This window comes from Crocodylus siamensis, chromosome 12 (genome assembly GCF_052110815.1).
Source record: "Crocodylus siamensis isolate JL-2025a chromosome 12, ASM5211081v1, whole genome shotgun sequence".
NCBI lineage: Eukaryota > Metazoa > Chordata > Crocodylia > Crocodylidae > Crocodylus > Crocodylus siamensis.
In genome coordinates, this window is record NC_143406.1 from 40341707 (window position 1) to 40404111 (window position 62405).

At 44.8% G+C, this 62405-nt stretch overlaps 1 long non-coding RNA gene across 1 annotated transcript; it reads right to left on the reverse strand.

The window, feature by feature from the left end:
• Window positions 1–16458: 16458 nt before the first annotated feature.
• Window positions 16459–57275, reverse strand: LOC149854982 (uncharacterized). The gene is made up of 3 exons (XR_016438795.1): window positions 56827–57275; window positions 17288–17393; window positions 16459–16755 (listed from the first exon to the last, which is right to left on the reverse strand). It is a non-coding gene; the product is annotated as an uncharacterized LOC149854982 (long non-coding RNA).
• Between the last annotated feature and the right edge of the window lie 5130 nt (window positions 57276–62405).

Below are 62405 nucleotides of genomic sequence, written 5' to 3' on the forward strand. Positions count from 1 at the left end.
GTTCTGGGGTGGGGCATTCCCAGCAGGTGTAATTATATGACAGCCCCCGTCGACAAAAGCGACGCAGAAGAAGAGGTGTGAAGAGGGAATTGCTTTGCGTCAAATCACAAGTCTCAGACCTGTGCGTGAGCTGCCTGAACAACATTAGAGCTGTAGGAACCTGAACTCTGAGGAATACATTCTTCTGTTTTCTTGCAGAAAATATCTGAGTGACAGTGCAATATGCCCAGGAGGTACTAAAGGAAAAACTAGCCTAAAAAAACCCCAAAGTGTCTAGAGATTTTAGCTGTCTTGGTCTGAGAGAGGAAAAAAGAGAGAAAAGAAAGACAGAGTGCTGATCAACTTGTGGAGAAAGCACAAACAGCATATTTAAAAGAATACTCACTGCCCTGCTAGGCAGAAATCCTGAGTTACCTTTTCAAAGCTGAAAAGGAATAATTTACATAATTATTTTTCACCCTTTGTATTATGTCTCCTCAATTCTTCTGTTTTGTTTTATCCATAGACCAAGATAGGCTTGAGACTTTGCAATGAATTTAATATGAATAGGATGTATTAATTAAATATTCATAGGCATGAATACAGCAACCTCAGTGCTTGTACGGCACTCCAAAGGAGGAGTGTTTATAAATAAAATAATAAAGCGCCTTTCCCTATCCCCCTCCTTGGGAATACTGCAGAGAAGACTCAATTCACAAAACAAGAAATAATATTGATAACAACTCCTATGAATTAATCACATCCCTTGCAGGATTTTGGTTCCTGAAAACCCCAGCCTCTGGAGTCATGTGGTAACCTGACAATCTCAGCTTCCCTTTAACAACAAGGAATATTAGCCCCTGTGGTCATGGAGAAAATCTTAAAAATGTGACCTGCTAAGGGCTCATAATCCAGAAGATGAATAAAATCCACTCCAAATGCATTGTAGTTTAATCTGATCAGGCAACAAATTACAACAATAAATCTATCTCTGAGCCCACCTAGGCTTCCTGGGCCCCCTGAACCGTCCCCGCCACCTTCTTCAGCCACCCGTACACCCAACTTGCCCCAGGACAGCACGGGGAGGCAGCAGAAGGGCAGCTGGGTGTGCTGGTGGCAGGGATGATGCACAGGGCACTAAGCAGGTTCAAGGAAGCTCAGGCTTGGTGGGCTTCCAGTGCTCCATGCACTATCCAGCCCACAGATCATTATCCCATGCGCCTTATTCATGTGGGCACCAATGACACGGCTCAGAGTGCTCCCAGCCGGGTCATGAAGTGCTACAGGGATTTGGGAGTAGGGCTAAAGGGTCTGGGGGCACAGGTGGTGTTCTCTTCAATCCTCCCAGTGTCGGGGTATGGGCTAAGGAGGGAGAGAAGGATCCATCGGGAAGGCTTTGGCTTCCATGACCACAGCCTGCTCTTTGGTGAGAAAGGCAGCGAGCTGCTGGGAAGAGATGGCCTCCACCTCTGTCCCCTGGGGAGGAGGCTCTTCTCAGCCAGACTGGCTGACCTGCTCTACCGGGCTTTAAATTAAGCCCGCCAGGGAACGGGGGGACTACCGCCACTGCTGGCCCACTTAGCAAGCATTGCAAAGCCAGCAGGCCGAGGCACTTAAGGGAGCGCACCCCTGCCCCAGCCCTGGTACAATCTGTGGGCAAGGCAAGAGCCCCCAAGGGCACACTTGCCTGCCTGTATACAAATGCCAGGAGCTTGGGGAATAAGCAGGAGGAACTAGTCCTCCTGCTCAATGCAAATAATTATGATGTCATAGGGATAATGGAAACCTGGTGGGACTCTACCCATGACTGGACCACAGGTATAGATGGCTATACCTTGTACAGGAGGGATTGAGTAGATAAAAGGGGCAGGGGTGTAACTCTCTATGTTAAGGAAAGCTACACATCCCTGTAAGCTGATCTTGGCAACCAGGGTGGATGACTGGAGACCCTCTGGGTTAAAATCCATGGGGAACACAGCACAGGGGACACAACAGTAGGAGTCTACTACACATCTCCCATCCAAAGTCAAGAGCTCGACCAGGAGTTCACCCGGGAACTGGCTGAGGCTGCATGCTCCAGGACCACGGTTGTCATGGGTGACTTCAATTACCCAGACATCTCGTGGGAGGATCACTCAGCAAAATCCAAGCGGTTGCAAAGCTTCCTCTCATGTGTGGATGACCTCTACCTGACTCAAGAAGTCTATGGGCCAACGTGAGGTAAAGCGCTGCTCGACCTGGTACTGGCTACTGGGGATGACCTTCTCAGCGACCTAGTGATCGATGGGAAGCTGGGTGACAGTGAGCACAAGCTGATCACCTTCACCATTCGCCATAAAGCTAGAAAGTCAGTCAGCAACACAGAAGTCCTTGACTTCAGAAAAGCCGACTTTGACAAGCTCAGGAGGCTTCTCAGTGAGCCCCTAAGGGACCACGACCCCGGGGAAGAGGAGTTCAGGAAGAGTGGTTGCTCCTCAAGGGAGCAATCCTCAATGCACAAGCTAAGTCTATTCTATCTTAGATAAAAGGCAGCAAGAAGGCACAGCTGCCCCCCTGGCTCTCCAGGGACCTAGCGGACCTCCTGAGGCTAAAAAGAAAGGCCTACAAAGGATGGAGGATGGGATTCACCTCCAAGGAGAAATATTCTGCACTGGTCTGGTCCTGCTGGGAGCAAACCAGGAAAGCCAAGGCTGCAACTGAACTCCAACTAGCTTTGAGTATCAAGGACAATAAAAAGTCCTTTTTCAGATATGTGGGGAGCCGGAGGAAAAGCAAGGGCAACACTGGACCCCTCCTGAATTAGATGGGACAGCTGACAACTGACGCCCATGACAAAGCCAACCTATTAAATGGGTACTTTACATCAGTCTTTTGTCAGTCCCATGGGATGCCCATGCCAACCACAGGACAGGGAGGTCCAGGTGAGGGAGATCCCCTGCCCTCCATTAATGCTGACCTCGTGAAGGAACACCTTGAGAAGCTGGATACCTTCAAGTCAGCCGGCCCTGACAATCTACACCCCAGGGTATTCAAGAAGATGGCTAGCATCATAGCCCAGCCCCTGGCACGGATCTTCGAGAACTGGCGCTCTGGTGAAGTGCCCAAAGACTGGAGGAAGGCCAACATTGTGTCTATCTTCAAGAAAGGGAGGAAAGTGGATCCAGCTAACTATAGGCCCATCAGCCTGACTTCTATCCTGGGGAAGATCTTAGAAAAGTTTATTAAAGAGGCCATCCTTAATGGACTGGCCGACGCCAACATCCTGAGGGATAGCCAGCATGGGTTTGTTGCAGGTAGGTCTTGCTTGTCCAATCTCATTACCATCTACGACCAGATGACCTATCACCTGGACAAGGGAGAAGAAATTGGTGTCATATATCTTGACTTCAAAAAAGCCTTCGATCTGGTATCCCACGATCACTTCTTGGTGAAACTGCCCGGTTGTGGCCTTGGGTCGACCACGATCCACTGGCTGGAGAACTGGTGGTAATTGATGAATGTCAATCGTCATGGTGCCCTGTGACCAGTGGGTCCCCCAAGGCTCTGTCCTTGGTCCCATATTGTTCAACATCTTCATTAATGATGTGGACACTGGAGTCAGAAGCGGACTGGCCAAGTTTGCCGATGACACTAAACTTTGGGGCAAAGCATCCACGCCAAAAGACAGGAGGGCGATCCAGGCTGACCTAGACAGGCTCAGCAAATGGGTGGTGTTTAATGCTGAAAAATGCAAGGTTTTCCATCTTGGGAGGAAAAACCTGCAGCACCCTCATAGGCTCAGCAGTGCTACACTGGCTACCACCACAGAAGAAAGAGACTTGGGGGTCATCATTGACCACAAGATGAACAGGAGTCTGCAATGTGATGCTGTGGCTAGTAAAGCGACCAAAATGCTGGCCTGCATCCATAGATGCTTCTCAAGCAAATCCTGGGACGTCATTCTCCCCTTGTACTTGGCCTTGGTGAGGCCACAGCTGGGGTACTGCGTCCAGTTTTGGGCTCCACAATTCAAAAAGGATGTGGAGAAGCTTGAGAGAGTCCAGAGGAGAGCCACGTGCATGATCAGAGGTCAGGAAAACTGACCTTATGAAGAAAGGCTGAGAGCCATGGGACTCTTTAGCCTGGAAAAGCGCAGGCTCAGGGGTGATCTGATGGCCACCTGTAAGTTTATCGGGGTGACCACCAGTACCTGGGGGAACGTTTATTCACCAGAATTCCCCAAGGAATGACGAGGTCGAGTGGTTATAAACTGCTGCAAGACCGTTACAGGCTGGACATAAGAAAGAATTTCTTTACTGTCCGAGCCTCCAAGGTCTGGAGCAGCCTGCCATCGGAGGTGGTTCAAGCACCTACATTGAACACCTTCAAGAGCAAATTGGATGCTTACCTTGCTGGGATCCTATGACCCTCTGGCAGGGCCAAGGAGGTGATCCTCCCCCTCTATGCAACATTGGTCAGGCCACAGCTGGAGTACTGTGTCCAGTTCTATGCGCCCCACTTCAGGAGGGATGTGGGCAACATTGAGAGGGTCCAGAGGAGGGCCACCCGAATGATCCGGGGACTACAGGGCAGACCCTACAATGAGAGACTGCGGGACGTGAACCTGTTTAGCCTTCGCAAGAGAAGGCTGAGGGGGGACCTGGTGACAGTCTATAAACTCACTAGGGGGGACCAGAATGGTTTGGGAGAGACCTTGTTCCCCCTAGTGCCCCCTTGAATAACAAGGAATAACGGCCACAAGTTGTTGGAGAGGAGGTTTAGATTAGACATCTGTAAGAACTACTTCACAGTTAGGGTGGCTAGGATCTGGAACCAACTTCCAAGGGAAGTGGTGCTGGCTCCTACCCTGGGGGTCTTTAAGTGGAGGCTTGATGCCTATCTAGCTGGGATCATTTGAGCCCAGTTTTTTTTTGTTTTTCTTCTGCCCTGGCAGGGGGTTGGACTTGAAGATCTATAAGGTCCCTTCCGACCCTACTTCTATGATTCTATGACCCCAGCTGACTTTCTGCCCTTTGGGCAGGGGGCTGGACATGATGATCTTCCAAGGTCTTCCAGCTCTAATGTCTATGAAATCTATGAAATGTCCCTGCATCCTTCTCTGGCTGCAACCACATCCAGCCACACTTCTGCCACCTTCCTGCACTGTCCCGGGGCAACCAGCCTGTTCCTGGGCAGTCCCAGGCAGTAGGAGGGCAGCAGGGAGAGTGCAAAGGGTGCTGGAAGCCCTGGCAGGAAAAGAAAAGAAGCAGCAAGGATCCTTTTTTTTTCCTGGTGGAGACTGCCTGCAGCTGAGGGAGTGAGCTACCGGGGCATCTGAGCTGCAGGGGCACAGCTCTTTCTTCCCACAGTGGTGGTGCCCACCAGGGCCACCCAGGTGGGCTGCCTCAGCTCAGAGCCAGCACCCAGCCCACCAGCAGCCCACCCAGGTGACTCTGGGGGGGCACCACCACTGTGAAAGGAAGAACTGGGCCCTGCTGAAGCTCAGGAACACTGGCTGCTTACCCCCTAGCCGCAGACGGGCTCCACTACAAAAAAAAAAAAAATTGGGCCCCTGTCCATAACAGTGACAGAAGCTCCTAAACTGAAATGGGTTTTTAATTGTCACAATTAAAAACCCACCGTTTCAATTTAGGGAAACTAAGCCCCATCACATGTACAAGTGGCTCTGGATTTTACTAATAGTTCCATCACTGAGTCTACCACTGCATGGCAGAGGACTGGCTTAAGGTCTCTGCACCACTCAACTGGGCCCTGTTCTGGGAACGCCCTTAGGCTTAAGTCCAATTGATTTCAAATACAGGAGACCCTCGCCATTTGCCGGGGATACGTTCTGGAAATCCCCATGAATGGCAAAATCAGCGAATATTCACAGGGCTCCCCGTCAGATCCCACAGCTGCCCCCTGATTTCCTCCCCCCAGTGTTCATGGGTCCCCCCGCAGCGCCTGGGGACCAACCCCTTCCCCCACTGCACGCACTCTGAGGACCACCACGGCTGCCTCCGGGGGAGAAGATGCCGCCGCTGCCCATCCCCTGCACTCACTCTCCACCCACCTCCCGACTCTGCCCTCCCATGCCCCATGCTGCGCCAGAGCCAGGAGCTCAGTGCAGCGCCCTGACCCACCCCGAGCATGGCTGTGCCGCTGGGGCAGCACACCACAAATATTCGAATCCACGAATTCCAAATTTGCGAATAGCGAGGGTTTCCGGTAAATATCTTTCCTCTGATTTCAGTGAGATGCATCAGGTTCATTAGTAGGGTGTGGATTGAAAATTTGTCTTACAGTTCTTAGAAAATATAGCAAGCATGACTTAACAACTTCCTTTAAAATACTTCTCTCTCGCCTGGTAGACTTCCCCTTCGACTAAAATCTTAGATTGCAGGTCCAGGATTATTTTAGTGCCACACTTCAATTAGTACAATAATTACATTTCAGTTACCCAAAAATAAATGAGAAACTTAATTTATTTTCCCCAATCCCTCAGAAGTCAATGCTGGATACAGATTTCTCACAATCAAAGAGTGCCCCACTTCAACAACATGTTGTAGAGCTGAGTGTATGACAATTACAGGGATAGCTGGAGGACCTTGTTTTCTAACTGCTCACACAAGAACAGAAATTAAGTTCATATTTTGCTGTTACCTTCAGTAGAAATTTGCATTTATTTTATCAGAAGTATCCATCTCTTTAGGCCAAACTACATCATAAAGCAATCCAAGCACTTCAGTATGTATGTTTGTTTTATTTTTTCTAGCAGCAAACCAATTCCTAGAATACTAATAAGTGCTGAGACTCAGTCCCTGTCAATGACATACAAAATTCCAAATGACTATGTAACAAGGGACTGTTTAAAGGTAAAGGAAAGATACCATGGGGCTATGTTTAGGAGACTCCTAGCAATGGTCTATAATTAGTGGATATCTGGGTGAGTCTAAGTATTGCCCGTGAAATGAATTAAAATTATTTTTAAATTGGCCATCAATACTCATTGATTTAAAGTAATTATTCTCTACTAGTCTATTTTGAAGGGTTACAAGACTGGGATTTTCAAAAAAGCTAAGAGAATTAAAACCAAATTCCTCTTTAATATCATTAGAATTTAGGCCCCTTGATAAACCTCAGCAGAAAAACAGCCAACCCCCTCCCCCACCACCACCACCACCACCACCTTCTGGGGCTCAGATTTGGGTTTCAGTGTGGGAAAGCATTCAAAAACTTTGGAAGCATCTTCAAATTAATTGAGGCACTTAGCACTGATTGTTGAGTTGGAGAACAGCTTTTCCCATGGCAGTTTGGACATGCAAAACACAATCCAAGCACAATTCACTCACATTTAAAAATGAATTCACTGCATCCCTTTTGTGTGGCCATTCTACAAATATTCCCATATTCAGCATTGCAGGCAACATGACCTAGTAAGAAGAAACAAATGACTTTTCAGTTTTCTTCTCAAATCTATCACTGACTTGCTGTATTAACTTGAGCTAACTGCTTCACCTTACTATGCCTCTGCCTCTCCTCTCACCTTTTATCTACCTTGTCTACTTAAGATGCAAGCTTTCCTGGGCAGAGGCTGTCTCACTACAGATATGTTACTTGGGGTACAGCCAGCATACAGTCATGGGAACTCAGTACAAAATGGCAAAGTATTTACCCATTGTTAGCGCAGGCTACAAAATCTGCCCAAACTCCCATGTTGCCAGGGCTAAGCTGCTAACTGTGCTCCAGAGATAGCTAATTTAAAGCTAACTGAGGTGTCTGCTAGATCTGCAGACAAGGTCCTTTGGGTAAATGTGATCTCTTCTATTAGACCAACTGAATAGTTGGAAAAAATGTTCTTTACAAGCTTTTATGCACAAATACTCTTCTTCAGGCATAGGAAGAGTCTGCTGGTGTTTGTATACTCTCTTGTGTGGAATAGAAGCTTAAACCAATATACAGAATGCAGGTCTGCAAAAATGCAAATGCATGGCACGAAACATCAGAGGGAATAGGAGTTAATGGGTGTGAGACTGGTCGGGGGGAAGAGGGGTATGTTGACTGGTGGTAAGATGTAGCTGGTACAATATAGAGTGGTTACCCAGGGTTATCGGATGGCAGGCAGGTTATAATGTGCCACAAACCCAATGTGTATATTTAGTCCTTGATTTTTTTGTATCCAGTAGATTTATGAAGTGAAGTTCGTAGGCTCGTCTATGAAAGGTGTTTTGTAAATTCCCTTTGAGGATTAGAATTGAGAGACTGGAGAAAGAGTGGTTGTCTTGTGATAAATGTGTCCCAAAAGCTAATTGGGTCGTCTTGTCTTTGACAGATTTGCAGTGCTCAATAGACATCTAGGCCACATCCAGATGAGAGCAGACGTTTGGTTCCCTGGAGCCAAGTAAGGAATGCCTTTATGTCCCTATACAACACAGACCACCTCTCCTAGGTCAGGGCTCTAAACATTATTGTTAAACAATTATTATCATGTTTTACAGGCCTAATTGGCTGTGGGAAAGGAATTCTGGTCCACTGATTCCATCAGAACCGCAACCCACTTATAAAGTCTGAATTTGACTCAATCAGACTCAGAAACTTAAAATTAAAGAAATCTGAAAAGAATGTAAACATTTGTGTGGACGCAGGCACTGGATATTTTAGTTTGGTTTGAGTTCACACTTAATGCTGCAAATGATGGCTTCTGTAGGGAGAAGAAGTTCATATTTTAGTTTGAACCTGCTCACTGTGGGCCACCTTCATGCCAAACAGTGTGATAATATATATACACACATATATATATATACACATATATTTTCCCCCCTCAGCTTAAAGAGGAAGAATAGGAATCTGTTATGGGCCAGGTCTTGTAGCCCTTAGTCAGGAAAACTCCTACTGGTCTGATCAAAATCTGTGTTGAGGAAACTGGTTTTGTAAGTAAACTAAATTGGAAACAACTACAGTCAAACAAATGAGAAAAGGATCATACCCTCAGAGGGCTTTTAAGTGGGCTTCCCACATAATCCTGTTGTCTTTATGAGTCTGGAAAGAGCTTCTGTAGCTTTCTGAAGGATTTTTACTTGTAAAAGAACAAATCTCCAATAACATATGCCATTGAAGTTTAATCACCTTTCTTACCAACTGCTCTCTAAGCATCTGCTTTACAAGAGAGACAGGGATAGCTACTGATTAAGATAAACCAAAATCATAGAACGATAGACTTTTTTCCTTTTATCTTGTTTGAAAATTTCCCCATACAATGGGATTTTCAAAGGTGCTCAAAATTGAGGGGCAAACTGCCATTCACTTCAATAGGTATAGAATTGGATTAATAATGAGTACTTCTAAAAATCCCCAGCTATATATATTTTATCACTAGTGTTTGAAGGGAGTGTGACAGGACAGTTGTTCTTCACCGTGCAGACTCACTTCAGAGGCAAATCCCTGAATTTAACATAATGAACTTGATTAATTCCAAGCAAACATAATTATAACGTGTTTATAGGCATCGAGCCATTTGGATGAAAGGAATATTTTCCAGTCTTATCAAGAACAAGTCTTAACAGACTAGTGCAGGTAAAAAAAAAATATATATATGATTAATGAATTGGATTGTAGCTTTATCCGTGAGCGGTACAGTAATTTAATTCACTGATGAATAGTAAGAGGACAGAAATTAAATAAACATGTATTGCTTCTAGTGCAAAAACCTGAACTAGCCCTACAGCATTTTATTAGGTTTTATGGTTTAACAATGTTATATAAGCAATGCATTTATCTTACAAAGGGAGGCACGCCTTTTCATTGAATGAATTGCACTGTTATATTTGTAGATTTGAAACCAAGGGATTTAGGGTGTTGTTTCTGTATTAGAGAGTGACCTGGGATTTGCAAATGTTATTCTGTGAATTTTAGCCCTATGTCTGATAGTCTTAAGAAACAGAAAGCCTGCTTCAGGCATTTCTGCTTGAAATCAGAGACAGCACAGAAGTCCATCCAAAAGCCTAAGTGAAAAGGCCTATTAAGTCATTCGTGTTTTAGGTAGTACTTTGCATCAGGGCATTCAAAGGAAGCAATGGGACTTACAGGCTTTAAACTTAGCGAGTACAAAAACTGATGATCATACTTTTCAGCAGTTGGCAACAGAGAACAAAAGGACTACACTCCAGTTGGTTTCAGGAATCCAGCTTGAACTCTGACAGAATTTCAGAATTTAAAAGGGGTGGGGTGGGGAATGGGGTTGGGGCTCCCAAAGGGTCATCTGATCAGGAAGGATTTCATCAACATGAGACAAATGTGCTAAAATGAACTACATAGCCAAGAATGTAATCATTATGCTGTTCTCTCCAAGCAGAGGGGTAAAAGTTTTGGGCAAATAAAAATCCCCAGTCTGCCACTGCTGATGACTGTTGGTCCTCCTAAATTGGTGAAGTCCTTATAATTTAAGGGATCCACAAAAGCTCAGTGTGTTCCTGGTTTGTTGTAATTATAGGAAGAACAAGGCTTATAAAACACTTGGAACCCTTAGCACTTTTACATGTTCAAAGCCCTGCAAAACAATCCTAAGTTCTTTACTATTACTAATGAATACTTCATTCAGGTACTGAGATGCACCAATGGGAGCCCTTAAGAACTCCGTTTGTATCTTATGAAACAATTTGATATATTTCTTTATTTTAATTATGGGGGGTTTTGGTGTAGAACAATTTAACCAAACATGATTCTACAGGTGTTGGAACTGAATGGAACTAGGGTGGCCTAAGGGTACAAAACTAACAGTATCGGGATGAAACTGTGCAAAGAAAGGCTTAGGCGGAGTCTCAGACAACATTTCCTAATCCCAAGACAGAAAAAAATTACCAGAATTGTTCATGGGAAAACTTAAAGGAAGAGCACAAGTCAGTATCAAGACAGGCTCAAATTTAGGGCCAAATCCAAAGGCCATCATCATCAATGGAAAGATTGCCACTGACTTCAGAGAGTTCTGGATTCAGCCCATAATGTTCTCAAGGGAAGCTGTGGGAGGGGAGGCTCTCTGAATTTCATTGCTGGCGCGTGTAGAACAGGGTTGAAGCAAGCAACGGAAAACTAACTACAGGGGATAATCCTGCATTGACAGAGATGAATAAACTAGGGGCTGGATTCTGCTCTAATTGCATTTAGTAATACAATCTTAGGCCAAGGATGAGATTATCCCACCTCTTGTTTCTACATCTGCCTTTAAAATAATTTGTTGCAATGAGATCTGATCGGTACTGTGCATGTCTGATAACTACAGCGGCTGAAATCAAATCATTTCCAAAATGTATGTACAGCAAATTATCATGGCAGAAAAATCAAATAACCCAAGGTCAATATGGATGGGTCCAAACAGTTACCTGGACCACATCTCATCCATCTAGGATAGCAGGTTTGTCAACATAAACTTACTGGTTTATTTTATATAAAAATATTTTCAGCATTTACCAACTGAACCCTTAGGATAGACTTAAAGAGATGTTAAAATGCTAGCAGAAACGTCCATAGCCTTTGGGTTTGATGTCAGTTTTAAATTTTGCCATGGCAGATTTTTCAGAGCTATTCTTGCTTAGAGATGCCAGATGATTTCTTTGTAATATTTCCACAGAAATATCACCCCTTTAATCCCCTCATTTACACTTCCCTGATGTACTGCAAGTCAGGACACTATACACTTCCTCTTTCCACTGAAGGATAAAACCTCACTCAGGCTGTGGAAATCCACGGTCTTACTAACTTCTAAGGATGCTTTGTCTGCAAAACCTTTCCTGGTGACCTGCAAAATAAAATCATTGCATGAACCAAGCAGTGGAGAACTGGGAGGGTAGAAGATCCTTAGACCATCTACTGGAGTAAAAACTACTGGAAGAAGTGATCCAAGCTGCCACCTGGCAGGATTGTTTCATGCAGTGTAGTTGGCACTGCTTTGTCAAGTCTTTAACAACTGATCCTCACATTGTGGCTACTGTCATTTGTCTTGGGAACCTATCCCAGACTATGGTGATCATCTTAACAGGCTTGACTATTGGTGATAGCTTAGCAATGTAGATTAGCAAGTACTATTAACTGATAGGTATTCGCGTCTCCCAGGACTAAATTATGCTCGACATTTGAATGCTTTCATGGCAGGGAAGAGAGGCTCATGAATTAGCTTGGGTCTTGGCTACTTTACCAAATGCCTCTTTCTTTGTGTTTTATCTGGAAAGTTAAGATCAGTTGAGATGCTCCAGCAATGGCCACAAATATTAATGTCTGGGATCAAAGAAGGATGCTCGTGATGACAGATTCTCAGTTCTGGAACATATGTCTCCTTTTGGCTCAACGGACACACAGAAGAAACTTGGTCACAACCAACCAACACAAAATAACTTATGCACTGAACATCTGCAACCACAGACCCTGCTCTCCTTCTCCCACCCCAAATTCAGCAAACGCATCGGGTTCCTTTCTGATTCTTCCTATATCTGAAATGTCTCTTAAAGGATTTTCTGCCCACTGTCAAAGTCTTCCCCATACACTCACAGTGAGATTTGGGGGTAGGCAACACAACCTATAGAAATGAATCGTGTGTCCTGATCTAGCTAGTCAGAACATGATTTGGTCATCATTCAAAGTGACAAGGCAAATATTTGTCTGGTGAGGTGACTCAAAGCATTTATCATAGATCATCAGCTGAACCTTGGTAGTTATCACTACACTCCCTGGGCATGATCCTTCCCCTCCACAAGGCTCCACCCTGGGATCTCCATTGGCTTCAGGGAAGTCATTCCTGACTTGCACGTGTGTCAGCGAGGGAAACTCAAGTAACGTTTACAGATGCAAAGACATGATAGGGCATAGCATCACTGAGCTACACTAATATATACCCTCTGAAGAGGTGGCCGGTGGCCTGATTTTTTTTTTTTTTTGGGGGGTGGGGATTGTCCTCTGATTTTTTTTAGCTAAACATTACATTCCCTAACCCACATAAATTCAGATTTTTCCCAGCTCCCTGTAACATCCACACTGACAGCTGGGCTCCTGCAGCAGCTGCAAAGTGAAAGAAAGGGCCCTTGGTTCAAATTTTCATTCACTCCTAATCTTAATTTAACTCATTAATAAAAAATGAAGTTTAATCTCCAATGTTTAAAAAGCTCCATTCTGAAAACCTATAAAGAAACTGTTGCCAGGTAACTTCCTTAATTACAAATTAGCACTTTTTTCCCCCCAAAAGACCGATTAAAAAGTGACTTAGAAGATAAATAAAATACAATAGATACTAGAGTAGTTTAAGACATTTCTACACTGTTTAAATTAGCACATCACAAATGTATCGTGGCTCCATTTTCAGAGTTGCTAAACACTTCCCTCTCTCTTTCAGGTCCACGGGATGGATCTACAAGCCATTCCTTCCCTCCATAAGCGTCCGATGCAGAAAGGGGAAGAAGGCATGACATGGGCCTGGCTCCATTCTCTGCTTTGTCTGTAGATAGCCTGTGTGACCCTGGGCAGGTCACTGGTGGCATGTCTATACTGCATCCCTGGTGCTCTTGAGACAAGATACTCTTGAGAAACACCCCAACTCACATGCAACCAAACCCAGAAATGTGGTAGCAAAGCCACTCCAGGGTATGCCTTGTACCGTCATTTTGAAGCGCAATGAAGCTGGAGATCCCAAGCCCCAAAGCTGAGTGGCTTCCCTGCTGCATTTCAAGGTGTGCCTTGTATGAGCAGGAGCAAGCAGCCAGGGGATGTTTGAGAGTACCCCTCCCTGAGAGCGTGGCATAAATCTACCTTTCCCCTCTGTGTGCCTTATCCCTTTCTTTGAAACACAGAGATTACAACACTTCCCTACCTGGCAGGGATTTGGTGAGGAAGGTTGCAAGGCACTCGAAGAGTACAGAAACAGAAACCAGGCGAGAATCTCTTCTAGCCAGGGATGAGTCTGAAACTGGGATTATCTTTCTTTCCATTCTCCTTAGGGATAATACAGGATCCCTCATGAAGAAATTAGCTCCTGTGAGCGCTTCACTTTTTTAGACCCTCATGAAGGATGCTTGTTGGCTAGTTTCTAACTGTGTTAAATGGTTGTTGATGATTCCTGGAGACAAGCCAGGCTACGTCAGACCAAGGAGGCCCACTTTGCATTTTTGGCTCTCGTCTGATTTTGTTTTCAGCTATGGTGGATAAAGTTTTCAAGATACTATTCATCTGTGCGCTGTGTCAAGCCAACAAATCTTTAATTTCCAAAGCCAGTCCTCGCTCTTAAATTATGCGCCGGGCAGCGCCAGAGAAGACAGAATCCTCATTCGAGCACTTGCGGGAAGCTCCAGTGAAAGCTCATGGTTGAGGGTGATCTGACTCTTTTATACCTACGCTGTCAACCAGGTTTTCTTTTTTTTTAAACATAATGACAACTGCACCCTATTTATACCAGTGAACTTCTGCATATCAAAATAGTAACATCAAGAGCAATATCCTGTGCAAACATTTCACAGCACTCAGTTTACACTTTATGATGAATGTTTCTTTAACTTATATTTGATCACCAGCCACAGACACTGGAGAGGTGTGTCATGGCTTTGTCTCAGTCCTGGACAGGAGAGATGTGCTGGAGCCTGGCTGGTATCGTTCGGGCTCACAGCACTGAGCAGGCTGGCTGCCATCGCACTGATCACAACATTCAAAGTCCTGCGCACCGGCCATTTCACAGTGTCAAAGGTACTCAGTAAGGAAGGGAACTAGTGAGGGAAGGAAATTTGCTTGTATCCTTTCCAAAAAGCTGGGTATAACATTTATGAAGGAGCTACTGGGTTCTGTCATCTGCAGGCAGATCTGAGCCTAATGCATTTCTCTTGGATCAGATCTCAGGAGCGGCCCTGTGCACTGTAGCACTGGGGGGGGCGTGAAATTCTGGTCATCTTGAAACCAAAGGCAAAACTACCCTGGAGATCTCAGCTGAAATCTGATATTTCCCAAGTAGCTGAGAGCAGCAGGATTCAGGGGATCCACAACCTCTTGCTACAACAGAGTGACAATAAATGTTTTATGGGCCCAGAGAAGATGCCAGATCAGAGCCTCCTTAATTGGGCCGCATGCAACAAGTAGGATTTGCCTCTTTTTGCAAGTCTGTTTATAACAACAGAATAAACTTGGTCCTTTCATAATGATATTTTCCCATTCTCACTTTACTGTGTTATTAACTCAACTGGGCCCACTCCAAGTACCTGCCAGTCCCACAGATTGGAAAAGTTCAAAGGCACATCGAGACTTTGCTGCCTATCTCTAATTACTACTTTATGCTCTAATCAATATGTTGGGGCCTATTAAAAAATGGAGCTGGGCCATTGCTTTACAGTTGCTGCATTTTAAATGCCAAAAAGCACTTACAGTATGTTTTTCTGGTCTAATTAATCTAATTTTAGACGAGCCTCTTTCCCCACGAACACAGACCATTACAAAAAGGGTTTAGAGCCTCAAAAAGTGGAAGTTACAGCCTCCAGCACCAACAAACAAGAAGCCTTACAGTTTTTCCTCTGCATGAAACACCTAACTGATCACTATAGCCAAAAGCAAATTATAAGCCAGGCATCATCACAGGAAATCACTTTCACATATACATGGCTATTTATGTGTACAGTAAGTACTCTAATGTGGTAGCACTTACCCACTAGGTACAGGCATTCATTCCCACTTTCATTTTTGCAAGGCAAACCCCGACGTTAGTGCTGAGCAAATATTATTTAAATATATTTTTAACTATCATTTAGTTATGTGTTATGCCTTAAAGACATTCCTAAGGGGACAAATCATCTGGAACGCATATAAAATGAAGCAGCAAAATTGAGAAAAATGAGAGTTAACACCAATGTGAAAAGACTCAGACACTTAGCACTAAGACAGGCCTAAAACAGATCTGTATAAAAACCCCCATTAATGCTAGATAGGAGCTAAACAGGCTACAAAGGTAGAGGCAGACTGTATGCTACCTTAAACTCTTTAAAGCAGAAATTCTGGGAGCCAGCAGGAAAGCAGAAGGAGCAGACAGTAATAAAGCCACTTCGGTATGGCAACCAAAAGCAAAACAGTAAATCCAAACAATGAGATGAATGAAGCTTATTAGAGAACAAGGTTCCCCGAACGTGGCAAGTTGAGAGGTGTCTACAGAACGTAAAAAATGCCACAAACAGGGCGCGTCTACATTTAGCCCAATAGCGATGTAGCGATGCACTACCTCACTCTACAGTGATGTAGCAACCACGTGTGTCTACACGTAATCACCAGCTATATCGCCATAACAATGCACTCCCAGGGTATAGTGCACCACTATGGCGTCATAGCAGCAAAATTTAACTGTGTGTCACGTGCTTTACGCCATGCTTTAGGTGCCATAGCAACGTTGCCATACAGTGATGTGTAGACACACCCATAGAGATGAACCTTCCTGTTCCAAATGGCCTAAAAGCGCGACAATGGGAACCATCCTGGAAATACTGCAAATGAAAATAGATTTTTTTATTTAAGACCTTTAAGAAGCTGGCCAAATATTCCAAAGGTAGCCCAAAATTCATCACCCATGCTCATGAGTACATATATTTTCATGTATAAATGGGAAGAGGCTGAAGGGTCTCCACTGCACCATGTTTGTTTCCTCTCTCTGGGTGTCTTAAGGGATCGGCGTGGTCCATGGTTGAGTTCTGTACTTGTCTTTGGCAAAGTCACTTGAATTCTCTATGCCTCGTTTTTCCCCATCACTATAATGGTGGAAAGTTGCTCCCTCTTTCTTTCTGAGTGCCTTGAGATCTACAGAAAAAGAAAAAAAAAATGCTAGAACAGCCAAGGGCCAGATGTTTTGTGAAAATGGACTCATCGGTTTTACTGGATGTCCTTTCCCTTGAGTCTCCAACAGTATTTCACCACGACGGTGGTGAGTGCAACACCATGTCATAGGGCATTTGTTCATCTTTATTATTATTATATACTTGGTTTAATAATAGAAACCATTACCCATCTAAATCCCTTTCATCCTTATTATAAAAGGGGAAACTATCTTAATGCAGTGAAGTAACGCGTACAAACCAACTGACTGGTCAAGAGCTATGCTTCCCATGAGACAAAAGTGGCAATGACTCTATATGGTATATAACTGGCTCTGGGAGTCTTAAAGTTAGAAACAGTCTCTCTCTTAGGACCCTGAAGTCTTGTCCAATTTAAATGGGAATGTTTTGGTATTAGATGCGGTTTCCAAACACACGTACAGCCTTGAATTTTTCAAATGCCAAGAAGAATGAATTACCCACAAGTCCCCCATGAGTTGGTTTCAGTTAAAACCCACCATTGTACCTCCAGATACTTTTTCATTCTTCACAGGCCTGCCGGTGTTGTAAATCCAGCTCTGGTTGTCATATATTTCTCTCTTCATTTGTTTCATTAGAACCACCCTGGAGAAAGAGAAAAAGAGCAAGTGGACAGGGATTTTATAACATAGGGTGTGTTTACATGTGATATTCATGCAATACAATACACTCCAGCACAGTTTGCGCCGTAGCTGATTGCTCCTGGGTACAGCATTCACACGTGCAAGCAGGGGCACCGCATGTTGAGCTGGGACAGCCAGCCCTGGCTGGCAGGGGGCCCTGACGGTCAGCCTGCCAGCCTGGATCTGCTCCTCTCCAGCTCAGTGTGCTGCAGAAGGGCTGGCTGGGGAATGAGGATGCTGCAAGGCAGGGCTAGCCAGCAGGCAGCCTTGTGCCCCAACCAGCTCCGCCACTGTCTGCACATGCATTTCACCGCATGTAACTACTCCACTATAGGATAGTACTTTTATCGGGAAGTACTGTCCTGCAGCAGAGTTAAATTAGTTTACTGTGACCTAATAGCACCTCATGTGTAGACAGTGATGCTTAATGTGAAGCTAATTAATCGGCTCTGCCATAAATCACCTTGTGTAGATGTACCTATAATGACTCACCAGATCCCTCCCTGGTTTTTTTCTATGTTTTATCAGTTCCTGCTAGATCCACCATAGGCCAACCTGTTTTTCAACCCAATCAAATGTCTAAAAAAATCAATATGAGCCCTCCTTGCTATTCAGGGGACCACTGAATATATATTCCAAGCTGCTTCAAAGAGCTCTGAGCCAACTACCCTCTGACATAAGGCTATCTTTACCCAATTAAGGGATTCAGCACAAAAAAGAACAAGCAATGATACTAGTCACACTCTACCAATGAGGATCATTCTCAAATAGGAAGCACATTGGTAGAGGTTGAGAGAGGGAAATGTTAGATCAGCACATTTATATCCCAACCCCTGCCCACTTCTTGTAATGATCTCCTCTTGAATAAGAAGACTCTAATTTCTTTTGATACCAGTTATTCTCCCGACCAACCTTCTGGTGGACTTTTCACTCATATTTATCTAGCTCAACAATGTATCCAAAAACAGCACGGACCACTGGTCTGGATTTAACCCAAAATGACACTAGTACTGACACAATGACTTACTAACAAATTCAGCCTCTATAGGTCTTACTCCAGTTTCAGATGTGATCTTCTACAGCTGCATTACATATCCAAACTCTGCATATCACACTCAAGCCTCTGATAAGGAAACAGCTGCTTACACAACTAAGCCTATTGCATTTGGTTGTATCTAGTGCACTTTGACAGTTTGGCTCAGATGAGTTCTCCACAGGCTTGACACACTTGGTGTGGTATGTAAGCTCCCTTCTGTGTCCCAAAATAGTGCAGATTTCATTATGGCTGTAGGAGAAGAAAAAGGCCTTTTATAATAGAGTTAACTGGGTACAATTCAGCTTTACTGTTGATTAACATTGACAGTCTTTGTACACCTACAGCCCATTTGGTACATTGAAATAAGACTGTTGTTTCTGAATGGCACTGGGCAGCCTTCTGCCCAGTATCATAGATGTTCATGGGCATCATCTTTTATATTTATCTTATTTAGTAGCTAATATCGAAGAAGCCATGAGGACACCTCATCCCATGTCTATAAAGTCCTGTGAAAGTGTAAGGCTCAATATAAATGTTTAACTGTATGTGGCAGGCTTGCCAACAGCAGCCCAGTTTGTCAGGTCAGAAGGGCTCCAAGCGACTGGCGGGGCATTCCCACCAATCAGGTGATGGCAGGGGAGAGGTTGGCCCTGCCCCTACTCAGAGGCGAGGCAAAGAGCTGGACCTGAGAGTGGACTAGCCCCCTCTCTCTCCAATTGGTCCATTTGCAATCTGGGGGCAGAGCCCCCAGAGGGAATGAAAAAGGCAGCGTGCCCGGCACACGGGCAGTTGCGACGAGGGATGGAGAAGAGGGTGAAGAAAAGCAGGCAGAGATGGCCAGCGGGGCGGAGCTGTTGCCCTGAAGAGCCCAGAGGAGAGTCGTCGAATGAGGAGTGACAAGCAGCCACGTCACCTAGCCCCACCACAAAGGAGCACGGCGAGTGATGCACGGCCAGTGCACGGAGGGTCAGAGAGGGCTCGAGACACTGGGAGCTGCACAAGGCATCTCAGGTCTCCCAACTCCTGGCGCGAGGCCAGGCAGTCGGTGCACAGGCAGTACACAAAGGGTCTGGGAATGGACCGGGATCCCGGAGCTGCTCAGGGCGGCTTGGGTCTCTGATCCCTGGCATGAGGTTGGGAACACAGTGCACAGAGGGCCTGGGAGCAGACCAAGACCGAGACAAAGGGTCTGGGAACAGACCGGGATCCCGGTGCTGCACAAGGCAGCTCGGGTCTCCAACCCCTGGCATGAGGCCGGATATGTGGCATAGAAGGGTCATTGGTGCACAGGTCCTAGAGAGGGCCCAGGCCTGAAAGAGCCATGAGCAGCTGGAGACTTCCCTGCTGAGGGAGGAAATGCCTTGCTCGGGGAAACCAGTGCAGCTTCATCGAGCCCAGAGAGTTGTGAGTTTGCCCTGGGAAGAGGGGTTCTCCCCCTCCCCCCGTCAGTTGGGGCTAGCAGCCAGAAGGGAAAGGACTCCAGAGGGTCTTAAAGGTTCCCCTTCATGGGCTATTCAAGTTGCGTAGCAGGAAGCCTGAAGGGACCCTGGGGCTCTTTTCCTCTCCTTATCTTTGGGGCATTGCCACTGCCCCAGGACAACAAGGGCTGTTCTTCTGTTCCTTTTAGAAATCTAGCCTTTTCATCTGATATTTCTGTGCCTCATATTTTATGAACCCTGATCCTCATGTTTTGTGAACTTGTGCCTCACATTTTGAAGGTTAGTATTTCACTAGAGTATAAGACTACATGATGTTTACTGAGACCTTTGCTTCCCTGATCCCGCACCTCCAGCCTGAGTATTTGCCTAGAGTTGTATATATATTGCACATAGTTTCCATGGGTTTTTTTATCTCTTCCTGTATATGAATAAATTTGTATATAGTTAAAGTCTTAAGATGTGTCCTGGCTTTACTCTACAGGGGAAGGAAGAAACTGCGTGGAGTAGGCCATTTCATGCCACACCACACCTGCCCTGCTAACATTCCCTTCAATTGGAGAGGGGCGTATATATTTGGGTACTACCTGGGCTACATGTAATAATAGTAATAATTAAATCTGATGCTCTTTGCTGACTTTTTCAGGGGAAGAACTCTATGAAGTTACTTCAAGATTTTTTCAAATACAAGACACTTTGTAAGAAAGAAGCTTTAGACTTGGTAACATTTTCATGAGACACGAGCGACAATCAGAGAACAGAAACTTCACACTGCCATGCAATATTGCTTCCAAAGCAGACCAATACTTTTTTTTTCTTCTTTTTTTTTTGCTATCTAACCTTTAGGATACTAACTTGACTATTAAAAATCACCACCTCGTTATATAGCTCCTAGGAAACACTTTGGGGACAAAATGTTAGATGTTAAGTATAGACTAGTGGTTTCAATTAGGTGTTTTGATGACATTGAACAAGTCATGTCTCCCTGGTCAATACTTCAGTTTGTATGTGAATGAAAATAGCACCAAGTGGAGGAAGTACCATTTTGTCTACATTGCCCATTCAATGAGTATGTCTATATCTACATGAGACTAATCCACTGTGCAATGAAACATCACTAGGTAACCGTGTACAGCAGCTACTGTGCATTAAAATAGGTGAATATGTGGTTTTCTACTACCAGTAAATACAGGTAGTAGATTTATTACACATAAGCTGATGCACAGCAGCGCACGGTTACATAGCTAACTGGGAGCAAAATTGCTTTCAGTCAGCCCAGGCAGCAGGGGGCAGAAGAACTATCTCCTTCCCTGGATAGCTGCCTCCAATCAAAAGACTGGAGCCAGGGCTGGGACATTTCCCTATATGAGGAAGCCCTCTCTAGTAGGGATGGGAACTGTGGATAAAAGGATAGCTTAGTTGCCATATCCATTTGCTACTCAGTCAAAATGCTCTACTTGCTAATAGAGAAACCAGTTATGACTCTGCTTTTGTGATATAGCCTCTTGATCTTTGGACACTGAATTGAGACCACTAAGTCATTTCATAAAGCCATCAAACGTAGCCCAGGTCAATGGGTTTACCTTTTCTGTCTTAATTGAGGTAAAGGGTCCCATACTCATTGACCTTGGGAATCACTCCATTCTCTCTTCAGGAATTTATGTTCCCTCCTTCTGGTTACTGGAACAGGACTATACTGTCAAGGAACAGTCTTCAGTGATCTAATAGGTCATTCCTATCTTTAATTTTTATCATTCAAAATAGAAACACATTCTTTCCCATTCTATCATTTGAAAGTTCCCATTGTGAGCAAAATAAAATGAAGTCTACTAACCTTTCGTTTTCTTGGCAATTTTTTTCCTCTCATGGTTATTTAAGGAAATTAGATGTGACAACCCCAGACAATTAAAGTCTTTAAGAAAGGTCAAAAATCTCCCAAAAATAGAGAAAGTGAAATGCCTCCAAAAGTTTGCCAAAACTCTTCCAGTATGCTTCTTGGGAGGGGGAGGGAGATGGGGGCCTGTGTTCCTCTGCCCCATACCACCAAACAAAACAATAATAACCCAGAAATCTCTGTCACAGCATACTCGCACACACCAGAAGGATGAGCTTCCTCATTTGAGAATTCATCTGAGTCATGTCTGCATTTCAGTAGTAGAAAGAAAGAAACACTTTTGTTCTACTGTTAATTCCTTGATTAGTCTGAGCAAATTTTTTAGATAAAGAGATAGTGTACCACAGCAGACATTACCACATCCTATTTATGTTGTTGTAGTTGCCACACTCAAGACATCCAAGATGGGATTTTCAAAGGCATTAAATGGAGTCGGGCATTATCATAAGTCAGTGGATTTGGGGTACCTAATTTCCGTAGCCTAAGGGGTGCAGTGACAGCGCAGTTAAGACCTCTTCCTATAGCTCCATAAATGGGAATTCAAGCCTCTCTCTTGACTTATGTCAAAGGCTGCCTTCAGTTGACTGAGGCACAAATGGGTACCTGGCCCTTTGAGCTGGGAGTCAAAGGAAGTAGCATGTCTTAACCGCACAAGCCTTGATGGGCTGCTAGACTCAGGTGGACCTTTGACCTTAGGCGCCTTTGAAAATCCCAGCATAAAAACATTGTTCTTGAACTCTTTGAAATGTACATCAGTGAATTCAGCTTGCCCTGGAGCAGGCTGCCTAGTGCACTAACTTCTCCAGTTCAAATGATGATATTAATTTTCCCTTTTCCAGCAGAACAAATGACAACTGCCTGCACTCTGTATGGGTGAAATTCAACCCTGTGCAAGGGGCCACCTCAGGGCTTCTGGGCCATTTACATCCCATTTAACCCTTATTTTGAGAGCTTAAGTGGGGCTTAATAGAACGGGAAGAATGTCTGTGTCCTTTTGCTATTGCATCTCTTACTGCAGGCAAAATCAGTCTGTCTCATGTCTTGTGGGCTGTCCACATACTCCTTTGTATTTGTTCTTTGCTTCAGTCTCGAGTAATTCCAAGGGCACAGATCATCATCAGAAGAAAATGAAGAAGAGGTCTCCCCACCTGGGTTTTCTGGGTGAAGGTCTTTTAAATGTCAGCTGCCTAAAACCAAAGGGTTTGTGTGTCAGGGCACCTCCATGGGGAAGAAGCCTGTTGTGTTTGCAGTACCAAGTGGGGATGCAGTGATCTGAGCATGCAGCAATCTGGTGACATTTACTTTGTCCCATTGCTAACTTGTAGTTACACTCCAAGCAAAATGAAAATCATCTAAAGTGAGGATGTTCCAACAGTGGCTTTCCGCGCATCGGTGGCTCCCGCCTCTGGGCTCAGTTGCCAGGTAATGTTCTGATGACACAAATATGGCCATTGCCACCTAAATAAAGTGGCACTTTGGATTAAAAAACATGGATGGATCTATTAATGCAGACTGGCAGACTAAACCTATGTCTGTTCCAGCAGCTGAATAAGGTCAGTAACTATCACATGTTGCCACAAACTGGAGGCATTAGTAATTTTGAAAGTCCCAGGACTTTTCTAAACTGATGAAGGATTCTCAACACCAGCTTTTTCTTTTAGTCTTGAGTGATACAAGTCAGTCTGTAACCATTATGTATCTGTTTATGATCATCGCTAGTTATCATTTATATTGTGGAACCCCATATGACTCCTCAAGGCTAGGGACAGAAATTACACATGAAAGCGATGAGAAACTGGTTCCAACCTGTAACACAACAGAAGTTCAGTGCACATAAACAGCTTTCAAAATGGCCGAAATTGGTTTAAGATAAACCTGGATGGATGTAGTACAAGACTTAACTGATTTAGATTAAATCAGTTTATTGAACTTCTGTCCCAGTTCCCCTCCAGGCTCAAATTAACTTACACTCCTCCACCATCCCAGAATGCTTTGCATCTTCCCCACAAATCCCTCCCCTCACAGGGTGGGTGGACTAGCCTTGGCCCAAAATATCCGCTCCAGCCAAGCAGGGAGGCATGCTGTAGCACCCCCAGCTTCTGGCCTGAGCCAAAAGTGAACGTTCCTTTCCAAAATCAAAAGTGAATGTTCATTTGCTTATCAGTTCTATCTGTGCAATTTAAACTAGCCTGCAAAGATTGTATCAATTCAGCCTTGAGCTTTTTGACTGTCTGCACTTAGCCCAAATGATCATGGATGTATTCTTTCTAGGCATTCTATAAACACGGAATTAGAGATGTTTCCTGCCCCAAAGTGCTGACAGTTGAGAGGGTAGGAAAAGGGGAGCCTTATTGTTCTGTGGATGAACTAACTCTCAGTTTAGTCTGAAACTGCTACAATTTTATTGTCTTAACAAGGACCATTTGTTATATGGCTACTAAGTTTGAGTTTTCCATTATGAAGGCAAGTAAATGGCAACACTTAGATGTCTACCTACCTAATGGCAACCACAGTATTGTTTCTGTATTGAACCTGGATGTGCAGAGGCCACTTTTTTTTTGTTTAATGGGGCTGTAAATGGTTAATTCTTTTCTGGCACTTCATTCAATGGCGACATGATTCTACCGCTAGGGACTGAGGGACAGTGGACAAGACACCTCCACTTATACAATGGCAGGGTTGAGCATTCCTGTTACCATGCAGGATGAAGTTGCTAATACTTATTTATCATTTGTGTGCGTCTCACACACCTTAAGATCTTTGCTGCTCCTAAAGTTATTGCCAATCCTGCTCGCTGTGATGTGGCTATTGTGGTTTTGAAATCTCTCTGCTCCTCTATTCCCAAAAGGCATTCTGTATCATGTGACCGGCATGACCTCAGATGGGTTCTTTGGTGGACAATTCTGTTGCCTACAGCATCTATTTTCTTTTTGATTATACTGTCCTTCCAGCCAGGTCTGGATCCTTAAAAATAGGCATAGAACAAGAACACGGTTCAATTCTTTTGCCAATAACCTCATCTGAAGATGAATCTTGCTGAAGAAAATATTTACCACTAAGCTTTTATTTCACTCTCTGCCAAAACATTTTGGAAGTTCTACCTGCTCATTAAGAACTTAGGAATGGAAAGCTTATTGATGCTTTAGGCTGCTGTGATAGGTGCTTAAGCCATGGATAAAGTACAAGGCTAGTCTAGCTAGTTTATTACCACTTTCAACTGTAGAAACAGACTACTTCATTTCCTGATTCTTTCATACTCCAGTATGTCATACCCCTGGTTAAAGGACCTGGTTCTACTCCCGGTGAAATCAATGGAGGTTTAAACATTGAGAGGAATTGGGGCACCACTGGGCCTAGAGTATGTCACAGAAACTTTTGAAAAATAAGCTTTTTGTTTTGCATAAAACTCTGGAAATTTCAACTTAATATAGTTCTATCTGCTGTAGCTAATGCAAAAATGAGAAAAGGCCAAGAAAATATTTCAAAGAAAGGAGACCCATGGGAAAATATACATACCGTATATTAGGCAAAAGATAACAAAAAGTGGCATAAAGTGGAAAATGATAAATATAGATCTGTGGTTCTCAGCCTTTACTGCACCGTGACCCCATGTTACAAGAGAGAAAAATTTGGGACTTTATCCATGTAGTTGTAAAAAAGAGGGAGGGTGGCCATGACCTACTCCCTCGGGATTGCAGACTTCAGCTTGAGAACTCACACTATCAGTTATGACTCACAGCCATAGGATGTGGTAGAACCACTTGGACATTTTAAAGCACAGCCAAGCAATAATGAAATGGCCTTATTGGTCTCCCGCCTAAGTAACTCCCTAATCAAAACCATAATTGACAATCTAGTCTACAATGGCTGTTGCTAAAAAGTTTCTGAGATACTCACAGGAATTAAGAGCCGAGCACAAAATGTTCAAAAGTAACTAAGTGGGATTTTCAATGAGGCCTAAGGCAATTAGGAGTGTAAGTCTCATGGAAAATATGACCTGTCATTGAGGATGACCATGAAACTCTCCGTTAAGAGTAGCTCGAGTTTCAGTCAATTCAATGTATGCTCCTGAGTTACAGCATCACTTTGAACAATGGCATTTAGGCATCGAAATCATTTAGCTGCTTAATAAAAAAAAATTCTTTAGCCTCCTAAATCATGTAGGTGCTTTTGAAACTTCTACCCCAAAATTATGTCCTACTTCCTTTCCTGTGCTTTGTCGTGGTCTTGGTAGCAGAGCAGAGGAACGTATCCATTCACTGTGCCGTCTTCACAGCCTCCTTTCTGTTTGAGAAAGTAGCTTGAAAAATCTAGCAGCTTAAACTGGCTCTTCCCCAGATGTGACCCTTGCTGCTGTTGGCCTGTTGATAGATGAGGAGATTGATTTAGTCGCCGGCATAACTATTAATGTGTTTATAGGAACTTGTATCCCTTGACCAAACGTTGAACTCAGTGGGAAATTCGCCTGCTGTGTTTTGTTTAAAATGTGAATCAAGCACTTGTTGCCAACGCATATTCTTCTTTGTCAATCATATCACTTAGGCTCCTGTCTGTGAAGCCACTTGTCGATTGGCAGAGCTGTAGCAATGATGACTTCTTGGTTTTCTCTTTCTGACTTTGGATTTGGTCCAGAGAAATGAGCATAGATCTATCTGTGGAGTGTCAATGGCACTAGCATTCCTCTTTGACCACCTCAGCTGAGGGGAAGATGACTGTGAAACTCCCAGCAATGTAGCTCAGATTTCGTTCCAGTTCTTGCCTATATAGCACGCACGCTCCTCGGTTTCTCGCTGTGTACGTGGGGGATTGCAAGTTAGGCAGCTAATAGGAATGCAGCTGGGCAGATTTGTAAGGATTTTCTCTGTGGCAGCATTCGTATCCCAAAATGCAAGCAGGGTTTACACCAGCTCTCCTAGCAAGACCTTATTAAAGCTTCTAGATGAATATAAAAAGCCTCCAAGAAAAGCAATCAACTGCCTAATGAAACAGCAGTAGTACTAGAGCTGTGCTTCTCAATTCCTTTTTAGGCTCTAACCCAATGTACAGGCTCAGGGCCCAACTTCTGGTAACTCATGACAGCTCGCAGTTCCAGGTTAGTCAGGGCCCATTGGCAGGGATTGAATTTCTGTGGGGCCTGTGACCCCACTCATAAGCATGGCAGCCCCAAATGGGGTTGCAATGCTGAGTGGGGAATCGGTGCATGAGAAACTGATTTTACAGTAATAGCACAGAACCAGTGATAAGTTCATCACTCAGGACACTGTGGCTCTCAATCGAATGTTCTTCCTTTCCTAAAAGAAGACTTCTTGCCACCAGCAAAAAATTTCCCCGCCCCCCTTCCCCCTGCACAACCTTTTGAGCAAGTCCCAAGGCTTCCAGAGTTAGACAAAGTGGGACTGTCACAGAGGGGGAAATGAATGCAATGCTGCATCCTGAAATGACCTCTGCAGAAGCCAGGATAGAACTCATTCACAACTTTTCTCAGCCTTGAAGGTCATCTGTAGCCCTGTATATCAGCAAAACTCTCACGGAAACAGATTTATAGGGGGAAGAAAGTCCACTGCAAATGATGTTCCTTTGTAAAGACTCACAGCGCAACCTTTACTCACATGAGCAGGTTACTTCCATGGCTAACCCCCCAGAAGCCAATGAGACTGTCTTCATGTAATGGTAGTGTAACCTGTCTTTGCTTCGGTTCACCATATAAGACTAAATGACAGTGAATCACACACAAATGGGAAATGAAACAGCCACAGAGAAAAGCTCATCGTCATACCAGGCAGCCATTCCCCCCCGCCCACACCCACACAAGAAACAAAAAGGACTTTCATAAGCGTGCTCATTTTTTTTATCTGAGTCAGACAGCCGAACGCAGAGCAAATTTTCACAGTCTGTGCAGACTTGGGTGGGCTCCGGCTCCCCTGAAAGAGGGAAATGTTTATTGATGAACAGGACCTTAAAGGCATCTCTAAGTGGTGTTTGAATGAATGTCATTTGGGGATGGCTGGTGAGAGATTCAATGAGTTATCACTCAGGACTGGTGAGAAGCAGAACAGTTCCTCTCCCCAGAACCTGCCGCTTTCAGACCAGGCATATGGTTTTTGTTAGTGTGTTGCCTTTTAGAGCAGCCTGTGTGTAATTTCTTTTTGCTTTTTCTCCTGTGCAGTAGCACATCCTGGAAGAAGCATCCCACAGACACATCATACCTAGCCATCTTAACAAGAAGCCAGACTGTGATCATGTTAGCTTCTGTAGCACATTTCCTCCAGCAACAGCTCAAGCGATTGCAACAGAGTTCACCGACAGTCTCTGGATGACTGTAGGCTTTGACCTTTCAAGCCAGGTTGGCAACCATTAGCCTGCAGGACTTCATTCAGTTCACAAGATCAGCTTCTCAGCAGCAGTTTGATGGTAGGGTGCAGAGCAGCCAGGTTGGGAGCGTGGCACTGGGAAGGGAAACGGCAGCCCGCCTTCTGAATAAGCTGAGCTAATTTGGCCTGCTGCTCCTCAAACGTCACCAACCCTTGCTTCAAACCTTAAGTGGTTTAGGAGCTCCCAGATGGACAGACTGCCTTTCTCGCTGTGCCACACTGCTGCAATTGAGATCAACAGAGGTGCTCAAGCTGGAGATGTCTTAGGATAGACAGAAGGGGCTGATGCCATGGTGTTCTCTGTGAGGACCTCTGCTTTGGAAATTACTCCAGCCTTCTGGCCAAAAATAGCCCAAATATGATTAATTCTGTGGCCCATTTGCAGGCTTATCTTTTTTCCCCAGACTGTAAAACAGAGGGTAGGTGGTTTATAGCAATAGAGAATTGCTTGAGGGTGTCTGAATTTTCAGGTTGTTCATGGGGTATTTCAGATTGCACTAAAGCAATTAACTATGGATTTCTAAGCTCAGTTAAGGCCCTGATGGCACCATTAACCATACTTATTATGAGCAGAGCAATCACAACCTAGCCTAAATACACATCTATATACAGAAAGTGCTTATTCTGCCTTCTTATAGCCAAAAGCCATGTTTGGTGATGCTAGGCTATGCTGAGCTAACTTCTCTTTTCAGCTTCATTACTGCCATCTCATTGATTTTAACAGACTTCCATTGATGTAACTGAAAAGAGAAATACTGGTAATCGGACTGGCAGAATAGCTTACAACTCACTGATGTTCCTTTTTGGCCTAAGTGGTTAGCAGAAACTCTCCTCAAAAGATAGGGACACCTTTATGTAATACAACTTTATCAACATTTTCATTCTCTAGAATCTATTCAGAGACTTTTTATCTCCAACTTAAAATTATCCCACACAATTTTTACAGAATTTTGTAACTACCCATTTGGAGAGCATTATTTGTATTTTGGTAGGCCCTTCAGATACCAAGCACGGCTGTGGATCCATTTTTAATTTGCACTGTAGAAACACTTTGTAAAAGAGAGTTCTTGACCTAAAGAGACAAGACGGGCAAAGAACAGGAGAAGTATCATGATTCCCATTTTACACCTGGGAAACAAAGGCAGAGTTATTAAGTGGCTTGCTCAAGGTCAAGCAAGGACTCTGCAGCAAAGTTGGGATCTTTGGACTCCTAGTCCAGACCCTAACTCAGACAACCATCCTTCCTCTATGCAGTTTCCATGCTCACATTATTGGCTCAGCACCACCAATTAATCACTCAGACATTGTTTAAAATCATGAACGTTATTAAAACATTTCTAGTCTCCAGACCTAAATACAATAATGTGCTACATTTCACATTACTGGTCCTGTGCCATTTCAACAAACCTTCCTGACAACACTGGGGACTGCTGGAGGAACTGTGGTTATACCATGCCATCAAGTCTCAAAGTGCAGTATCCATTGCAATCAATGATAGAGCTTGACAATTCTTCTAATTCCCTTACACTCGGGGTCAGAAGCAAATATAAATAAGTGATGGCTGTCACTCCTGTTGATTTTCTGTTATTTTGTTGTATCCATCCATTTGCAATGTGCATTTGCACTACAAAATGTCTCCAAATTCTGTGCTCCTGCAGGGAGGGACTTTCTGGTGAATGTATATTATTCGCATCAGTAAAATTCCCATGTGCACTAATTCATGGAACTGACTGAGATAAAAGGAGGTTTACTGTTGGGGAAAGGAAATGCCATCAGCATCTGACAGGCATTGTACTTAATAGCTTTCCTAGCATGCAGCTCTCTTGCCGTTAGGCGATAGTGGCTTCAGTAAAGCCATCGTAGTCGCACCACATATAAGGGAGCGTGGAACGTGTGGAAGATGAATTCTCATAGCTCCTTTCTGAAAGGTAATAGGATCACCTAGCTCGCTGAGCCGTGGTGGCTGTGTTACAGGTTTAAGAGCAGAAGAATGAGCTGCCTCTATAGATTTTCTAAATTCTTTATCTGCAGCTTGCGGCTGAATAATGCAGGACCTCTTTTTTTGCGCTCACGCTAGGAAGACGTCCACAGCCAGCAGCAGCAGAGTCAAGGTGGCTAGAGGACAAACCAAGAGTTCTTGCCGCTGTGTCTCGCCCATCTTCCACACGAAGAGCCGCAGCACTAGCTGGGTGGAGTCTGACTTCGAAAAGCCTCATGGCTTTGCAGCACTGTCCCCAAGCAGCACCAGCCACAGCAGAAGGCGCAGGACTAAGACGAGGCCTTCCCGCCCCCACCAGAGAGGAATCCAGCTGGGCACTGGGCCAAGTGGATTTCCTTTTCCACCGAGAACAGCAGCAGCAGCTGGGAGAGGAACCGTCACAGTCTCCTGACATCATCCATTCGAGTAAAACCTCTGGCCTTGTTCTTCTTTGCACCAGAACTGGCTGCAGGGTCTCTTTCATTCGCCCCTGCCCAACCCCACCTGCCCAACTTTCACTCCACCTTCCCTCCCCCTCCGTTTCGTCTTCCGGCACCCATTTCCTTCATTTACACCTACAGCCAGTTTCCTGATCCTCTCCGCCTACTTGACCCCCCAAGTCCCAGCCTGGAACAAATAAAACCGAGCACTACAAAGCAGTTCCGCGACAGAGCTCTGCTGCTCTGCAGGAACAGGAGGTCTGGCCCATACAGTGGAGGTAATAAGATCCTCCTTATATAATTTTTTCCTCTTTTTCCAGTGTCGTATGTTTTGTCTGTTTAGTTTGTAAATTCTTGATGGGAGGGAGACAACAGTTTCCTACATATCTGTCTACCACATTGTACTGGTTGCCTGTTTACATGACCAAGGGTTGTAAGCCTAACATGCTACAGAATAAGATGGGGGATTTTCTGTGGATTTGCTGGGCAGTTGTTGTTGCCCTTGTTGAAAAAATGAAAACAAAAACAAAACAAAACAAAGAAAAAATAGCCAGAAATGACAGGAAAACATTTTGGCTGAAAACTGCACAAACTGGGGAAAAAAACAGTTTTCAGTTAAAAAAAAAAAAAAAAAAAAAGTTTAGCGTTCAAAAACACTTTGAAAATTCGTGACCAAAGCAGATAATCTTCATGAAAAAAGTTGGCTCTATTGCAAATTCATTTTGCCTGAGAGTTTTCAATCATACCTAATATACAATTTTGTATTACGTATAACAAAGTTTGTTGAAGAACATTTTGACTCCTTGACTGTAACTTATCCAGAGAAAAGCTAAACACACTTTTTTTTCTCCATGAATGAGTTATTGTCTTTAAAAAAAAATCCAAGGCCAATAGACTATGTGTTTCAACCTACAGACTTGAAACTTTAAAAAGAAAAATCACTGAAAAAAATAAAATGAAACACAAGGTCTAGATAAATCATTACACTCTACTTAGTGAATTCTACCAAAATTCATGATTTTCCTTATGTGATAAATCTTCATATAGCTGATTTAAATACATCAGTTCCCCGCTACCAAAATCTTGAGAAAATCTCATTTCACAGTTTCCCATAAAACCAGGTGCAAAACAGCTGCTTTGGGCATGGGGTTTCTTGAAGGACTTGCTCAGTATCAGTAGCCAGTGAAAAACCATGAAATTGAGGGGATTTCAATAGGTGCATACGCAATCATTCAAGATGGTGCCATATAGAGGGGAGTTTGGCTGAGCTAATGTTTCTCATTTTGGAAGAAAGAAAATGCATGCATCCTTGTTTTGCAGAAAAAGACTTTGACTCTCAATAAGTGTGCCTTGCTCTTATTAAGTGATTCACTGCCTATCAGCAGTATGTGAACCCAGCGCGCCTACACTGACCTCATTGGTACCCCCAAATCCAGGTGAGAGTTTACAAGAACAAGGGAAGTTCTGCAGGCCAGCTAGTGATTTCATTAAGAACCTCTTCGTCCTAATGAAACGTCCCGTGTGATAGCACTAACCTGCTTCTGCCATTTTCCCAGGACTAGTTCCACTGAATTGCTTGTCCATGCATCCATCACCTACTCCTTGTGTTGCCACATAACTGTTCCATCGTCTTCCACCTGAATGCACATTGTTTCTGCAGAAACCAATAGTAACTAATGTGTTGTTGTAACCTGCTTTAAGCAAACGTAGGATGTTCGCTGGGCAAGATCAATTGCTTTTCCCCCAATCTCTCCCTTCATTCATTCTTCAAAGTGCAACTCCACAGGGAAAGACAAGAATTTTCCCTATAGGGAACTTGATCCAAAGCTGGCTAAACTCACAAGGAGTCTTTCCATTGCCATGAAAAGTGTTTGTTTAGAACAAGACTCATGGTAAAATCTCATGGATATTCAAGGGAATAAAACATTGGCTCTAAAGTTGTCATCACCAATCTAATCTAATATGAGCCACAATTTCCCTTAGCAACAGTATCAAAACCTAAGTGCCTTTGCGCATTTACCAGCTTACTCTGCATGTTTCTGTTTCTGCTCCACTTAGTTCTAGTGCTACATAGCAATGGGATCCTTTTATTGGCCATGTAAAAATCTTTCATCTACCTGTTCCATGGAAAATGTGAGATCGTATCATTTAATAACCCCAGTGAATTTAATCCTAGGCCATTGACGAAGCAAATGAAACAGCTGCAGTTTTCAGGCTGTTAACAAATTTTTCAGAGCCACGTTAGAGTTCCGTTCTATTACTCACTGCTCAGCATTGATTCAACAATGTGCAACTCTTAGCTGCCAGTAAAGAGAGCAGTTTACCATGTATGGTGCAAAAGGAAAAGGTAGCAAGCACCTAAAAAAAAAAAGCAACAAACAAAAAATAAACAAACAATGGAGCAAATGTTAATGACAAAATTTTTCCAACCCTCTTTTAAACCATGACTGGAAAGCAGGATGCTGAGCAAATTACAACGGCATTAAAATGCCAGGTCATCTGCTGGAATATATTATGACACTGCTGTATTGCAAAGAATGGCTTTCTAATACCAGGCAGGGATACTTATTTGGCTATAAGAATGGCTCTAGGGAGAGTCCTAATATGGGAAAATAGGTAATTGTCCTCGTTTACTTTAAAAAAAAAGGCAGGTTTTACAAATGGGAATAGACATGATTCACATTACTGTGTGCTCTGATTGCATAGGTAATTTCCTAGTATTCTTGTACCTTTGTTTTCTAGGTGGTAACATTTTAACTTCCTTTCTAACTTGTGCTAAAATGTTAAGTAATATCCAGGGGCTTAAGGAATCTACAAATGATCATTTACATTCACCTTCTATTTAATATGCAGGAAACAGATTGTGTATTAATTCTGGGCTGAATCCTACCCACTCTGTAAAGGGAGAAAAAGGTGGAGAAAACCTCTTCCTCTCTCGGCACCTTCTTCATGATGTGTGTTAGTTAGTTCACCATGAAAGGCACTCAACGTTTCCTGGACATACAATCATTTATCTGCGACAGCTGTGTCCACACGAGCGCAGACATTTGTTTTCCTGGGAACAAGAATCAGTGGCACACCTTGTGCTGCTTCTGCTGGTCCATAGGGAATGCCTGGGCCACGTGCGCTCTGGCACGTGGCAGGTTACCCCAAGTGGGGAAGGGGAGGCTGGGGCCAGCAACTGTGCTGGCCCCAGCAGCCTAAGTGAAGGTCCTGGGGGCCAGGAAAGCTGCAGCCCCAGTGCTCCTGCAGCTGGGAGCCTGCCACCAGCCAGAGCATGGCTCCGGCCAGCCAGGCTCTGGTTTTGGGGAGCGCTCACTGCTGCCGTGTGCACCACCCTGCTTTTTATCTGCACAAGTTTTTGACCCTGGGATCTCCCAGGTCAACCCCCCTGAATGGGCAGCACGTGGCGCCACAGATGGGTCTGCAACACCACGTACTGCACAGCCATGCTTGTCTGGCCACAGCCTACTTTTCCCAGTGACTACCACCCAAGCATCCATCTCCTGTGCAATTGCTTTTCATAAAGGAAGGAATTAGCGCATGGGTAAAACTCTACAGACAAACAGAAAACACGAGCTGAGAGCCTTCAGACCCTCTTGATATCGCTCTTACATTTTTTCCTTGAGCAATCCATTTTTGGAAAAGTTTGCAGTACCAAGTATTAACAAAAACCAGTGCAGGGATGATACAACAGGCAGACATATGCTAGAAGGATGAGTGTACGACAGAGACATAGTGATGTGTTTGATCTTCTCCAATGTCTTTTCAGACATAGGGCTCGTCTGTGACATGCAAGCCCTGAGAAAAGTCCTAAGAATAATATGGCTCAGCCGCTTTCTCATTTGCTTCCCTGAATGCATTTAACACTGGCCTCCAACCCACATGCTAGTCGGGATCTTGACTTTGACCTAGGACATTCATTAAGGACAGGGATCAACGTACCATAAAGACTCCTCCTCCCTCTGCTATGCTGTCATTTAAGAGCTGAGCTTTCAAGCTGATAGGCTCCAGTTACCAATATGACAACTAGAAGCAGGGCATTGTCAACCCTAGAGAGCAGTCTTCCTCCTCTTCTGGCAGGGTCCGCACTTGCTGACCTTGGAGACACCCCAAAACTTATCTATTTACTGAGGTTTTCCTGAGACAGTATGTTAGGAAGGAAGCTGTGAGGGTTTATGCTGTGTACAGGAGAGAGTACTTTAAATATTGCTGACACTGTTGATCTCGATTGAATAGTGCATGTGGTTTAGTTTAATGTTTAATGCACAGGTGTTTCTAGATAAGTGACACAGGCACAGGATAAGCTTTGGACAGAGAAAAGTCACGCAAAACCTCTAGCATTTCACATCATTCTGGTGCTGGGAAGCCTATGCTTATTACAGGCGTGATGCTCTGTTGCTAACACGTCGTTGTGACCATTTTACAGCAGGGGTGGGCAAAATGCAGCCTGCGAGCTGGATGCGGCCCGCCAGGCCATTCTATCCAGCCCGCAGGGCCCCTAAGAAATTTAGGAAATGAATATTTATCTGCCCCGGCTGCCTGTTGTGAGGCCCTTGATGGCTTGCCAAAACTCGGTAAGTGGCCCTCTGCCCGAAATAATTGCCCACCCCTGATTTACAGTCATGAATACAGAGCGGGTATGAAGCCAAATTGTCCTGATTGGGCAACATTTTTCATCTGTTTTCCACTGCTGGGAAGGTGCAATAATCAGGTCCTATAACAGAAAAGCAAGACTGGTAAGGTACAGGAGACTAATTGATAGGGTAGGCAGGTAAAGAAGAAACAATGGACACTTGAGGTCCTGCAGGTAATCTGAATGGGAAGCGGAAGTTGATCCAGGTGTTTCCCAGTGTGTAAGTAACCTACTTTCATTATGGTGCAACACATGCACGTCTGCCTTATACCATAGCTCATGGCGTTGATGTTTCTCACTTCAGACATCAATAGCATTGCTACATTATTTTTATTGGTATTAGTTGTTACTTATCTGAATAGTTGGTATGCAGCTCTGCCTTGCTTAAAGAAGAAATATTTTAAATTGAGCGTTAGATTGACACTGGCATGAATGCCATTCAGCCAGGCAGCTCATTCATTAATCTAGCGTAGTATCAGGTACCATATGCTTTTTTAAGTAATGGCATGGCTTATCATCCTTTGAAATAGCCCATATTAGGGCCATACATTTCAGAAAAAGGTTTAAATAGGGAATCCTTCAGGCAAATCAATCCTACAGCTTTGCATCCAGTGCAAAATGACAAGGAGATCGTTTTCTGATTTAGATGCGACTCAAAAAGTGGAGATTGAGAAGAGCTGGTTCTGTAGCATATTCCCCTACCACTCACATTGTGAGACTCTGCATTTTATTCCAATTCAACCTTGAACCTCCAGCAATGCCTAATCATATCCCAGCAGTGATCTCTCTGGCCAAATCTGCTTCTTAAATGTCTTCCTTTGCTGCTGAAGAAGGTAATGATACTGGAGATGGTCCTACACTGTTTGTGGTGCTACCCAGTGGATAAGTACTGATAATTGCCCTTTAACAGAAACATTTTTTTTACAACTGTGCCCTTCCCCTAATAACAGAAAACTCCATTTCGAAGAAATCATTCTTTTCTAACTAATCAGAAAATTGGTATTTTTCTAAGTCAAACCTGAGAGTCCTTTGCACTCCAAACACACTCAGTATTCCAATAAATGGGCCAGCGTAATCTGGCCACAAACACGAGAACAATCTGCTTCTCTAAGGGTCATTGCCTTTGAGGGGCAATATGGACAAATATGGCAACAAAAGTCATTTTGCTGGGAATACCCATGTTGCTATAATGTCCATTTAATTTGAACTTTAAAGGCAAAAGGAAATGAGTATTTCTGATACTGCTTGTTCCTTATATGGTAAAACGTTATAACTTGAGTTATTTATAACCTTTATTTTTGGCTTTTTTTTTCATGATGGGAGGGGCAGTGGGCAAGGGGGGATGGATTTTTTTTTCAGATCAGCAAACGAATCAAGGATTCAACTGTTCTAGAGCCACTGGATATATACGTATTCCCTACAGCCAACCGGAGGCACACATGGCACAAGTGTCACGGGCAACTTGTATGGGTGGCACATGGCAGTCCAGAGAGGGGACAGGCAGCACAGTGGCAGATAAGGCAGGGAGCAGAAAACAGAGCAGCAGATTGGGCAGGGAAAGGGGATTGGAGTGGCACTCAAGGAAGGTATGGGGCTAACTTGTGGCATGCCTGCCAAAAACATTGGTCCCTACGCCTTACAGCAGGTTGAGCTGCGAGTCTGGCAGTTAAAATTGGTGTAGTTTTATTTACTTTAAAAACAGCCACAAAAAAGGACATGGTGCAGGCATATGATGAAAGCTAGTGAACATTGATCACATTGAGTGGCAAGCTGTGCACCAGAAGATAGTTCTTAAATAGTCAAGTACCATAAAAATGTACTGAAATAATAGGAAAATAGCCGCAAAAAAAGATTCCACAACCTGGACATGGAAGAGGACAGGATTTGGTGCCGCAGTACAGTGAACCTATAAAGCCGTCCAGGTGTGGAGTTATATCGGAGTCAATTGTGCAGCCCTTCACAACACTGGAAGAGACCTGTCCCGCTCAGTCAAAAGCTGTGTTCGTATGGATGGCAAGGATTGCCTTAAAGGTTCTTGGTAAGAAAGGAAAAGTAGTTTGGCCATTTAATGGTCTATTGTGTTGTTTATGATAATAATGGAGATGATGATAATACTGTGAAAGAGTCACTGAATGGCAGAGAAAGGAAAAGATTTAGTATGAAGAGATCAAGTACTCTGCTGCCAAAGTAGTATTATTTCCTAAACTGAACTTTCACTGGTGGTGATGATGATAGTTAGGCCCTGGTTTAAATCATGATTTTGGTGAAAATCATGAAATTAAGTGATTTTCACTTTTAAAAAAGTGCAGTTTTCAATGAAATGCCACACTATGGCTGCTTCCAGAGGTGTTCCACAGCAAACAGCCATCTCATGGCATGGCATTGCAACATGATGGCTGCTGCAGGCTCGGGAAAGCAACCAGCCCCTCCCCTGCCCGGTGCCAGAGCTGTCCCCAACCCCCTGGACCTCAGTTTTCCCACCCAGAGTAGTAAATAGCCTCTCCCCTACCCATCTCCAAACTCTCTTCTCCCCCAAGACCCCTTGGAGCCTTTTCCCCCTCCCCTGGGCTGCTAGGCTTTTGCTGCTAGCTGGAGAATGCTCCCCGCAGCCTGCGGCAGCAATCAGGGGCCGTGGTGGCACCACAATCTGGAGGCAAAAATGGCAGCCCCCGCCATGATCAGGCCATGATATTAGTATGCTGGGCCCATGATTTAAATCAGGCCCTAATGATGATAGACTCATAGGTCCAAATGGAGATTGGTGTTGCCTTATTATACAAACACATAGGAAGCAACAAACGGATGGGCAAGGATGGAAGAGGTGAAGTAGGTTTCACAAAGTCACAAAGCAAGTCAGTGCCAATGACAAGAATAGAATCCAGATGTGGGGTTTTTTAGCCTCAATAAATGTCTCCATTATGCAATACAGACATTCCCTTTGGGGGATTTTGTCACTGCCTAATAGATCTCATTATTAGGAAATGTTATTAATAGTAAGCCTCAGTTTTTTTGTAAAGGAGACAATGCCTTTGTTCCTTCTCAAAACCCCATTGCACCACCCTAAATAAATCTTATTCCCCCCTTGGTATTTATACCATGCATTATAAATCACAGTGCAATATTTAATAGCCCCAGCATCACACAGTCATGGCGGGGCCATCCTATGTTATTGGTCTGTTCTAGAAACCTATACTTTAAATGTTATTCCTGAAGTACTTGAAATGCAAGTCATACCATTATTCCATAGTTTCTCTAAATACCCAGTTGTCAGTATGTAATATTGCTTTGTCATGGTTAGGAATCATATTTTTTTTAAACTAGGAAGCAATTATTTTTACATGTTTGTAAGATCAGGTCTTTCAGGCAGAGGGCACATCACAAAAACCAAAACACTCTGAACTGTTATCTGCCTAAAATGTCAGGTGCTTTCTGCTTAATGAGGGTCATCTTGGAAAAAAAAAAGCTATTTGCCAAAACTCTTTGTCATTGTCCTGGATTCAGCTAAGGCAAAAAATAAACTGATTATTTCTAAAAGCCCGAAATAAAGGTTACTAGGATATGGGATATTTGCATTTAAAGGGAGTCACAGTTGAGGTTAAATCTCATTTGCAGATGCCGGCTACCGATTTTTTTCCTTGCCCTCCCTATCAGAATATTGTTTTCAGTGTCTTTGTTGTCTCGTTAACTTGCTCTTCCTCCCAAATGCAACAAAATGCAAAAAAAGGATGATACATGCTACTGTTTGCTGTTCTCTGCAAACGTAGAGGAGTATAAAGTTTCCAATTATACACTATTTCTTCTGCTTGGAGAGATTATGCCTACATGCCTAGACCCCATTAAATACATCTGTGAGGACAGTATCAGCATATTCAGAGAGTTCTGCAGGAAGAGAAGCTGTCTGCATTATGCTGGTGCCTCCACACAGGCAGGGAGCTAGCTTGGTAACGCATGCAGATGGTGTATAAAATGTGGAATGAATTCCACACAGGATCAGTGCCCTAGTGATGTGAAAACTGATTGCAAAACATATGACATGGGCTTCCTGTGGCTGTTGTTTTAAGTGTTTCAAATACCACAAATTGTATATGTTAAAGTCTTGATGTTCTTTAAAAACAAAAAACCCAAAAAAAAAATACCTCCAGGGAGTGAAAATAGGCAGCAGCAGCCTTTGAGTACAATTACCCTTATCACTGAATGTTTTACAGAGAGTAACATGTTGTATGTGAATTCAGTTTACACAGAGTTCTTTAAAATGAGAACGTGTTCTGATTTCTGCCATGCACAGATAATCAGGCAAGCTATGCAGAAGCAATAAATCAATTATTTCTTACAAATTAGTGCAAGATAGCATTGGCTAACAGCAGTTTTCCAGATGGTGAGGATGAAGAGTATGAGATTTCTAGATAGCTGGAATGAATGGGTTACAGTTTAGGGACACAGCTGAAAGACCCAGAGGAAGGGCACCTGTGCCTGAAGAAACTGGTATCTGCTAGCGTTGTGGGGGAGGGCATTTCAGTAAGTAAACGATAAAAATTAAAGTATTTTTACTATTTAATTATTAAATACAGAGGGAAAGATTTTTTTTCCTCTATAAAAATCTCTTCTTACAGGAAGTGCAGGGACAGAGGGAGACTCTATACAAAGCAAAGGGCAGGGAAATGAAAACACCATTTCTAAATCAAAAACCTCCCAGAGATATTCCCAGTCTGACTCGGCAGCAGTCCCAATGCTGTCGTTCTCAGTCTGATTTGCCCACTCTTCTCATGCCACTCAGAGCTCTAGAGCTTCTGCTGGCATGGAAATGATTCATGTCTGTGATTAGTAGTACTTGTCATGGGGGACTACCACCCGTCCTAAGACGATGGAAAGCCTTTCCAATTGTGGAGAGAATGGCTTGCTTCCCAGAACTGTTTTTTAATGTAGTATTTTGGTCTTGATGCAGCAGGTCTGTCTCAGAGAAAAGTTCAAGAAAGCACAGGTTTTTTGCCAGGACAAAGAAGCAGAATTGTCTGGTAGCTTGAAAAACGCCAGTGTCTCCGCGCCTAACACCAGTCATTCCACCAACTTGCCACATAAGCCATGTACAAGCATTACATTTCTACTGGGAGAACTGCTGCACTCCCAGTAGAAACCACAAGTGTACAAGCATGCATTCAGGTTCTCCTGGGAGAAACATGCCCCTTCTTGGAGGGAGGTCTTCCGGGTGTAGACCTGGAAGATCTCCCGTAGGAAAGAAACTCCAGTCTAGTCTAGAAGAGGAGGGGAAGAACAGCCAGTGTTTCTTGCCTCTTCCCTAAACCAGGCAGTTCCCATTTTGGGGAAGAGGTGGGAGCCTTGGCCTTGCTGTTCTCTCCACTCCATTCCTGGGGGCTGTGGATGCCGGCTTTGATTGTGCCATGCAGTGGCGGGCAGAGATCCCTCTCATGTGGCATGATCTCGACAGTGGGCCCACAGCTTTGCTCAGCTGCGGAGAAGCAGCCAGTCCCCACTGGCTCCCCAAACCAAGGGTGCCCGGTTTGGAAAGCAGGCGAGGGATTTGCCCTGCTACTTCAGTCCCTCGGGATTCCCTGGGAGGAGGGGAGCCCCTCCTCACACGTTCCCCAGGCCAATCCCCGGGCTGAAAAATGCGCAGAGAGCAGACGAAAGACAGCAGCTGCCAGCTGAATGTCTGTACAGCGTCCTCTTCTGGAACAATTGCTAGCGGTGGAAATTTTTGAGAAATGGACACTAGTTTGAGGTTACAATGTTGTGGAAGTCACACATACTTCTCTGTAAGTCAGTCTCCCGATCAACAAAATGTAGCGTTATTTATAGCACTGCACAGGGAGCAGTGTTTGCCAATGAAGAGTTAGCACTAACTATTTAAGTAACATTAAAAACCTAAAGAATATCTTCTGAACAACAGACCTGACTCTGCAGTTAATCATGCAAGTAGCTGCAACAGAGTTGATAGTTTCAAGGTTATCCTGGAAAAGCAACCAGAGCACACCTGATTTAGAGTGCGTATGTTCAGCTTTGACTAAAGTGGAAGAAGGAGCTGGTTTCTTGTCATCCACAGAAGCTGCTAAGTTCAGAGCATGGCATCTTTCTGGTAATAATGCAAATAGCATGAATACAGATCCTAGATTGAATGAACAGAGTAGGCAATCAGTGAAAGCTATATGGATCTGGATGTTCAGGATAGTTTGGGACGATAATATGGAACCTCCCATTTCAGAACCTCTTCATTCCAGGGATCGTTTAAAAATATTCAATAGAGAAATTGTGAAAGAAACTATGAATGTCTATGGCAATAGCAGTACTGAAAATCTAGTAGGAAAGATACAGAAAAAAAATAATATGCCGAATTTGTCCTTGCAAACAAAGAAGGTGGGTGGCACAACATAAAATCAGAAATGAGAACTTTCAGGACAGACAGACTTGAAAAAAAAATCTACAGGCCAAACTAAAAATGGTTATCATGGTGAAGTTATGGGCTGTTCGTGCTGCCAAAACAAACTGTGTGTATCCCAAAACAGTAAAGGTTATATGCATGGAAAACTGAGATATCCCTGAGGACTGACTAACACAGTGTGATTATTATTATAATTTTAAGAGAGCTTTGAGAAAACTAAGGGCATGTTTGAACTACCTACTTTTATTTCACCCAAAAAGCCAGCCATTTTAAAAGTCATTATGAAGGCTGTTCAACCCTAGGAATATTTCAATGTGCTGAGATTATCTAAGGACAGTCTACATTTCCAAAAGGGAGGGTGGTTTCACTTCAGAAATTAGCAAAAATTACTTAAGGATATTGGTTTATTATAAAATGTTTTATATTATTCTTCCTTTGTAGTGTAGCCCTCTATTATTTCACTGTATTACTCTCCAAATTAGATCACTGTGGTGGTGAGATATTCAGGCATAGTATCCACTGAAGTCTGATATACTGGAATATATTCATGCCTCATGGTTTCTCTTTATGAATTTGTGCTTGATTTTCAAGGGACTGAAGGTCAAGTTGACAGAAGGCAATGCTTCCCATTCAGAACACCTAAATAAATTATCCTCCATTTATTCTGCTGATTTGCTAACACTTTAAAAGTATTATAGGAGGTCCAAAGGGCCTGTTTTCTAACCTGGCACCTTTCTTCTTATGATAGAAGAGAGAACGGAGGACATGTGGATATCAGGCAAAGTTTCCTTATGGTCTCAGTTTCCTCACTGCTGTTTAGCCCCTTTCCTTTCGTCTTTGGGTGGGCCAACCATAGGAAGTTAGGACCCCCAGCCTTTCACTCCCAAACATGGCCCGTAGGTGCTGTGCAAATACAGGCAAATCAGTTATGGCCTGTTCTTATTCTGTGGCAGTTGATTAAACTTTGCCATTAGCCTCAGGATCAAGTCTTAATCTCTCTGCATGACTTAATGTCCGCATCCTACAAGATGCCGAGTGCGCTAACACTGATTCCGCCATAGCCCTTCAGCACATGACGTTTAAGCAAAAAAGTAATCCTACCAAAGTCAATGCTTAAAGTTAAGTGCACGTTTATGCCTTTATCCGGTGCACTCAGCACGCCGGATTGCTCACTTCTTACCTCCCAAGGGTGTTGCAAACTTTAATTAAGGCTGGAGGTCCTTGGGTAAAAGACTGATGTTACTAACAACATGTAGTTTAGCACTATTAGTATTTTGTGTCATAATTTTTAGGACCTGTTTATGGCCATTGTTCCTGCAAGAGTAGAAGACCACACTGTGATAAAGTGATCTGTCGCAGAGTCTAGTGGCAGCCATTTGTCTCAGAACTAAATGGGTCATACAGGCTGTTTACATTACAATTCTCCACCGAGTCCAAGGAGAAGGCAAAACCCAACTGTAGAATTACTTTTTCTTTCCTCCTTTCTTTTTTGCTTCTAAGTTTGAAATAATCAAGACGTGGGCTTTTTTTTTTCCTTGCCTGGGGAAAAAGTGTTGGTAAGATTCAATTAGCACTAAGAGTAGGGACCTACTAAAATGCCGATGTCAGCAGAAACTGCAAAATTGGTAGGTCCCCCAAGAAAAAGCCTGGTCCCTGTGAAAAAGGCAGGGACCACAAAAAAGCATGAAAATGGCCAGTGAGCTGGGGAGGTGGGGAGGGAACTGCAAACAAAAAATAGAGGGAAGCCTTGGTGTCCTGAACCTTGGGGGGGGGGGGAAGTTTTGTGGCAGAGCATGGTGGGGGCCCCCATGCCCCTAATTAGCCAAGGGGCCCCAGAAGTCCTGCTCCTACCCAGAGACTGACAGATGGCCATCTGAACCCAGAAGTCCCACCCCACCTGGAGTTGAATAGATGGCCATCTGTCCATCTCCAGGGAGGGGCAAGGCTTCTGGGTCTCCTCAGCCAATGGCGGGGGGGAGGCCTAACATGCTCTGCCACAGAAATGGCAACTGATGCTGCACTCAGACCACCACAAAATCAGGGGACAACCATCCTGATTTTGGTAGGTCCCTAACTATGAAAGGCTTCAGTGTTTCTCGCAGGTCCATTTTGAGACAGAAGAACAGATTAAGTGGCCCAAATTTATTGCAGGGCAGAGCTACGGTTCTGTAAGACCTACTTTAGCCCTGAAGAACCTGCTGTGGAACGAGCATTTAGGTGGAAGGCTGGTGCTAGCTGCCATCACGGTCCTAGCAGAAGCGCTCACAGGTCCCGGCCCTGGCAGATCCTAATGAATCTGCAAATTCTGCTAAATACCTGTCATCTCATCAGCAATCCCAGGCAGGAAAAGGAGTTTAATGTAGTTCAGGAGATGCCATTTGGGGATGGTCCATTGGCTTAGGAGCCCCCTCTGGTTGCAGGCATCATATGGTTATTAAGATGGGCTGGGAGTCAAAAAAGTTGCTCGCTGTAGTTTGAGGTCTTCATTTCAGAACCAGCTGTCCTTCGGTGAAAGGGTTCAGTTGTCTTACAATGAGGTAAGTTGCACGTTATGGAGCTGCCATTTGGATGTTCACATAAATTTGCACCTCTTCTCTGAGATTTTAAATTTAATAACATGTAGAAAAAATATAGAAAACGTATGTTTTGATATTTTAAGGGCCCCTTTATCTCTGGCTTGTTATTCCTTCGTACTGTTTGAGTCAAGGCCTTACAGCTGAGTTCAACATGTAAAATGCAGGTATAATGTTAAACAAGTGGAAGTTCAATTTTCTTTTTTCCTTTAAAGGAGAAGCACTCCATTTTCTTTTTTCCTTTAAAGGAGAAGCACTTATTAGGATATGAGGTTGAGGATAAAGCCAACAGGAACCACTCACTGATATTTTAGCTTGTATATTGTACAGGAGTCATATATATTCATGAGCATTCACTAATTATTCACCCAGTCATTCAAGTTAGGTGAATGAGGAGGAAATCGTGACATTCACTGATTAAATGGTTAGACAAATATGTGAGTTGCTCTAGCTGATGTATTCAGTCTTAAAAGAAGATAGCAATGGGGAATGGGGGGGAAGCGGACCGAAAAACAAAAGAGCGTACTGGAATGTGTTTTGCTTATGTATCCCCTGGACAGCAGTTCACTTTTAACAATACAAAAGATACGTGTGCTGGAGCCGAGAGCAAGATGCACGGTTAAAAGACATTGCAGCCAAAGAACTTGAGAGAGAACATTTAGCATCAGGTTGCAAAGTGAAAGTTATTTGATGGTTGATTTATACCCCCTGTGGATCTGTCCAACAGAGTTTAATAAAGATGCAGGGGCCAAATGTGTCAGTATGCCTTAAAACAGGGGTGCTAAACATACAGCCCACAGGCTGGATCCAGCCCCCAGAACCCCACCATCTGGCCCCCAGTGTTGCTCGAACCCACACAGAGCACAATGGACTATGCCAGATGAGTCTGACACCCCTGCCTTAAAACCTTGAAGGCCTTATCCATCTTTGGTGAGACTTTCTGTCCCTCTTGGGCATAAGCACTTGAAGCTAAAAGGGACAGGCACACGAGAATAGCGGGTCAGTGCTGTGCAGCAGGCATTAAGGGTAGAGAGAGTATGTATGCTGATGACTGACTCTTTTTATGAGCTCTACCACGAACAAGAACATACACAACTCCAGCCAGCACACATGAGCACAAGCCATCTCTCAGGATTAAGCCCAGAAAGATATAAGTCAAATGAACAGTCACGGCTGCAAGGACAGCCGCAAGACACCAGTCATCTCACCAGAGCTGCTGTTCTCAGATGAATTGTCTCATTCTACAAGCCGGCCGCTGGCAATTTTCTAGTCAATGGAGCCCATCAAGGATGAGCCAATAATATTTTTTCTTTCAGAGTAAACAGTCTGGAAAAGTAATTGCATAAAAGGTGTCCAAATCATCTTTAACTAGTTGGCTTTGCTAACCCCGTTCCGTCTTTTCAATGCCGCACAGACTGACACAGCCGTCTGTTCAGAGTTAAATCACTCGGGACATTCAGTGACTCTGCTCCCTGAAGTTGCTGCTCCATCAGACAGATGGAGAAAATTATATTCCCATCTAATTTTCAAAAAACGCCCAGTGAACTTACTTTGCCTGCGTTCTTATACTTGTGATTAGAAGGGTTTCCTGTGTGCCAGCCCTGCTATAGGTAAGTGCTAAATGACAAGAGATTGCAACATGCTGACTGGGTTCTTGCTGATTTAAAAGAAAATCCTGTCTCTGAAACATCAAGCGCTCACCTTAATGCACAGCTGTAGTGGGTAAGGAAATCAGTACATAGAGAACCAGCGCTAGAGGGACTGGATGTAAAGCAAAGACAACAAGTTGCTCACTATATATTGCATCAATTAGACTTCACCCTCTGGGGAAGGTGACTAGTTGTCACTGGCTTGTTCAAAGCGCTGCCAGTACCCAGTTGTTCTGAGTTTGTCAGGGCATTAACATGTCTCACTTTTTCCTCCCACTGTGTCACCTCCTTCCCTTGTGCTGACAAGTGGATTCAACAGCCTGCCCTGCTGGCCCTGCACTTGAAATGTAAATCAAACACATGGGACATAAAGTAAGGTTTCAAAGTTACCCATTAACCAGGGCGGAAGGGGTGGTGCAGCAAAAATAAACATTTCCAAGTTCAAGTCTGAAACCATGGAGTGTGATGAAAAATCTTCCTCCTTCCCCATTACCTAGTAACCTTTAGGGCAAGCCCTTTTCCCCAGCGTAGGAAATGTTCAGTGGCTCCAGGACAACTCAGGTGCTTGGCTTATAAATCTGAAGCCAGAAAGACACGGGAGGATTAAACCCTGCCACGCTGCAAATTAGCAGCATGGCGAATGCTTGCATGTGTGGTTTGCAGAGCACACTCATGGGGATGCACCCCAACAGTCCACATTTTTCATTTCAATGGGAGTTGAGAACACTTATTCAAGGTCCTTCCAAGCCTATCCTCGTTAAGGTGTGCTACTTTCTGTAGCCAGCCACATGCAAGAGAGTAATGTGGCTTGTGTCGTCTTGGATGACATTTGACTTCCCGGTCCAAATGGCTTGGTACTCACTTCCAGCTTGGGCAACCTGGAGTACAGCCCGATGGCGGGGCACAAGCTAACACTTGTGGAACCACAGCAAGATGCAGCAACCACTCTCCCACTGCACCCCATGATGATGTTCAGTCCCTCAGGCTGAATAAATCAGGTGTGCCAAAGCTGTGCCAGCTCAGCCAAAGATGCTCATTTAAGGCAGCGAAAGTGTTGCCTAAATACATATTGACAGGCTGGACTCTGCATCCCCACGATAGCTTCAGAAGAGTGGACTGGGATGAACAGATCTGTAGCAGACAGGGAGTACCTAACACAAGTTTTAATACCTGATTATGTTATTTTGCAGGTCACCTCGAAGAGTATCAAATGAAGCCCACAGCAATTCCCAGCTGTATCCAACAACACCATTTCTAAGAGGCTTCTCCTAAAGCCAGGAGCTCAGCATGATCTGTAGTGTCATCATCACCCACTGCAGCCTAAGCTGAAGATTGAACTGAATACCAGCAGGTGAACTTGGAAGAGCGTGAAGAATTGGCTCAGCTCAGTGAAACCCCGACACTCGGCCAGAGAATTCTGCCTGAGCAAGAAATTTTCTTGGGAGGTTTCTGAGTCCCTTTGATTAAGAAATGCTGACTGCTGGGAAATACATTCCTTTAAAAATCTTGTTGTGACTGAATTTGAGGTTGGTGAAGATGCCTAAAGGGGAAGGGACCTCTTCCATTCAGCCACCTCACAAAAACCAGGTGGGTAGCTGCTGCGGGAGCTCAGCTTCTACACACAAAGAGACATTTTGGTGAGAGACTGCCTCCATTTCTAAATTCCAGGACCTCACTTCCCCGCAGAGCCTCTTAGCAATTAGCCTCAGACCACCAGTTTACCAGGGAGGCCGACTAGCCCAGGGGAGACGGTCCTGGCTGCAAGTCGGGAGCTCTGGGTCCCATTCCCATTGCTGCCACCGGTCTTACGCAAGCTATCTCATCTCTAGGAGCTTCAGTTTGCCAGTACGTTAAATGACGGCACTCACCTTCTTGGACAAGTGCTTTGAGATCCATAGACAGAAAGCAGCTGGTGTGGCTATTTTACAGAAGCCCCCCATCAGCAGAACAGTTGGTGAAAACATTTCCTCCCTAAAAGTCTGAGCTATTTTCAAACAAGCTGACTGTATATTCTTAGTTGTCTCCTTGAATGCTGAAAGCCTGTGGATGCCTATGATCAAGTAGCCTTTCTGGAAATAGTGTTCCACTCGGATGAAGTAAACTCTTCCTCCCTCATTAGACTGCATCTCAGAACAGATCAAAGCCACTTTATTGGCAAAGCAATGGCAATGTCATTGTGTGAACTCCTCTTCTATTGAGGAACTGGATCTCCCTCTCTTTATTTTTAGAATAACCATGCTGAGCTTTAAAATTGCCTTGATTATAATGTAGCATTTAAATGATTTGCCCTGGAAGATCATTTTGCATCTGAAAGTTGCTACAAGCTGGTAAAAAAAAAAAATCCACTCTATCTTCCTCTATTGCTTAGGAAATTGCAATCCTCAATCTGCAGCTTGAAAACCATGTTGCCATGGAAATGATGACTGTGCTGTCGTAAATAAAAGTATTCTGGGGTCACTGGGGTCTGCAACATAAACAGGGACACACAAAACTGCCTGGGAAAATGCCAAGATGCTTTAAACATATAGGAGGATTATTTTAATAGTTTAGCATTTGCCCCCTTGCCATCATGAGGGCTGCTGAAATTAGCACCCGACTATAAATAACAAGAGCCCTTTAAAAACAAAATACAAAAATCTCTGCTATTAGCATTAATAGCAACAGATTAGGAGAACAATATTGTGACCGTGCTGATGCTATTTCTTTATTGCATCTGATATGTATTTCTCTCCGCAATGTGTTCAGCAATTAAAGAGAGCAGCATAGCAGTTCTGCAGCACACAGGGTCATACCACCAGAACGCTCCTGTGAAAATTGGAGGAATCTGTCTAGAGACAACCTACAAAATCCGGTTGACGTCAGGAGATTGTTGAATTGTAGAATGCATCCATTGGAAGCAAGTCTGCCAGGAATTCACAGACCCCGTATCATACATCTGTCAGATCAGGGTAGGTCATTAACCCTAAAACACCTTGGGACAGCGAGTTCCTCCATCTGCCCTGTGCGAAGGGGCAAATCTCCAAATTCAGCAAAACGCCAAAAGGGGCACGCTGCACAAGTCCTGTGCAGATCCCATTAAAACTAGCGCTGCTTTGTACAGCAAAAGCCGTGTTAACCGGCACTTTATTAGCCAGAGAACACTACTAACGCATCCGAGGGATGCGGCAAAAGCAAAACCAGAAGTACCACTTCTGGGGGACTTCCGGTTTCGCTGCCGTGAGCCGAGTTTTTCTTTGTTGCTTCTTCAGCCCATGGCCCAAGGCAAAGCAGCTTGCGCGGGGCCCCCCGCCCTGCCCTCCGGCACACTGATGCCGGGGAGTGCACCAGATGGTGCACGTTTGATTAACCGGCATCCCCCATTCCCGGGGGATGCCAGATAACAGAGCTTTTACTCTACTAGCATCTGCATTGGGCACCTGTAAATCTTGTTGCAGGAGGAGGAAACTTTGGGTCCCAAAGTTGCCAACCTCAGGCTTCTGATTAACTTTGGATGTGCAAGCGGTCCCACTGACTTGGATACAGTCACTTATTGTTGTTGCTTGTGTTGCACTCCGAAGTCTCTATCAGGGCTGTGAACCGAAGTCTCTATCAGGGCTGTGAACCCCCTGGTGCTTGGGGCTGTACAAACACAGAACAAAAACACGGCCCCTATCCCAAACAACTTAGTATCCAATGGGCACAGGCAAAAGCAGGGGCAGGCAATTATTTCGGGCAGAGGGACACTTACTGAGTTTTGGCAAGCCATCGAGGGCCGCATGACAGGCAGCCAGGGGCAGATAAATATTAATTTTCTAAATTTTTCGGGACCCCATGGGCCAGACAGAATGGCCTGGTGAGCCACATCCGGCCCGTGGGCCACATTTTACCCACCCCTGGCATAAAGCCAAGCACATGCATACATGTTTGGAGGGAACTTAATCTGGAAATGAAACATTTAAAAACTGGACATCTAATGCTCCCTTAAGGCAAAAGCCTTAGCCAGAGAGGGTTTGGGGCACACCGCCTGGAGGGAGTAAGGCTTCTATGGCAAAGACCATGCCCTTCTCCTCTGTTATCTGCACAGGCATTTAGAGCATTGAAACACACCTAAAGGAATGGAAAATGCATGTCTCGCCTGTTTACCTCCTGTCTCTTACTCTGCCCAAGATGGGGAAATAATGTTTCCTGAGATGCTGGAACACATATGTCTACCGAGGATTCTGGCGGCCGTCCTGGCTGCTACTGCATATTAAAAAATGATTCATTTGCTCCTCAGAGGCAAGGAGGACAGTACCAGCTGTATCACCTCTTCTGAGCTGAGTGACAGCAGCAGTGATGTTTCCACAGGGAAGCTTCCTGTTTGCTCTTTGTACCGACATTTATAGACCAGAGAAAAGGGATGCAAAATGGAGGCAAGATTAGTGAGAAGCTGCAACAAATGAGAATTGGAAGCTATACCACCAAGCCATACCCCCAAAATGTGCTTGTGCCCGTTGTTTTTCCTCGGGTTTTCTTCTGTCTTTTTTTTTCAGTGGGGGATAGGCTCCCCTCAATACCCTCAGGTTTCAGACCTTTATGACAGCACCATCCCTCTCCAGTCATCCCAAGGGTCCAGCAAGTAATATTCCTCATATCGATAAATTAGATATGCACAAAGAGCCAACCTCGGTGAACTCGACCGATCCTTTGACTTCTATAACAATAACGTATCAACAGAAAGTGTTTTCTCCACCTTTGTGAGAAGCCCAGCTGTGCTTCTGGCGGTTCAGTGTGACATGTATCAGACCAACACCACCATATACCATCCTAACGGACCAGGGGCAGGCAATTATTTCAGGTGGAGGGCTGCTTACTGAGTCTTGGCAAGGTATTGAGGGCCACGTTACAGGCAGCCAGGGGCAGATAAATATTAATTTTCTCAATTTTTAGGGACCCGCGGGCCGGATAGAATGACCCAGTAGGCCGCGTCCGGCCCACGGGCCGCATTTTGCCCACCCCTGTAATAGACAGTCCTACACGTTGTTCACAGAGCTGTGCGTATCATTGTCCATACGGACCATGCTATCGTTGAAGGAGCCCAAACTGATTCGCAGCTTGCCAGCTGCAAGTCTGCACTCACTGTCCTGATGGCTTGTTTATGGGTGTGGGTGATGGAAAAACCAGGCTCAAAAGTTACCCAGGATGACAAAAATGAAGAAAAAATCTCTACCGTGCCAGGCACAAAAGGGAATTGGAAAGGCAGCTTGGAGCCTTTAAGCGGTACACAACCAAAACAAAAAAAGCTACATAATGAATCGTGCAATCAATAGGAAATGCATATGAGATATTAAAACCCACGTGAAAGTAGACCCTTGGCTGTTGCACATTAGCTTTTAGGGTACTACTCGAGTGGATTGTGGAAGATTTGCGGTTCCTTTCAAATTCCTTTCAAAATGATCCCCTTTGATTTTATGTCAAGCCTTAGCTGCTTGCGTTAGCTGGAAATTAGACCGAGAGCTTTGCTTGAGTGCAAGATCCTACAAAATCAAAGGTCTTTATCGTGGGGTTTTGTTCGGTTTTCCTTCCTTGGTGTGAGAAAGGGTCGTACTTCTGAGCTACCAGGTTAGAACCAATGACTCAGAAATAAGTAACAGTAAAACCTGTCTAACTTTTATACGTCCAAAGCGCCTCTTCTAGGCACACAATGGCAATATGTAAACACAGAGATCTGCTATTTGGAGATGGATCAGCAAACCGCACGGTGGATTTAACCAGCTTTGAGAGAGAAGTGGATGTGTTGTGTTGCGCGGGAAGCTGGAGCCTTCATCCATGCTGGTGTCCTTCTGCACAGGCACAAGGTGAAACTAGTGCCCCCACTGCACCTGGAGGCTTCATTCACCTTGCAAGTCAGCTTTGCTGCTTTACGGCCAAGATTTGACGATAGGTTTAGTAAAATCCACCTTACAATCCATAGGGTTACCATACGTCTGGGTTTTCCCAAAATGTCCTCTTTTTGGGTCCTCCCATCGCCATCCAGGCATTTCGGGTTTTTTTAAAATATCGACAGATGTCTGGGATTTTGCTCTGCGTCTGCTCAGCATTGAAGTTTTTCTCAGCACTTCCTGGCTTGCCCCAGCAAGACGCTGCTCGGTGCTGGGAAGAGAGGGCGGTGAGGGCAACTGGAGGCAAGGTGCACACAACGCTGGGGCTGCAGCAAGGTGGGGGAACATGCCTGCCCCTCCAATGGGAGAGGGGGGTGGGGGGGCCCTTCGGGGGTGGCAGGGAGCTGTGTGGCCTGGCTGGTGGCACCAGGGCCAGTGCCTGTGCTTGCCAAGGGCAGGGCAGCCGAGGGGAGCAGGGGGCTGCGGGTCAGGAATGAGGGGCACCAGAAGGGCTAGGGGAACAGGTAGCTGTGGCTTGGGAGTGAGGGGCACTGGCAGGGTTGGGGGGGCTGAGGCTTGGAAGTGAAGGGCAGGGGTAGGGCACAGGCATATCACTCCACCCCCCCCCCCCCCAACAATATTACCCGCCCCTCCCTGACAGGTATCCTCTTTTTTGAAACTGGAAATATGGTAACCCTAACAAGGGGAATTTAAGAACCTTGGGTAAAACTACTTTCCCATTCAGGCTCCATTGTTGCTGATAGGGTCTGACATTTCCAAGTTTAAACAATGATTAGAAAATCTCCTTTTTATCATTTTAGGAGGAACAACTCAATCACACCCTTGGAAAGAAGAGAGAGTAGAAAGCAAGAATGTTCTTTTGAGATAATGAAATAGAAAGGCCTGAGTGTCCACGTGGAAAAAGTTGAAATGTGGCACTGTGATTTATCCTTTATTACTCAGGGTTCATCTACCCAAGTATCAATGCATATACAATAATAACACCTAGCGCAATACATATTCATGTGTGCACCCACATACACAAATATATGTGTGTGTGTATATGTGTGTGTGTGTATGTAGAATCCCCATTTTACAGGTGAGGAGACTGAGCCTCAGCAAGGAAATGTGGCATGTAACCAGGCCAGTGACAGACTTGCAAACGGATAATCAATCCAGTGCAGTATGCCCTAGGAGCACCCTGCTTGGTTTAATTTACCTTGCTGTCATTGAGCTATCATCTGTCACCTAAAGCTCCATATGAAACATGATTGTCTGATGCTAGTACCACTGTGCACTGCTATTCATTTAAATAAAACAGTGAATGCCCTTTCTTAATTAGAAGAAACTTTCCGTTTTTCTCTCTGCAGAAATGCTGCTGCTTGGTTTGAATTTGCATCCAAGAATATGGCTCAGTTCCAGAAGCACAGTTCTTTCTTGACTTTCAAGGCGTGTTTCATTTCTTGCTGGCAAATAAACATGAAAGTGAAAATGTTGTTGGGGGGAGGATATAGAACATTGGGTGGAGCCCAGTTGTAACCCATTGTCCAAAGCATTTAATTAGCGTTAAGAAATGAACTCTAAAACCTGATTAAAAGGAAATCTTTAACCTCCAGGGAAAGTCCATTTTCCTTCGCTTCCCATACCTTTGCAATTTTCACAATGCAGCAAGGAAAATATTAATCTCAAGACCTGGCTCATATCAACCATAGTCCTGTAAAACCCAATCTTTGAAATCGCCATGTATTTCTGCTTCAGTAATCATTAGCGACTATAATAAACTGTAATGTTCTGAGGCTGGATTTTTTTTCCTACTTTCCCGTGTGACCTATGTTGCTATCAAACTCTAGCGCTTTTTGGCATCCTGGCACACACTTTCAGAAGGGGACACAAGGGACACACGTGAAAAAGTGTAGTTACGTGCAATGGGTTGGTCTTGGATGGAAGTGCATCCAGGAGGAAACCTACATAAATGTGGCCTAAGTCAGGGCTGTCCAACTTCTGAATAGCTGGGGGCCACAGGGCTCCCTGCCACACACTGCACAAGCTCAGGCCATGCCACACCACATGCATCCCAGTCCCCCGCACCATAGCAGCATGCCACCCGCCTCCACTGTACTGCCCCAACACCTGCCTACTCCGCAGTCATCCTCACAACGGGTCCCTCCCACTGTGCCACACAGTAAATGCCCTGATGTACCACGCTGGAGCCTCACACTGCACCTCGCAGAGTCCTTGAGCCCCTCCAAGCCACCCAGACACGGGCTTCCTCAGGCTCACCCCCACGGCTGAGGTCTGGCTGTGGAAGCCAGGCAGCAGGGAAGCCCCAAGACTATGAAGGCAGCAGCTGCCATGGTTGGGGGGTGGGAAACAGCACCTGACTGGGAGCCCAGGAGCCCCATGTTAACTCAGCAGGGCTTCAACTGGCTGCCAGTTGAACAGCCCGGGCCTAAATCCCATCGCCAAGGTCAAACATGGAAGTCAGGGATAGAGCAGACATTGAACCCAGGGCTCTTGCACCCAAAGGTAACACACTGATCCCTCTCCCAGACATTCTTCCTACCTTTCTGGCTCACACCACCCTTGGGTAATCATTTTGCTTTTCACTCTCACCATAGGCAATAAGCACTTGAGGACAGGAACTGTTTCAGCCATGCTTGTGTGAGCAGAAGTGGGCCATACTATGGGCTGGAGCATCTGGACACTGCAGTTGTAGTGCTGATCATGTCTAGCTCTACTGCCATGCTCTTCCTTTATAGACCTCCATGGACAGAACTGGTTATAACAACTCCCTGAAATTCAGAGATCATTTGGTAAGTTAGTTAGAGGAGACGAGTCTCTTCTATTGCTGCACGGCCTTGGCTGAGTGCTGAAAATGGTTTAAATTAAAGATATGGTCATTCCCACTGCTCCTCACTGCAGAAAAGAGACATAGGGTTTGTAGATAGGCTGTCGCCAATAAGGCAGAAGCAAAACATGCTTTTATTTACAGAATGAAATCCCAGGGGCACCAGAGATGAGCCAATGGGATATGCATGTAACGTAGCGAGCACCGACTGCATGAAATTCTGATTAAAGAAAGGGCGGACAGCTGGGTGTTCTGATAAAATGGGCCTTTATTTTTAATTCTTTCTTTCATTATCAGGATTTTGGAGACGTGTGTGTCCCTGCAACAAAATCCAGTTTCTTTGATACGCAGAAAATTGGAAACAATCTCACAAGTAGCACAAAACAAAAGCCTACCACAAAAAGAAAGCTATAAAATTTAAAAGGCATCCAGGCTTTCAGAAGTGTCTGGTTCCCGGTCCAATGGGTGGAAGGGTGGCCTGGTCTGGCAGTAGTTCAATCCTTTTAATATGAAGGACAAATACTTTCAAAATCTTGAGAAAAAGCCAGGGAAAAGCTATTACTATTTTCTCCTCATTGCTATTTTCCCCCTCTGCCCCCCTTCAGGGTTTTCAATAGCTGTTTAGAGTTGTCCATATAGGCTTTCTTCAGTTGCTCTCTCAGGTCCACCTGTCCTGCTGTCCACCTGTCTGTCCGTCGCATCTCTAATGCAGGTCTTTCTTTTTTGCTGCAAACTGCTCTTCATAAGCTGCCGCTTTCTTCTTAGCCTCTCTACGTGATTCCTTGCAGGGGCGCTGCACCGTGCCACGTAGGGTTAGCCGCACTAGGTGTGCAAGCGTGATTTACAGGATAAACCCAGAGTTTTCAAATAGTGTCAAAAAATGTTCTGCCCTGTTGCGGTCTTTCTGAGTTTCACTCTGGTATGTTTTGGTAGTGCAAATGTAAAAGCTGGTATGTTCTGAGGAGTGCCTTGAGAATGACTGCTCTGTACTGCCTAAGTCTAGAAGGAGGTGGCAAAAGAGCTGTAAGGATATAGAAAAGGGGCGGGGGGTCAGGGAAATCGGGAAGACTGTAACGATTCAGTTCCATTGCACTTCCGTCTGAGTATGCGTGCCACTTGCCCCTGGAGGTTGTGGGGGTACAGCGAGCTCCCGCAGGCAACAGCGCCGCTGTCGGCAGAGGGAGCGTGGCAGCGGTGAGCAGGGGGCAGCACCAGGCAGCCACGGTGCTGTCGGCGGTGGTGGGCGGAGGCGGCGAGTGGTGCCCATCCACAAATGCTGTTGGCAGTGTCGGCAGCAGCCAGTGGCGATTACGGACCGCGTACAGACACTGCCGGCAGTACTGGTGGGGGGGGAGATGGCGAGCGGTGACAGTCCTCAGGTACCACCCACAGGGTCAGTGGCGCCTTTCCGCCACACTTGGGGGTGCACGTGCAGCCACGTGCACCCTCTACCTATCGCCGATGCGTATGAGCGTGCATAAAATATGCAGATCCCTCCTCACGGGCAATACTTGTTCATCCTTCTCTACCATTGCCTTTCGCCTGCCCTGTTTTGCTCTCTCTCTCTCCCCCACATGCACAGATATAGAAAATGGTATCAGAAAAAATACTTATCACCCCACCTACACTAACTGCCTCCATCTGTGACCATAGGGCAATAGCAGGAAGGCTTCACTAAGCATTCACTGAATTCATAGGATGATAGGAAAGTAGAACGGGAAGGGGCCTCACAAGGTCATCGAGTCCAGCCCCCTGCTCAAGGCAGGATCATCCCTGATTTAACCAGTTGTTCTCACCACCAGTAGTGAAAATGGCTGCTGTAAATTATGAATGAGACAAATAAATTTGTGGGTAAACAAGGATGGCAGAAGGATGCTTTTCTGTTTTGTAAAGATGAGGTAGGCCCAAAGGTGAGTCACAGGCTACTAGTAGCCATTACTAGTTACCCTGGACAGCAGAATCCACCACCAACAAGCTGGTGATTTGGTGTTTGGAAAAAATAAAAGGACTTTTGATGCTAAACATGTAGAGGAAAATTCTGCGTCTATCAAGGTTAGCTGAGTGTTGGCGCTGACTTCAGCAGAGCCAGTATTTGCCTGAGCAAAGAGTGGCCCTTCCTGTCATCTCTGCTGAGTTTAATGCCAATGATGAGCTATGTCCTTGCAAGTAGGAGGAACATTGTCATGGCACAGGTTGATTTGCCAAGCCCATCTCAGGTAACACTCCCCTCCTTGCTCAAAACCGGCCTCTCAGCTCTGCGTTTTCTTGGCTGTTGAAAGGAATCTATGAAAACAGCTTACCTGGATCCCCAGGCTGCAGCTGAACCGTATTTCCAGAAATAAAATGATCTCCATATATTTGGCAAGGAACAAAGACTGACATTGTTCATAAAAGTCTTCGGCGAGTGTTTTGTCCAGCCCATCCACTAGCACTGAATCCGAGCATAGCAGGGGACATGATAACCCCCCAGGAGCCAGCCTGAAGACCTTAGTGAAGAACTTTCTACTTCCATCAAGGCGCAACCTACCATTGATAAACGCCTGGATCTGATTGTGCTGCGTTACATTTTGCAGCCCCAGCAGTGCCAACAGCGTGCAGCATGGCTCTTCTGCAGAAGGCTTAGGAAAATGCTGGGCACTGCAGGCAGCACTTTTCTTTTCCTTTTCTAATACCTTTCCCTCCACAAGCAACAGATAAGCCAACATAGGCACAAATGTGCAATGTTAAAATGCTCCCAAGCCAGGGGAGCTTTGCCATGAAGTTCAAAGGAATTAGCCTTCGCTGCAATTCTTTTGACCATGCAGCTTGTCTGCTTTGCCTCCCAAGGAATGTATTTTTTAACAAAGAGAGTTCATGAAGCAACATGTCTAAATGAAGCAGCCATCCAAATAAACTGAAGCACTTTCAGGAGAAATACAAACCTTAGCCCCACGCGCTCCCCTCATTATTAAACAAAGGTCAAGTCGGGTTCACCAGTGCAGAATGCGCACGTGAATTATGAGATTGCTGCTCAGCTTTCTTTCAAGTTGTAGGCTGGAAACAGATGGTGGCTGTAGCATTAATGACAGTGGAACATGTTCCTGCAAGCCTACCCATTTTTCTCTCTCTCCTCCAACAGGCAGCTGCAAGGAACATTATGGAAAATCACACTGATAGCCGGCTCATCCGCGCTGTCCCCCAGTCCGACAACCCACCTTCTGCAGCCACTGGGGAACAAGAGTACGTCTCTGATCCTGGTCACCAATTGGCTTGTTAAAGCCCTAAGAAAGAGTGGAAAAGATGCCATGGGAGATTCACAGGCAGAAATACCTTGTTGATAGTCCTTTCACTAATTGTTTCTTCCCTCTACCAGGTTTACACTGCGTGAGATGCTGTTGATCGCACTCGCCAAAAGACAATTGCCGATGGCAAAACTCGCAATCTAATTAGACAAGATAGGCCAAGGGTGGGAGAAGGAAGTTTTCTTTTTATTCCCAATTTAATGATAGCGAATGGAGGCCGAGAGCTTCAACCACTCGCCCAAGACCCCAGAGGAAGTGCGAGGCAGAGCCTGGATTTGCAGCCAGCTCTCCTGAGTCCCAATCCAGCACTTCAAACACAAAAGCATTCTTCCTCCATTGACAGATACTGAATTGACATCACCGAGGCCTGAAATGTGTTAGCAACAGCACAGTTGCAGCAAAGGCTGCTATTGTATAAATTGCACCCTTCTCTGCAAATGCGTTTCAACCCTGATGTGAGGGGATCACTGTGGGAAATGGGGAGTTTGCTCACTCATCCTATTCAGTTCTTGGTTTGCTTGGTGAATCTGACAGCAAAGCTGCCAGCATTTTTATCTTTACAAAGGTGAGATGTTTTGGCTAACAGAGGCAGGCCAGCAAACTCATTTCACACAGGAAAATAGGCAAGCTTCTTTCCAGTCCTTTCTATTAGCCTCGACATTGCACAGTAAAAATATATCTGTTTGAAAATGTACTATTTATTGAAAAAGCCACCAGAACCCAGCCAAATGTATAAGAAAGGTTTGTGTCCCAAAGTGTTTGCAAGGTGACAGACCAGAGTGAGATGCAACACGTTGGAAATAACAAGGATGCTTCTAAGTAATAGGAGCACCAGTCACATCACGGCAACTACGGAGCTATCACTGAGGGCCTTTCTAACCATCATGGCAGAGATGAGGTTTACATTATATAACATACACTTCATCCAGTATTACCATGGCGCTTTGCAAACATGAATTATCTGAACTTTGCATCTCTGCAAAGTAAGGGAATAGCGTTATTTTGCACACGGTAAAGCCAGAATCCGGCAAAGGGATCAGTATCAATGCAGATGAAACTAAAATGAAGGTTGGCTACACAGCAAAGTGAAATGAAATTTGCAGATACCAATCTGTGCAATTAGCACCAGCAAAACGGGGACTGGGCTGGTGTGGGCACTAAGGCACGTGGTTGACTGCCCAGAGGTAGCAAGTTTGAAGCCATTGCTCGCAGTGCAGGTGTGTCAGCTTCCAACAAATCTGCAAATTCTGCAAAATACCTTGGCACGAGGACATAAAAAAGGGAAGGACCAGCAAAGCTATTTGTGGCTTTGCCCCTGTTGCGCCCCCCCAGATGGGTATCAGTATCAAGTCTATTTCATTGAACAATATATTAAGAATTTCAGCACTAACTTTAACAAATTGAGCCTTAACAACTAGGGTTTGTGCTGTAGGGTCTAGTCAGACCAGAAATTAGCCTGTACAAGTCGTTAATTTTTGAATTTGAAGTAAAAATGTGCCTCTCCATCCCTTACACTAGGGCTGGCAAATACACAGCCCGTGGGCCAGACAGCCCACGGAGGTGGGATTTCTGTCTCACAAAGCTTCTCAATGCAGTTGCTCGACCCACTGTGTTAGCCCAGCTGGCGCCCTGACACCCCTGATGCACAGGCCCCTTTCCCCACCACCAGATTTATGGGTTTTGGTGATCACTGGCAACAGAAATCAGCCGCAGTCAGTGACGGAAAAGGGAGAGGTCGAGTGTTGATGGCTTGAACCCCCTGGGTGCTGGCTGTGCTGAAACAGCAGCTCTGGCAGGCGTGGTAAGAAGCCCCTGGGCAGGATGACCCACCCCTTTGTTGGCAGGAAATACGGCCTGCCAACTGATTTCAGTCTGACACCGCCGCCTTACAAAATGGAAGGAGTACATTATGCTGAAAACCCATTTCCTGTTCAGTGTTCAACACCCCTCTTTACTACTGATGATACCAGTAGTTGAACCAGGAATTCGCAAGGCAAGTTGAAGGATTCGTGCATTTAGCATTTTCCCAGAGGGGAAAATCTTTGTGGATGTCGCGATTGTTGCCATTACCTGAGTATCTATTTATCTGTCTGCCTGTCATCATTATGAATCAGTTGCATCCTCTGAAACAATGCATTTTCTGTCAGTAATGAGATTGAAAGCACATTAGATGTTTCCACTTCTGGTTTTATCTTCTCCTAATCTAGCCTGAAAATGCTTCTGCAACTGCTGTAATTCTTCGCCGATAGAAGATCGGCGTTCACAATATCTTCCTTAATTAAACTAGATAAGGCATTGTGAGTTATGATCGGGTTGATTTCCTACCTTTTAAGATGTATATTATTTTTGCCCTCATGGTCACAAAGAAGCATGCCAAAGGAAAGAAGGGAAGCAGACACTGTGGCGGGACTGGGGAGGGCCAACACTGCTACATGCCATATAGCATAGCTCAGCTGATACATGTTAGGCCCCTAAATGCATTTTTCTTGCACCATGGCACACATTTTCAAAACGCTGCAGGCCACGTGTATGCTTAGCACCACTCTGTGTGTGTACAAAAGGCAAAGACAAGGGAAATATTCTATTATCAGACCAAGGTCTTCCGGACTCTAGTACAGCAAGGTGCTTAAGACTATCAAGTCAAGTCAAGCCAGTCCCGAGGCCTCTGAAACCAGTGGGGCACCTCAGGTGCTACAACAACCCTCCTCCACTCCGCCCTGTGTCTGGCTAGCTTTGCGCACTCTGAAGCCCCATCCAGTCCTTAATATCGGTTCCCCAGCTCTTCTCGGGTCTACCTCTTTTTCTCTTTCTCTCCGCAGCACCCTGCAATATGGTGTTGGCAAGGGTGTCCAGTCTTCACGTGATGCATCCAAACCATCGCCGCTTCCTTCGTCTCACAACCTCCAGCGATTCATAAGTTACAATTTCTTAACTGATTTGCTGCTTGACAGACTCCTTGGTCCAGTGCTCAGTGTACAAGACATGCAGCAGCCTCCAAAGAGGCACACTGCAAATGCTTCAGTTCTGTTTGCCAACTTCTTATCAAGCATCCATGCCTCACAGCTGTAAAGCATCATAGAGATGACCGCAGTGTGCAGCAGATATCACTTTACCAAAGAAAGGTAGGCAACTTAAGACTATGGCTACTTTAAAATATGAGAGAAATCAAAGGAACCACTTACATGTTTAAAGTTAGGCTTTGGAGTATGCTGCTGAATCTCAACCTAGGTGTCTGCGCATAGCTAAGAAGAAACATTTGCACCCACTAGACACCAGACATGCAATCAGAGTGCACAGCCCCTGGTTGCTATCCACATTTGGCATCTTCTGAAACTGGAAATCAGACACATCATCTTCTTCACAGGGTTTTGATTTGCTCCGTGCTTCAAACACATCTAGGTTGCTTGGTTATCTTTTACTGAAGCACGCCAGGGGAACCGTGGAGCTGTGTGTATCATGGACGCATGCTGAAAATACTTAAAAGGTGGCATTTTTGTAACAGCTGCCATACATGATTGGCAGTTGAAGTGGATGCCTAGTACATGGGGCACATTGAGCACGTGTGATTGTCTGAGGAACAGCTCAATAATTGATTACGCCTATGGAAAACATGTAATCAAGATAGAATTCCCATTTGTGTGACATTTCAGGGAGGAATTGCTTGGAGAGCTGAGATAAAAATGCAGTAATTTTTGCTACGGTTAGGGGCTAAACCTAGGAAAGCGCTTGGTTCCCAACTGCTGCCTAGGCATTTGCAGTCTGCCAATATAGACTCTTCCTGGCCTACACTTTAAAAGAGGGCACTGCCATCCTGCAAGCTACAGAGCTGGAAGTAGAGGTCCACTTGCACAGAGCAGCTAGCAGCTTCAGGGCCTGTGTCTGCAGTGTTGCTTCACTGCAGGTAGGTTTGCAAAGGGAAGGCAGCTTTTGGGCTGCAGTCCTTAGAGGAGTCTGTGCAGATTGGTGTTATACTTGTCTGCCGTCTAGATCCTGCAAACACGCAGCCTGAGCCGTACACACCAAGAGTTACCCTGCAGTCCACAGGGCTGCTCCTCCGCCTACATGTGTCAGCAGAGTTGGACTTTGCAGCCAGCAGTTCAACACGGGAACCAGCACGAAAGAAAACACGTTGCCGTGTGCGCCCAGTTTTTAGGGATTATCTGGCTCTTGTGTGATCCAGCGTTACATAAAGCAAATCATATCCACTGTGGCAGCATGTTATAAGTTAAATATAAACACAGCCGATAGGCAAGGACATTGCCTTTGAAATGCCAGTAGCGTGGTGTTGACATTTAGCTATTGCTGCTGGCTCAGTGGTAAAGTGGCCATGTAATAGTAACTTGAAAAGTCATTGCTGGGAAACAGCTTGACGGAAGAGACTAACCTGAGGCCTGACCTCACTCCCTAGGGAATGTGCAGCAACCTTCACATTGACTTCGGTAGGATCAGCGTTGGTCTCCACGCAGAGGCTGAGATTTTTCAAAGCCAGCCAACACATGTCAGTCCCATTACAATGAACAGGCTTTTAAAATCTCCACCAGCAGCACGAGTGGATTCTGGGGGAGTTGTGATGCAAGGCCTGGGGGTGCTGAACAGCC